This window comes from Agelaius phoeniceus, chromosome 19 (assembly GCF_051311805.1).
Source record: "Agelaius phoeniceus isolate bAgePho1 chromosome 19, bAgePho1.hap1, whole genome shotgun sequence".
Taxonomy (NCBI): domain Eukaryota; kingdom Metazoa; phylum Chordata; class Aves; order Passeriformes; family Icteridae; genus Agelaius; species Agelaius phoeniceus.
In genome coordinates, this window is record NC_135283.1 from 2,040,262 (window position 1) to 2,100,535 (window position 60,274).

General features: G+C 43.3%; 2 protein-coding genes across 2 annotated transcripts; both read left to right on the forward strand.

The window, feature by feature from the left end:
* The first annotated feature begins 20,901 nt into the window (after positions 1-20,901).
* LOC129128063 (myosin heavy chain, skeletal muscle, adult-like) lies at positions 20,902-36,496 on the forward strand. Its single transcript, XM_054645134.2, has 38 exons — positions 20,902-21,105; positions 21,195-21,338; positions 21,430-21,586; positions 21,896-21,923; positions 22,021-22,135; positions 22,229-22,321; positions 23,071-23,134; positions 23,284-23,382; positions 23,485-23,588; positions 23,665-23,803; positions 24,442-24,560; positions 24,660-24,809; positions 25,492-25,662; positions 26,373-26,682; positions 26,784-26,863; positions 27,350-27,437; positions 27,531-27,648; positions 27,859-27,982; positions 28,062-28,198; positions 28,302-28,557; positions 29,521-29,763; positions 29,952-30,128; positions 30,212-30,357; positions 30,445-30,535; positions 30,623-31,012; positions 31,252-31,378; positions 31,475-31,593; positions 31,870-32,066; positions 32,430-32,613; positions 32,700-32,865; positions 33,038-33,162; positions 33,317-33,625; positions 34,343-34,546; positions 34,923-35,048; positions 35,143-35,313; positions 35,405-35,509; positions 35,647-35,742; positions 36,341-36,496. Exons 1-38 carry the CDS (start codon positions 20,902-20,904, stop codon positions 36,494-36,496), a joined length of 5,832 nt encoding a protein of 1,943 aa, XP_054501109.1.
* Positions 36,497-45,265: 8,769 nt separating this feature from the next.
* LOC129128066 (myosin heavy chain, skeletal muscle, adult-like) lies at positions 45,266-59,866 on the forward strand. The gene is made up of 40 exons (XM_054645149.2): positions 45,266-45,348; positions 45,535-45,581; positions 46,607-46,847; positions 46,933-47,076; positions 47,168-47,324; positions 47,642-47,669; positions 47,767-47,881; positions 47,967-48,059; positions 48,189-48,252; positions 48,349-48,447; positions 48,541-48,644; positions 48,735-48,873; positions 49,111-49,229; positions 49,326-49,475; positions 50,184-50,354; positions 50,595-50,901; positions 50,985-51,064; positions 51,537-51,624; positions 51,718-51,835; positions 52,046-52,169; positions 52,254-52,390; positions 52,492-52,747; positions 53,678-53,920; positions 54,026-54,202; positions 54,286-54,431; positions 54,519-54,609; positions 54,697-55,086; positions 55,197-55,323; positions 55,504-55,622; positions 55,899-56,095; positions 56,365-56,548; positions 56,635-56,800; positions 56,974-57,098; positions 57,370-57,678; positions 57,830-58,033; positions 58,284-58,409; positions 58,504-58,674; positions 58,766-58,870; positions 59,010-59,105; positions 59,524-59,866. Exons 3-40 carry the CDS (start codon positions 46,644-46,646, stop codon positions 59,677-59,679), a joined length of 5,829 nt encoding a protein of 1,942 aa, XP_054501124.2. The 5' UTR covers positions 45,266-45,348; positions 45,535-45,581; positions 46,607-46,643; the 3' UTR covers positions 59,680-59,866.
* Positions 59,867-60,274: the final 408 nt, after the last annotated feature.

The window sequence follows — 60,274 nt, forward strand, 5'->3', positions numbered from 1 at the left end:
TGATGTGAAGAAAGCCCAGACAGCTGAGGCGATGCCCCAGCGTGGGTGCTGGTGTAGGGCACAAAGACATCAGCTGGGCTGTGGTCATGCCTTTTGCCTCACCATTTAGGCTGTTGATGTCAGGACAAGGCTCCTTCAGCTTTATTCTTGGCTTCAGGGCCCATCAGGCTCCTGTCAGTCACAGGGAGCTGCCGGGCAGCAGCTGACCAGGCCTCTGCTCCAGCACCCAGTGCCAGGGGATGGCAGCCTGGAGCCATCGAGGGGACCCTGCTCTGGGCCCTGCTCCTCTGCAGACCAGCAGGGAGATCTCCCTGAAACCTGGGTGCTTCAAACCTGCTGAAACTGCTGGGCCCATCTTGTTGAAACCTGGGTGCTTCAAACCTGCTGAAACTGCTAGGCCCATCTTGTTGAAACCTGGGTGCTTCAAACCTCCAGAAACTGCCTGGCCTGTCTCACTGTAATCTGGGTGCTTCAAAACTCCTGAAACTGCTGGGAGATCTCTCTGAAACCCGGGTGCTTCAAACCTGCTGAAACCGCTGGGCCCATCTCCCTGAAACCTGGGTGCTTCAAACCTGCTGAAACTTCTGGGAGATCTCTGAAACCTGGGTGCTTGAAACCTGCTGAAACTGCCTGGCCCATTTAATTGAAACACAGATGCTAAAACTGCCTGGCCTACCTGTTAGGAGCAAATCACAGCAGAAGGGTTAAAATCCAGCCAGGTAGGCCAGTTTCATGTGCTCCCCAAAGAACAGTTGGGATGGGCCAAAGAACAGCTTTGGAAGAAAATGCTGGAAGTAAAGACCTTGAGCTGACAGAAGCAGGCACTGCTTAAGGCACAGGGCCTCAGCTGCACTGGGCACTCTGCCCAGAAAGGGAATCACGGAGGTGCTTGGGAGTGTGTGGCTAACAAAAGGACAAGTCAGTGGTCCTGCCACCTCTACTGCACACCCTGTGGAGCAGCCCAAGGAGAGCAACTGCTCTCAGGGTTGTATTTATTAGAAAATAAGTGGTTGATGTTTCCCTCTTTTTGCAATGTTGAGGCTCATAAAAGAAGAGGGCAAGACTTCCTGGTGGTTCAGTGTTCCTATGCTACTTTTCTAGTTTTGTTTTCTTATTATAAAGCTAACATTTTATCTGGCCTTAGCTGGACTGGAAGACATGCAATAACAACTACTGAAGATATTTTGGCAGCGTCTCAGGTACCTAGTGAATGACAAGCATGTTTGGAAAGCTCCACGGTCTGCCTGGCTTCTAAGTCACAAATGCTACAATTTCTCATGTATTTAAACCCAGTAATTAACCAGTCAGTGTTGACAGGTAGGAAGCTTGTTGGAAAGTACATCAGTCAAAGAAGAAAAAAGAAAAATCTTTCAAGATAAATAGGATTCTGGAAGGTAAGGTGTCCTACTTCTAAGTCTTATTGAATAAATTCTGAGTTACTAAGCTAAATGCAGTCATGTTTAGAAACCATTCCCAAAGGTATCAGTGCAGCTGGAGAAGGCATCTAAAGAGCATTTGGGTTATAAAAGATACAAATGTAATCCAGAAGAGCTCTTTTCTATTTAACAGTAATTCTGAGTTACAGAAACAACTCAAGAACAAATGCTACATTAAATTCTCAAGCTCTTTGTCTTGTTCTAGACATTCTCAAACATTTTGTCATGCTCCTCAAAGAGTCAGAAGTGGAAAGCTTGATAATGTAATTACTGAATGCTTAGTAAAATTTCCATCAGAGGAGTTTGGAGGCACCAGGAAGGACAGTGTATATTTATTCTCACTAGAGTATTACTGTTCACTCTCAGATGACTTGCCTTATTAACATAAGCCAAATGGGTCACTGGCTGCCTGTCTGATGGAATTTCTGGCATGAGAGATTCTGTCCATGGAGCTAAATCAACAGGAAAATGCAAGACCAGTTACCTTCCCTCTGATGCACAGAGCTTAAAGAAGGTGCAAAGACTCCTGTTTGAGCTCCTCAGCTACTTCCTGACATCCTCAGCAATCTGACATACTCTGGAAAGGGCACATTTCTGAATGGCTCAGCCACTTACTGCTCCAAAACAAGGCTCAACTGAAAGCAGTTGGGTCCAGCCCAGGAGAAGTGGCAGGTAAAATTAGGATTAAATCCCACATCAGAAAAGTGTTCCTACAGGCTGTCCTCTATAGATGCTCATTCTCTGAGAGCTCTGACCCTGCTGTAGCCCCACAGACAGCCCTTAGGCTTTTCTCCACACACACCTGCTCTTTCACAGGAGATTTTTACAGCTCCACATGGTTTGTTCCTGCTGAACTCTTCATGATTGTCCTCAGTCCTTTTTGTTTTGTCTTCCCCCAGGTTTTGTTTGTATGCCCTTCATAAATCAGTGTCCATGCTGAGTAAGAATCTGGCGATGACAGAGAATAATCTTTCCTTGGTAAGCATACCCAAAATCTCTTGGTTCCCAGTGTCTTCTTGGCTGGATGTATCCCTGTGGGGCATGAGAACACATTACATACATTTATGTCTCACTTTTGTGAAATGAAGAAGAATTGTCAGATGATGATGGCTTTGGTACTTTGCCAGCTGCTTTGTTCCATTGGTTATGTTCACAATCCAACCCTGAAACTATTAGCATGGCTAATTGTGTGACTACAGAGGTAAATTTGTTAAAAGAAACTTGTTAAAGAATAACTAAGCTACTGGACAATCTGAAAATGCTCAGCTTTGTTTTGCTCCTTGGGGAATGAAATTACACACTCCTGAAGATTTGCCAAAGTCTAGAGACATTCGTGTGATGCACCTGCTCCTGTCAAAAATGGTGTTGAATTTCTTGTTTGATTTACTAACATGTCATGACTAATGGATTGCTGCTGATCCAGCATGAACTCCTGCTACAGAGCATGAACTGTGTTGTTAAAGACCAGTGTTTGCAGGAAGTCCTTCTCCACTGCACTCTGATGCATACACTTTAAATGTATCAGATTGTATTATTCCTTCTCTCCAGGGTCTTTTTCTGTTCTTTCATTTCCTAACTATTTGATCTAGATGGATCATTTTAATTCTTATCTCTTATGGTTATGCAAAAAGTAGAAAAAATATTTAGGGCCACACTGCTACTCACTATAATGTAGCACTGTGTGTGCAAGGGAACAGGCTGGGACCCTCAGCTGTGGCAGAGAACCTCATGGCCAAAGGAAGAACTGTGTACAGGAAAACATGGCAGGGACTTGATGTTTTCCTGTGGATTGTTGCTGAGATTTACAATTTCCATTGCCACAGAATGGACAAAGGTTTGTCTCCCATCAATGTGGGAACTTGCACAGGGGTAAGGACTGCTGTGCCAGGAAACCAGCCTGTTCATGGGTATTCTCTTGGTGTATTGATCATTAGAGAATTATTTTTACCATGCTGGGATCAGAAACAACAACAACAAATCCTAAAAAGATATTTTTTGTTACAATGTTGAAATGATCTGACTCTGTCAGTTTAAATACTTACATAGACAGAGAGTGAAGGGCTGTGATTTGTATGCTGGTCTGCGTCTAGGGCAGGGGTTCCCTACTCTGAAATGCAGTGATATTCTTGAATATTTTGCCAGTTATGATAGCCAGCAATTCATAATTTCAGCTAAAAGACAAGGGATACAGCTTGTGTGAGCCTGGGAATTGGTTATCAAGCACCCTCTCCTGAGGACAGTGTTCTGTAAGGATATAAGTGGTTGTCAAATAAGGAAGGAGGAGGCTGTCCTTCCTGCAACCTAGAATGCCTTCCCAAGGTGTCAGATTGAGCCTTAAACCCTTCAGATAAAAATCCAGTTTTAATTGTTTATATTAGTCTTTCTGCAGGGAAACTGTGAATTGTGCAAGGGTATGCAGTCCCTGACATAAGAGCAAAAGCTAACACAACATTTTGCCTCACTGAATTTAGCATCTGACAGCTTAAAATTTCTGAAACAAGTTTGTTGCACTTTTGTAGTCCCTCACATGTAATTTACATTAATGTTCTTCATGTTTTGACTTTCTTGCTGGGAAAAAAAGTTTAATAGAAAAACAGTGTTTTGTTCCAGTGATCAAAACAAATGCCCACATTCTTTTAACCCCTTCATTAGCATTCTAGATGCTGGAACAGAGTGGACACACAGCAAATATGCTGATGATACAGAACTGGGAGGTGTGGCTGATACACCCCATAGCTGTGCTGTTATTCAGAGGGATCTTGACAAGTTGGAGAAAGAGGTTGACATAAGTTCAGTAAGTAAAAACTGACAGTTCCATACCTGGGGAGCAATAACCCCATGAACCAGCACAGGTTTGGGGATGACTGGCTGGAAAGCAGAAAAAGACCTGGTAGACACAAAGCCAACAGCATCCTGGGTTTCATGATGAGAAGTGTTCTGAGGTTTTGCAGAAGATTATAGAAACAAGTTCAACCCAGTGAAGTGTTATTGGGCACTAGTGATAATATTTGGTATCTGGATACCAGTCTGGTGTCCACCAGAGGGACTGAAGGTGATTGGAGCCATCCCACAATCTTTCATAACACCGTAATGAAAAAACAGAATGCAAATCCTTTCATTTACATGCTGCTCTTGTGGCTTCCCTAAAAATATTTGCATTTAAAGTATAGAAAAGTTTGAAGTCTATGTCTATTGCTGATGGGCAGATAGACTTTGTAACTAACCATAATCCATTTGCTTTTGATGATGTCACAAAAGATATAGAATCTTTCTTAATTGATTGTGGGATTTTTTTAATGTAAAAAAAATCTGCAAATTGTTAAAATTAAAAATACCAGTTGGCTTTTCTGTTATAAATGGTACATTTGGGCAACACAAAATTCCCACACATTGCACTGTGCTGAACTTCACTGCACACCCTGTAACTTGCAGAGGATTATCGGGATCAAAATGGAATATTAATAGCAGTGAAATGGAAAATTAATTTCTCCTCACTTTGTGATTTGTTGCCATACATGGAGGACAGGCATCATTTTGCAGGGACACACTATTCCTGGAGTCAGGCTGCCTGTCAGCTGGTAAGTGCTGATGTAAAGGTAACTGATCTTGGGAAAAACATGGATCCATAATAGGCATAAATATATACCTCTGAGAGAAAGCTTAAAATAGATGCATCTGATACCGTGTTTTTATTGCAGAGACTTCCAAGTCCATAATAATCTTGATGTGAAAGAGTGACAGGTATATCTTAGAACACAAGAGTTCCATTCCCTTTCCTGTCATCAGAGGTGGATGAACACATCCCTGTTCCACAGAAACTATTTTTCGTGAGCAATTTTATTTCCTTAAGACTAACTAGAGAAAGTGCTTTACTCTGAATAATCTAATGCCCAAAAAAGCCCAGTATTTGATTTGTGACATGTAATTTAAGGCTTGATTCTGGCAATTTTATTCACTTGGGGAATGTTCACCATTTGCCCATGCTGCTGGGCTCTTTCAAAATAAAGAGGAATTAGGAATAAATATTATTTAAGCAGTGATAAGTAGAGGTTTGCAGTCTTTAAAGGCAAATGTATAATTTTAAAAGAAAAAGCAAAGATGAATCTCTGGAAAATGTCTGAAGAAAAGATCTACCAGCTTTGGGTATATTCTGTGTTTTTCCAACCAATTTCATGCCTGTTGCCCTGTACCTCAATGACTGTCTCTTTAGGCCATGGGTAACAGATAAATTTTCCAAATCTCTGCTCTTTCCTGGCATTGCAGGAGGGGCAGGCAGGTTGTGTCTGGTGCCTTCACACATCACAAGTGCTTGTGAGCAGAAGCACCCAAAGAAACACCTGAAAACATCAAAGGAAGGGAAATAAGAGGTACTGGTGGTGACTGGGAGGACAGAAAGTATTTAGGACACTCCTGAGAGAATATGTGCTCATTGGGTGAGCAGGGTGAGCTATTTTACAAGCAGGTGACTCTTGTAAATACAGATTGAGTGTGACCTTCATGCAAGCAACTGTGAAGCATAGAGCAGTGAGATCATGCTCCTTCTCATGAGGCCAGCCTGACCCCTGAGGTGGCACATCCTATGCAGAAACACTGTGAGTTTTGGGTGGCTTGGAACACACTTCCAGTCTGTTTCTGTCAAGTTACTGTAAGGATCCATCTGAGAAGAAAGAAATATTTATTTCTGAACAAGGTGGTCATTAGAGTTAGTACTGAGCAGTAAATGCCTTTTCCCACTGCTTGAAAATAGCTTTCCCTTTACTCACCTCTCCACTGCTTTTTGTTTTCTCCTGCCTGCTGGTCCATACTGCATGTCTCTCTCTCCCTCTCTTGTTCCACTCCATCAGAATTATTAAAATGTTCATAAGAATGGATGAACTCCTTTATGATGAGAGACTTGAAAAGATTAGCATTAGATGATGATGGGTCACACTTGCTGAATGATTGAAAAGATAGTCTAGGGAAATGAAATTGATACAAGATGGATTTATTTACATAACTCTGCTGAGGAGAAAAAAAAACAAGGAGAAAAAAAGGCTGAAGGAAAATATAAGGAGCAAAATGAATGCAAAGAGTCCATTTGCTAATTCATTTTGAAAATTAGAGGTACATTTCTGATCTAAAACACCTATATATCCATATTTTGAGAACTTTAGAGGTAAACAAATTTTATAGAAATTAAGATCTGGAAGATGCCATTAAATTCTGGTCACTGCAGCACTATATCAGAAAATTTTCTCCATCCCACTTTCTGTTTTCACTATAACTTGGCAATAATTTGTGACCTGATGAGATTGCAGAATTGACTGTAAGTTAGGTTGATTGTTACAGCAGACTGGGGAGGTGATTGTTTCTATCCTCCTTGTTTCCAAATTACATCAGTCTTGCTTTTAATGTAAGGCTAAATCTTCTTTTTTGTTCCAGATGGACTTCCAGGAGTTTCAATGTTCTTCTGCTCAAGAAGTTTTAGCTTTGTCATGGATAGCAAATGAATGACAGGGATATTTATCAAGCTTCTCTATCCAGACAGATGTGTAAAGCACAAACTAGAGTCTTAGACAGACAAATGATATACCAAAATGCCCACTCATGAATAGCAATCTGCAAATCACAAAAATCATTTAACAAAAGCCTTCATGACATGCCAAACATTTCTCACCATTAGGGAGAGAATTGTCTGGGGGAGAACCATGTGCCTTGTAAATACTGAATTTATAACAAGGGCTGGGAATTTTACACTGACTGTTGTGACTCTATATCTGTTCTTCTAAAATGACTGATGGGATGGCCTCTTTCCAGAGTTACTGTTCATCATTATATTACATCACATCTTTTTTTTTTTTTTTTCTTTACTTTGCTTCTCTTTGTCTGTGTTCTTAGCAGGAGATTAGTTCTCCCTGTGCTCTCTGGCATGCACCTGCCTTCTCTTCTGGATGAGCTGCTCACTGGAGGTTATACAATACCATGCTAGGAAAGGGCTCATTCATGCCACATTGTACTCCTGACACTAGCAGGGGAATAACATTCTTCCTGCACATGCCACTTTGTTGGCCTGCATTAGAAGAGCCCTGGATGCTCTGCATAAAACAAAATCCAAACTTCCTTGTTATGCAGATAATCCAGTGTCTACTAGCTGTCATGCCATGGGCTCTTCCCAAACAATCCAAGAAGCCATTGCATGTGTGGATTGTTTCCTGGGCATATTAACAAGTCTTTTGCCAGGACTGCTCTGTCAGAACTGCCACATGGACATCTCAGCTGAGGACATGAGGGAGCTGCTGTTCTGGCAAGAACTGCATGAAGCCCAGCACCTTCCTCCGAGCTAAATGCAAGTCACATCAACAGCCCTGTTTCCCTACAGCTTTGAGGAGACCCACACCAGGTGGTTGTTCTGCCATGCCAGGGAGCAGAAATTTTCTCTGAGGGGGAAAACTGTCAGATTGACACAAGGTCAGTGATTTTTTCATAGTTCAGAGAAGGTGAGTTACTTCAGCTGCACTGTACTGACTTCCAATACTTCTCTCTGGCCCAGTTCTTCCTTCCTTCTATCCCTGTCCCTCAGGAGATGACGATGCTGTTCTGACCCAGGGCTGACTGAGCCAGGCAGGTTCCAGGCTCTCCCACTCCTCCCTGTTCAGTGGGTCTGGGATGACAGCAGAAGAGGATGACAGCACCCCCACTCACTAACCCTTACTCCCAGAACTTCTGGGAAATGCTTGGTTGAGCCTCCCTCAGTCGAGGGAGGGCAGGACGCGACTAAGCACAGAGCATATTGTGTGAAATCTTCCACAGGAAAATTCAGGAAATTCCCTGACAGCTTTGCTGCATTAGTAGCTACTACAATTTTTGATACTGAAGATGGGGCTGGGGACAGTGGGAGGATAGCACAGAGAAGCTCAGGCAGACATTTTTTAGGGTACCTGTGATGTGCCCATCATATTCCCAAAGGAGCCCTAATGCCACACAGGAGATGTCTGTCCAAGGGAATTCTATGGAAACCAGACAAGGGGGACATTTCTATCACCTCATTCCTCCTGCCAAAAAAGAAAAGGTGTCCTCCCCACCTACATAGGAAATCAGCATTGGAAAATCTGTTTTCCAGGAATTTTTTCAGTACAACAGCCTACAAAAGTTTTCACCCCTTCTGTGCATTCATGAAGAAATTTCTTCTCAAGAAGAGTTCAAGCTCTGCACAACCACTGCAGGATTGACACAGAAAGAAAATATGAGAGTAACATAAACAGTGTGCAGGCAAATGTGGGCATATTTTGATTTTTCTGTTAATTTACATGTCAGTTTCCTGAATTCAGAAGACCCCACATTTTAGCATAATTTATGTTGTCCTGGATTGTATAAATCTTGGTGTTCTTTTTATAGGAACAGATTATATACTCTGTGCAGCTGACAGAGACAAATGCCACACTTACTCCCTGGAGAATTCTAATCTCCCCCTCAAATTTTAAGATGTCAGTGAAAAACAATCCCCCTGTTTCTGAAACCCAACCCCAAGGAGCAATGATACTACCATCCATAAAAATAACTGGTCTGGGATCCTTAGGGATGGATCGCTGACAGAATCGTTCAGGCCAAGACAGTGCAGATGTCCACATCATAAATCTGGAAAGGTTACGGTTCATGTGTGGCAGAAAATAGAGGAGAGAATGTTCATGGCCCAAAGAGTACCTCCCCTTTGAGAAGAACCATCCTTTGGAGACCATTTAGTGTCACATATTCCTCAAAACACTTGTAATTAATCTACACAACCTGTCACCACCAATGCAGTGGCTACTGAATGTTTCCATTCATTCAAAAATCTGCCAGACAAATCCATGAGAGGAAAACCAGATGCAGACTCCTGATCCCACACAGAACAAAGACAGCAGGACTGGGATGTACCTGAGCCAGGAGCACTTGAGGAATGGGGTTGTGTTAAGGAAAAGCCTCAGCACATCTGCCTGTCTCATCATTCTTGTGCTTTTCAGCCTGAGATGCTATCAAGGCTGAGCCAGTGCCAGGACAGTGCTCTGGGCTGGCCTTTGTGTCCTGGCATGTCTGTCACAAGAAGCCAACAGGCAGCAGCAGGGCAGGGATGTCCCCCTTGCCAAGAGGCCATGGAGAGCCTGGAGCTCAGGTGCTGCTGCTCTGCAGCCAGGACAGCCTCTGTTTGCACAGGCAGAGCCAGACACAGCCACTGCTTGTGCCTCTGGGCAGAGCACACTCCTGGCAGGCAAAGCTCTCTGTGTGTTCATGGAGGGCACAGGAATCTGCTGCAGCCAGGGCCAGCTGGGGCCTCTCCTTGCCTGGGCAAAGCAGCTTATGCTGTGCCCAGTGATTCTGGCTCCAGGCTGATGTGGGTTTCAAACTTGGCGAGTCAAGTTTGCAAAGTGCATGAGACAGAGCCTGGGGAGGCAACGTGCTATAGGATGGATTTGTAAGGATCTGAAGCACCTGAAAGCAAGTGGGTGGCTCACTAGTGCCTCTTGAGTGCTGGCAGAGTTAACTTAAGGTTGAACTCTTCCAAGCTCCTCCCTCAAGGGAGTTTCTTTGCTCCCCCGTGGTCTCACAAGCTCCCCTTTTCCCCCTGAGTCAATAATTTCTGAATGCGTAATGCTGGGATAGCACAGAATATTTCAGCAGAGGTGCCACCAGAACTTTATACAGAGTTCCCTAACAGTTTCCAAAGTACAACACTGGTACACTCCACATCACTGTGCCTGTTTGGGAAACCCACAGAACACATGATTTTTGCTAATGCTCTCAGCTCTTATTTTCAGTCACTCTTTGCTGCTGTGCTCTCATCTTACCTCTGAACAGGGGATTGTTTTACTTACTGCAGTGTTACACAGCAGTGGATCAAATATTAAGTTACCATCTCAGTTGTCAAGACAGCAACAAACAATCCTGGTTTTCATGTAATAATGCAAATTTTCCAGCAGTCACAGCTAACTTGCTACACCTATGACTGGCTTTAGATGCAAGGGATTTAATGAGGAGTACAGGCTTCTCCCAGGAGGCTTGTGGTGCTCCCTATTTCTCAGAAGAGTTATTGCAAGAACTCTGCCAATTAAAAAAGTGACATCATACCTCCTGTTGCTCTTTTGCCCTGGGATTTCCTATTAGTTTCTTTAATTAGTTTTTTGCTGGCCTTGAGCTAACTGAATACTGATGCCCAATATATATTTTAAGGCCGAAGAACTGGCAAGTTGCTAGTCTAGTATAAAGCACAGGTATTCTATTCTCCCTTCCCCTTGCCTTTTTAATCCTCCTACATTGCAGATCAGGAAAGATATCTTGACCTGAAATTTTCTCAGCATGACAGGACTACACCTACACCAAACCTTCACCACCTGTAATCCAGACAACCAACTGAGCCAGCAAAGGGCACCAGTGCCACTCACACCCGCATGCTGGGGGATGCCTCAGGTAACCTTTCTCCACCTGCAGAGAGTTTACAATCTCTGTCTCCTCTTCCTCAGTGTGTCTTGTCTCCCTTGGGAGAGCAGCAGCTGGTTAAAGTCAGGACCCTGATAGCTCTGGCAGGTATGGAAACCCTGTGCTCGTGGATGTGAAGGGAAGGCCAGCCCATGATGTGGGGAAAAATATACTTCTTCTTGGATCCTGGCATCTCTGCTGGCTTTCTCCTGCCATCCCCATGAGGTAAGTCTGTGGTTTGTAGCTCTGGCCTGCACTCCACATGCCCTACTGATGGCTTCATCAAAAACCTTATCTTTCTGTGTGTGATTTTCATTTGCTAGAGGTAACAAGCAGCCAGCAACTGACAGGAAAGGCTCCAGCAGGCAACCCAGTGCCCCCATTTTCAAGCCAAAACGAATCTATTACTTAGCTTTTTAATGCCCTTTGAATGATGGAGATGCATGATTCCCTTATGCTGACACAATCTTCCCTGAATATTCACAGTACCTCCTATCCCATTTTCTTGGCTACAGGATACAGGAGCCCAGCTGAGAGATTTCTTGTCTGTGACACATCTGCTTTCATACTGTGGCTCTTTTTAAAGGCTTCATTTATTAATACTTTGAGGAAATAGTGTCATATGTAAAGACATGTTTTTGCTCTCTACTTGTTAGAACTTGAATTTCCACCTGGGAAAGGCTTTGGGCTTGGTTGCACCATGAATAATCCCTGCCTTGTCTAGCTGGGACTACAGTAGCTCAAGAACAGTATTGGGTATCCATGGAATCTGTTTTCTAATCCCTTGGCTCCAACTTCCATTAGAGAGGTAAGAGTGTCACTGACACGTTAAACATCGGGACTCTCCATGTTCACTGAGGCACAGGATTGCTACCACAGCTATAAGCAGAAGAAATCTGAATGCAAGGGCAACAAAAAGGAAATCTGAATGAGCTGGGAGTTATACATCCCTGGATGTGCACAAAAGATTGCATTTGCAATGGCTGAGAACAGTCTGAATGCATCTGAATCACCAAAACTGGCCTTTGGAAGGAGAAAAACTCAGTTCACTGCAATAAGCTTTATCTGACAAGCCCTATTCATTCAAAGTTGCAGACACATTAAATCTCTGTCACTCCAATCCCTTAACGTTATTGACAAATTTGCAAAGGTGCAATCTGTGATTCACTCATAGGGCTTTGATGGAGATTTTGAAAGATAAGACTCCTTGTGAACCACAGAGGTATTGCTCTCGTTAACAACTGCCAGCCAGCTACTAATTAGCTGCTGATTGAACAGTTAAGGCAGTTCAGACAATTTTCAAAGGTTACAACCACCCATTTGTCCAGCCCATCCTCAGCTTCCAAATGAGACATCTGAAAGATATACTGTGAAAACACTTTACACAGCCTCAGGGTGTTCAGCAAGGTATTTCATATCGTGTTATTTCCACCTCTATTTCCTCATCCACACACTCAAGTCAAGTTTCAAGTTTGTGAGCTGAATGGTACCAAGATAAAAACACGGATGGGGGCTCAGGATTGTGTCCCAAAGGGTACAGACTAGTAATGTTGAGATGTCTCCACTTCCCCACTTGACTCAGCTGCCTTGCTGTAATTCCTGCTCCTGAATTCACAGCCAGTCCCAGAACACGGGGCAGGGGAAGCCATGGTTAAGAGCTGGCAAAGAGTGAGGGAGCTGCCCCATCTTCATCTCAAGAAGGATCTATTTTCAGCACAATAAAATCCTCCCTCTTCCATGGGAATGTCAACACTGCAGATCCTTGCTCCCTCCTTGCTACTGTGCAGTAGCTGGAGTCTGCCCTCAATCTGTCTCTTCTCTTTTGACTCCCCTGTGTTTTGCATCCAGCTGTAGTAGAGCCCAGCCCTGAAGAGATGGAAGCATTGGCAGAAAGTTCATAGAGACACAATCGATTTTAATTCCCTTTTTTCATCAAGGTGTTGTTGCTTCTTCCAGCAGGTCCTTCCTTTCCCAAGAACAGATACTGCTGTTGTTCCTCCAAACTCTTCCACAGTAACACTGCAGCTCCACTAGTAAATTAAACATGTCCAGGAACTTAGGCCAATTGGCATGGAACTGTTTGTGCTTATAGAAGTAAACTATTTCTGTATCGAGCATGGTGAAGCTGAATGCAGACTGTATTGGGAAGGGTCCCAGAAAATGCCAGCTGTCCAGTTATGCCTTTAAATCTGTTTAGGAGATGTGTTGTTGGCACAGGTCAAAAGCTTGACAAGAAATGTGCTGATGATTTATTAGTAGAAGTGATTGGCTTCCCCTGTCTGCAAAGGTTCCCTGCCACAAGGCAGTGTTCTAGGAAAGGCAGCATGAAATGGACTTTTCTCCAGTAGGACAAGGGGTAACAGATTTAAACTGAAAAAGAGTTATATATTAGACATTAGAGAGAAATTCTTCCCTGTGAAGGTGGTAAGGCCCTGGCATAGGTTGCTCAGAGAAGCTGTGGCTGCCCCTGGATCCCTGGAAGTTTCCAAGGCCAGGTTGGAGGGGGCTTGGAGCAGCCTGGGATAGTGGAAGGTGTCCCTGCCCATGGTTCTTTCAGGCTCTTTCCAAATGAATCCATTCTATAATTGATTTTCTAATTTTACTGCAGGAAATAAAAGAAGTGCTATCAGTATTGGGAGTTTCAATGACACAAAAGCTTTGGATATCCGCAGATTTTCCATTGTGTTCTTCTCACATTTATCTCCATCTTTGACCTCTATAAACATAGTCCAAATTACTTTTTCTTTCCCACTTTGCTTTGAAACTTCAATGTAATGTTTAGTTTATTTGCCTTGATATTATTCATTGAGATTTCTTCTGAAATTCCTAGCCTGTGAACAAGGAGCTGAGATGGAAAAAACCAAAACCAACACACCAGTATTTTGTCAAAGATTAGTTAAGAGCTTTTCAGGTTATTGTTTCCATGGTTTAGTTTAACTTTTTCAGCTAAATTACTCTTCAGTATTTCTTACCTGTGCTTCCACTGTCTTTGTGTATTTTCCTAGTTCAAAGCACTGCTGACAGTACTGATTAGGTCCCTGCAAAGCCTTTGCTAACATATAAATCTTCTCTTGGAAGACTTATGCAAATCTGGGCTAATATCATTGGTTGTATCATCTGCCAAACTTCTGATATATATCCAAGTCATTCATGGCACCATGCTATTTTGTTATGATTTTATCAATACATTTTCAAGCAAGATGTGTAAATCACCTACATTTTTCATCTAGATTCTCTTCCTTTATATTTGCTGCTTTTTTAGTCAAAATATCAAAAACTGTCAACATTTTTCAGTGGGCCTGTAGGTCTTCTAATAAACAAGGTGTTTTACAGCAGTATACTAAAATATCAACTAAAGAATTTTCCCTTTTGTATATTCTTATTTAAGTGAAGGTAGAAGACAACAAATTAAAAAATAAATATTTAAACATATTCATTTTTATTTTTACAGCATACCAAATTTAATGTAAGCAAGGGACTTCCTCTGGAACAGAAAATATAGTGTGAGATGTCACCAGGAGCTGTCAGCTGGGATTTGTTAGATCAAGATGACCAGATTTGTGAGGACTAATGACAGCTCACCAAAACAACTAAGACATTGAAATGTCTTTTTATATTGAAAGTTTTTCTAGTAGTTTGCTATGCTATTATGTGGTAGTTAGAAACACTCAGAGTAATGCCTTTTCCCTCTATCATGCTTAGAGTGAACAGATATTTATGCTACCTGCCCATACCATTTCTTTTCCCCCTGCTCTGTTGAAGCTTATAGGGAACTGATGATGACTTTAGCATCTCTCAATCACACAGTGTCAAATAAGATAAATGTGGACACATGAATCCAGCTTTTTGTTCCAGCTATTTAATTATGGTGTTACTTTGTTCTGATATTGAAACCATCATTATTTAAATCTCATTCCATAATGAAATACATCTAGATATACATTGTTGGAGTTTAATCAGTCCTTGAGTTCATCAGATAGTTGAATGTTTCCTACAAGACACGAGGCTGAAGTCCTCCCAAGCTATTAGTTAAGCTGCCTCTAAATTATCACCTACTTTTGAAAGAAATAGAACTTCCCATTCCTGGCGAGATGCTGGCATTGCAGGAGCATGTTTGCAGCACTGCCACTGGGATGGCACGGTTTCTGTCATATGATACATCTTTGGAACTATGACTCTCCTGGCTACTCAGGTGGACAGAGCATGCCAGAACAACATTAAGATACTTCTAATTCTCCACTCAACTCTGAATTTTCTGAGTTAACTCAAATGTAAGACCACATTCTTCAATACACATAGTACTGTCCCAACTATGCCTGTCAAAAGTTACCTGAAGAATTTCAGTTTTATTAATGTGTCCTGCTAGGATCATCTCTGCTACCTTGGATCCTGGATCTTGTGAAGCAAATACTGCAGCACATGATGTTATTTCTCTCTGTGCTTGTACATGGAAAGAGACTTGAGAGGGACAAGGAAAAGGGTTCAGGTATATATCACCCTGCAAAGGGTGGGCAAAGAGCAGCAGACATTGATATCAGAGAGAACACACAAGAAGAAATTAAATTCTCCAGCCATTCCCTGCTGAGTTTCCATTAAGTCCTGACAGCAGTGGGAATCAGCAACTTCTTTTCTCAGCTGTTGCTGTAACCTAAAAAGAGCCCTGAAGGTCACATTGAGAAGACAGGTCAGTGCTGCACTAGATGTGTGGCTTGTGGAAAAGGCAGCAGGACAGTTTCTTTTATGACATATATTTTACCATATTTTAGAGGAGCTCAGAACATAGGCATTTTCCTCAGCTTCCCTGGTAGAGCATAGATAATTCTATTCTTCTCTCTGCACACTGAAAATTACCTGAATTTGTCATTATGCCTGAGTGCATATCAACATCATCAGGTTTAAATTGTTACTACTATCTCTAAATTGATTTCACTCAATGTGTAGAAATTGTGTGAGGCTCCATAAACTAAACAAAAGTTGTTCATCATTATGTATTTTGATTTTTTTGTAGTCTTTCGACAGCATAAAACAATCACATCAGGAAAAAAACTGCCTATAATTTGAATTTGACAACACAATTCACTAAAAAGATCATAAAAATATTCAGAATATTTGAAAAGACAGAAATCCACTGTAACTCTATTTGTAATGATAGAGGGTGTCACCTGAGTTTAGGACTGTGAAATATACTGGCAAACAGTATGTTGCTTATGCACAGAAAAGTTGTAAAGCAGTAAGAATTAGAGGTGAATATCCATATATACTTACATTTAGATATTGTAGGACTATTGCATATCATAGTTATGGATGTTATATTGAAATGTACACTGTACTATATTTTTTCCTGAAGTAAAATTGGGAATTTTACATATTGATCATATCTTCCCTTCACCTTTACTGCAATAACTTCAGAAATTCCTTCACATTTTTTTTTCTCAAAGAATATATATGGATCTATTCAGCTTTATAGCTGTGGAAAGCTATATAGCAGAATAACATATAATATAGCTACATAACACAGGTGACGGTTGTGTCCTCTGGGAACACTGACCAAACACACTTGGCCTTTGACTAAATAAAACTTGAATGATTTGCAGCTAGAGAAAATGTCATCTGACCACTGAGAGGAGATTAGGGAGCAAGGAAGGAATTCTTTCTCACAGCCTGACTTGCATGTGAGAAGTTACCTTAGGTCCCTGCCTGACAGCACTGCATAAGACAGGCTTGCTACATGCCACTGAGAGCAGGACTTAACAGAAAGGCAACAGCAGCTACTCAGAGAAGACCTCAAGGATAATGGTCAGAACCCCAAAAAACCCAGCCTCCAGTAGTGGCACATTCGTTACTTCTCTGGGAATCCCATCCCTGGGTTCATAATAAAATATTTCTGCCTTATATCTATCTGAAATCTACATTTTTTCAGCTTAAAACCAGTGAATCTTGTGCTTTAAATTCTTTGCTCTGTCCTTCTTACAAGCCCCCTTTAAGTATTGAAGGGCCTCAAGAAGGTGTTCTTGAACCTCTCTCATCTCCAGGCTGAACAATCCCAAGACTGGACATGGTAATTACTGCTGTGGTTTAGTGAGGGTGGTGGTGCTGTTTGGTCAAAGATTGGATTCTGTGATCTTGGAGGCCTTTTCCAACCATAAGGATTCCATGATTCTGTGAAGTAGCTCAGCTTTTTTTCATAAGAGGGATGTTCCAGTTCTTAGTCCTCCTTTGGAACCACTCTAACTGGTCCAGGACTTTCTTGTGATGGTAACTTCTTTTTCAAGTGATAGAGGAGCCAACATGGAGGAGGGTTGCGTTGGACCTTATCACCAACAAGGAGGGGCTGGTGGGGAATGTGAAGCTCAAGGTCAGCTTTGACTGCAAGGACCACAAAATGGTGGAGTTAGAGATCCTTGGGGCAGCGAGGAGGGGACACAATAAGCTCAGAGCCCTGCACTCCACGAGAGCAGACTTTGAACTTTTCAAGAATAACTCAGGAGTGATGCATCCCAGCAAAGAGGAAGTCAGTCAAAAATGCCAGGAGGTGTGCATGGATGAACAAGGAGCTCCTGGATGAACTCAAATGCAGAAAGACCTACAGAGGGTGGGAGCAGGAACAAGTAGACTGGGAAGAATATAGAGAAATCATCCAAGCAGACAAAGAGCAGAGGAAAGCTAAGGCTGTGATAGAAATAAATTTGGCCAAGGACATCAAAAGCAACAAGAAAAGCTTCTGTAGGAATGTTGGTGATAAAAGGAAGACAGGAGAATTTGGGCCTTCTCTGGAAGAAATGGGGTCACCTCATTACCTGGGATCTAGAGAAAGCTGAGGTACTCAATGACGTTTTTGCCTCTGTGTTAACCAGCAAGTGCTTAAGCCACATCATCCAATTTGCAGAAAGCAAAGTCAGGAACTGGGAGAATGAAGAACCACCCACTGTAGGAGAAGATCAGTTTTGAGACCATTTAAGGAACTTAGAGGTGCACAAGCCCATGGGACCTGATAAGATCCATCCACAGGTCCTGAGGGAACTGGCAGAGGAAATGGCTAAGCTTAGTGAGGGGACTCCATTACAAATCTGTACTATCCATTATACTTAAGAAGCTGTGACTGTCTGGTGAAGTTGCCACTGTAGAAGGGGAAACAAAACCAGAGGTGTTTAATCTCTTTAGCCAAAAGGAGCAGAGGGTTCAGGGGCATCCTCAGCAAGTTTGCCAACAACACCAAACTTCATGTTCCTTATTAAAAGAAGTATGGGTATTCAAATGGCATAGATTTCTACAAGCCCAAATCTTTACCTCAAGATTTCTTTTATTTATGGTACTGATTGACAGGTCAAACTTGGAAAAAAGATATAAGAAACAACTGAGGTCCTGTCCTGAATATGGGCACTTTCTGATTAATTAAAACATCATCAAGAAAAGAAAGAAACATCTATTTTTGAGCTGCACTGATCTGCATAGCAGAAATCACAGCACATCTTATAATACTCACCTTAGCAAAATTCATGCACAGGCTTATTATTCTTTCTTGGAGAATCTCCCACTTTTGCAATTTCAAGTGTACAGATTGGTATATCTGCACTAATGTAGGTATGCTCCTTTTCATGTATCAGAAGTGACCTCACATCACACTCTGAGACCTACCCCAGTAGTTCAGCTACACCCCAGCCTGTTATTTCTGTGACAAAATCTTGCCCTGTCTATGACTCTCAGGCACTAGCACTATCACACTGTCACAGAGATTGTTCCTCTGCTTTCAGAATCTTACCAGCACATCTGCCAAATGCTTTTCATAATACTTACTTCCCCTTAGTGGCTTGCCCAATGTATTCCTCCAAGGCATTTCTTACAAGATTCACACCATCACAAGGGAAAGATAAAAGCTGGCATTCCCATTGTACAGCTGGGGTAGCTGCAGCACAGACATACCAAGCAATCCATCCCAGGTCGTGCAGTGAGTCGGTGGGAAAGCCAGCAATAGAATCCATAAGTCCTGAATCCAAGTTCTTTAAGTGCTTCGACTAGTCCAGATTCCCTCCTTAACACCCCTGTCACATTATTTATAGGAGATGTATTCATATAGCCACCAAGACATCAAAATTTTCTAATTATATCTACTCATGTCAAATGACAATTATGCCCTTAGTTCAGTTTGCCAGACAATGCTTAGCCAGAGAGGGTTTGCCAAAATATTTTTGACCGAAGAAAGAGGAGGCATCTGGAGCATCTGCAGGCGAGATCGTATAAAATGTCCCTGCAACACGTCTGCCCTGGCTCCACAGAAAGCTCCAAGGTAAGGGATGGGGTCTGCAGGCTGCCAGGAAGGGGATGGCAGCCTAATGTGCCACCACATTCCTGCTGCCCCTGGTGCTTCTGTGCAGGAGGGGACTCCATTACAAATCTGTTTTCAAGGCACCTGCATGTTTTCACTCTTGATTTTTGTGCAGCAGCAATTTAGGAATTGCCATTTCTGTTTTACAGCACTGATCAGCTGCCAGCCCACAAGCCACACATCTGGTGTCACGAGAGGTAAGAAGCTGATTTACTAATTCTTAGGGGCAGAGACAGATCCTTTTGGGTGGGATGTGTGTATGGCTGAGTGAATGGTCACTGCTTCACTGTATATTCTTAAATCCACTGTAGTCAGAGGATAAGGTGGTGGGGTGCTGAAGGTTGGTATGGTTTTCAAGTGAATTATTGAATCACAGAACAGTCCAGGTTGTAAGGGATCTCATAAGGTCATCTGGTCCACTCTTTAAGGAGCTGTGTTTGAAGTCTCTGACTACTCATGGCAGGCCAGAAAATCCCCATGGGGACATTCTTCACTTCTGCTTAACTCACCTAACAGGGAGTGAGGTGCACTGCCTTCCCATCACTGCTGTTGTAGCTGTGCAACTGAACTAAGAATACAGCAGGAAAACTGCAAAATTCAGCATTTTGTCTCAGAATATGCAATGTGATATTTCGTCTGAAATTTGCCATGGAATCACTAAAGCAGTAAGGGCTGTAATATAAGAAATCAAGCTCTGATTGTCACCTCTGTAAAAGGCAATGCTGCCCTTTGTTTTCTGCTCTGCTTGTTTTCTACCTCACAAGAAATGGAAGATGCAGCCTCCCTCTTCTGGAAGTCACTACCTGTTCCTCCAGAGACAAACAAAGAAATATCATGTTATGTTTTCTCATTTCAGTAAAATAAACACAAGATTAAATGTCGTGTAAATATCAGGTACCTAACTCAATACAGAAAGAGATATTTAAATGTTTTCCTAAGCTGCCCAGTGTTTGGTTTTGCTTTTTTTTTCCCTCGGGAAAAAAAATTTAAAATCAGGCTTTAAAATTCCTGATTTTTAAATACGTCATTACAGCTTTAAATCTTTGAACTTTGTTTTTCTCTAAAATTCTACTAATTTTTAAAAAACAAAAGAAAGTACTAGAAAAGGAGCTATCTCAGTGTGGTTTGAACAGCACTAATCTTTTAACAGTCATGTTGCAATTTATGCCTGGATTCAAGTAGTCAATAAAATTAGAGAAAATTGTATTATTAATACAATTATAAAAAAGTTCTAAATACTGAAACTGAGTCATTAAGAAGCCAGAGTTTTCAGTGTGCAGTTCAGACAGTGGAGTATGAGCATTCTGATCTTTGTAAAAAACTATAAATTGTGAGAAAAGAGGATTATAATATTTCAAAATTAATTTTCAGAGTGCTTAAGCAGTTGAAAGGATTTTTGAGGTTCTTAATTCCATAGTACAGTGCCTAAATAGTTGAATTCTAAGTATCTATAGATTATTTAAATGTGATTTCAGTAAAGGCCAAATAATCTCCCTAAATATAATTTTGAAGTTTTCCAAAAATATTGAATTACACCAATGCAAAAATTCGCAATTCCTTCCAAAAGGCTACAAGCTGTATTGATATAGTTTCTTCTTCTCCACAACTTCTCTTTTCTTCTCCTAACAAGTGCTTACTTTCTGGCAAATTTGAGTAACATATCTGCTCCTCCACAGTGTTCTCTGCGGACCAGCCCCTCCATAAAGTGCAGCCATGTCTACGGACGCTGAGATGGCTGTTTTTGGGGAGGCGGCTCCTTACCTCCGAAAGTCAGAGAAGGAGAGAATTGCAGCCCAGAACAAACCTTTCGATGCCAAGACATCAGTCTTTGTGGCTCATCCCAAAGAATCCTTTGTGAAAGGGACAATCACGAGCAGGGAATCGGGAAAAGTCACGGTCAAGACTGAAGGGGGAGAGGTGAGTCAAAAACAAGGCTCAAGGACAACATTTGCTTCCCTCACTGGGTTCTTAGCTGACATATGAGGATCTTTCTGTTTCCTTGGCAGACCCTGACCGTGAAGGATGACCAAGTCTTCTCCATGAACCCTCCCAAGTATGACAAAATCGAGGACATGGCCATGATGACCCACCTGCATGAACCCGCTGTGCTGTACAACCTCAAAGAGCGTTACGCAGCCTGGATGATCTACGTAAGTGGCAGCAGCAGCTTCCTCTGGGCAGCCTCAGCAGCTGCTGGGCCAGCCTCAGGGGAAGCCAAGGTGCTGTGTCCCTTCCTTGCAGACCTACTCGGGTCTCTTCTGCGTCACCGTCAACCCCTACAAGTGGCTGCCGGTGTACAACCCCGAGGTGGTGTTGGCCTACCGAGGCAAGAAGCGCCAGGAGGCCCCTCCACACATCTTCTCCATCTCTGACAACGCCTATCAGTTCATGCTGACTGGTGAGTGGCTCTGTCTAGTCTTTAGGCACATTGGACCATTAAATTCTTTTAAGGGATACCCTATCTCAGCAAAGTGAAGAGACTGTTTCAAACCTTTCTTGGATCTGACATACACATCTGTTGGAGTTTACTATCTTCATAGCATTGTTTCTACTCTTTTAAATGAAAGATATCTCTGCACTCAGTGATGTACTTTGCTTGTTTATGTGAAGCTGACATCAGGCAAAACATTAGACTTACCTGATTATGTTTGATTCTTTCTCTGTTGGTTGTTGAGTTTTGAGCACTGTGTTTCTGCCTTGTTCACAGATCGTGAGAACCAGTCCATCCTGATCACGTAGGTACCCCCCTGCGCGGGTCCCTGCGGGGCTGCCCGGTGCCAGGGCACCTCCTGCCTGACCACGCACCCTCTGCTTCTCTCTTGGCTTTGGCAGCGGAGAATCCGGGGCCGGGAAGACTGTGAACACAAAGCGTGTCATCCAGTACTTTGCAACAATTGCAGCCAGTGGAGACAAGAAAAAGGAAGAACAAACATCAGGCAAAATGCAGGTAAATTAGTTGATACATGTTGGGATCAATGCTTTCCTTTGTTCTTGACATGATTTTTGGAAAGGATAACTAGCAATAATTATCACCCTGCAGGGAACGCTTGAGGATCAAATCATCAGCGCCAACCCACTGCTGGAGGCCTTTGGAAACGCCAAGACCGTGAGGAATGACAACTCCTCACGCTTTGTGAGTTGCTTAACAAAATAATTCCTGTGACATAGTAAACAGGAGTTATGTCAGTATTCTTTTCTGTTCAGCCATCCTGTTTTCAGAAGTAAAACTGAATTTTCTTACCATGGCTTTGCCACTTATCCTAAAGATCATTCTCCAGATTTCACAACACAAAACATAATTCTGTTTTAAATTAAAATTAAAATGCAAATAATGCCATGTTATGTGGTGTTTCTCCTAGAACATACTGTAATGTTAAAAAATAGCTCTGTTTATTTTTACTTACATTTATATTAATTTTCTAAGAGATAGACAAATTGCAGGAAAAAAGGGAATGAGGTTAGGAGAGAAGAAAGAAAGAAAAAGAAAGATTTTCTAATTGAATATTTGCTGTATTTCAGATTTAATTAATCAGAAGTGAAGTTTTTTATTAGATCACAATTCAGATTTAAGCAGCTCAACTACTTGAATTGATATTTTTGTATCATTAAGGATCCTGCTCTCTGTGTGCAGGATATAGTTAGAATAATTTGTTGAATGAATTTCACACATTCCTTCTCATTTGTTCACTCAGCATACTTAAAATACAGTTTTGCCCCTGCTGATTATTTTCATGGTCAAAAATGAAAAAGATAACTTTGTGTTAGTGGTGCAAATACAGAGATTTTAAGAAAATGTCTCTAAGTAGAAAACTTGTGCCAACTTATTTATTTCAGATATACTTTCTATGTTGTAAATCTTAAAACACTTTTATTCCTTTAAAGGGCAAATTCATCAGAATCCATTTTGGTGCCACAGGAAAACTGGCTTCTGCAGATATTGAAACATGTAAGACACTTCACAGCAGTTCCCAAATCCATCCATTCCCCCGTCCATACAACATCATCTACACTGCCTTCCCTGTTGTCTTCCCATCTTCCCTTTTTTTTTTTTTTTTTTGCTGTTTCTTCTTGTTTCTAACTAGATTTTCCCTCCAGATCTGCTGGAGAAGTCCAGAGTCACTTTCCAGCTCAAGGCGGAAAGGAGCTACCACATCTTTTATCAGATCATGTCCAACAAGAAGCCAGAGCTAATTGGTAGGAAGAATTACTAACTTGGAGGAAGATTGCTGAGTTTCTGCTCACACTATTACTTGCTTGGCTAAACTAAGCCTACATGACCCATCTTCTTATTTTCAGACATGCTCCTCATCACCACCAACCCATATGACTACCAGTTTGTGAGTCAAGGCGAGATCACTGTCGCCAGCATTAACGACCAGGAGGAGCTGATGGCTACAGATGTAAGTAGCAATTCAGAGTATTGTAACTATTGTCATCTCCCAGGCAAAGCTTTTTATTTTACTGTCCCTATTTCAGAGTGCCATTGACATCCTGGGTTTCAGTGCTGATGAGAAAACAGCCATCTACAAGCTGACAGGGGCTGTCATGCACTATGGGAACCTCAAGTTCAAGCAGAAACAACGAGAGGAGCAGGCAGAGCCTGATGGCACAGAAGGTATCAGCAAAATCTTTGGCCAACCTGCTAGAAATAGAAGTGGAAATAATAAATCAGTATTTGGAAGATGGAGTAGGAATGTGTTTAGGTGAGATGGTACATAGCTATGAAACTGCCATCCAAAATGCACTCTTTCTTCAATTACTGCTCATCATTATCTGCTCTACCAACTGCATACATATCCAAAAATCTCTCCTGAGCTATCATTCTGAATCAGCATAACTTGCTCATATGCTGAGACCCACTGAGAAAGAAAAGATTTTTTGAAAAAACTCATTTCTGCTTGATACTTAAATAAAATTTATATTTAATTGTATTTAGTTATAGAACTTCTACTTCATAAATCACTTTTTAGGGAAAAAAACCTCATGAATTCCTGGATTAATTTTTCATAAATATATTGTTTCTAGAAGATTCTGTGAAGATTTTTAAAGACAAATATAGCCTTTAGATATCAAACATTCAATGCAAAGATGATTTCAATTGAATAATTATGTCATGGTTCCTCTGAGAGCCAGTAGGCAAAATTTGATAACAAGAAAATTAAATATTGTAGCTGTTTTGTGAAGGGTTCATCACTCAAAGTGCTGCATGTTTTGCTATCCTTAATTTTTCTATCTCCTTGTTCTTGTACTTAGTTGCTGACAAGGCTGCCTACCTGATGGGTCTGAACTCAGCAGACCTGCTCAAGGCCCTCTGCTACCCCCGAGTCAAGGTGGGGAATGAATACGTGACCAAGGGCCAAACTGTGCAGCAGGTAACAACAACCACTTGGTGACTGGGAACCTCTGACTTGAATCACTTACTATTTGCTCTGGAAATTGTATTTCTTCTGCTCCATTCTCCTTTGGTTTAGGTATACAATTCAGTGGGCGCCCTGGCAAAGGCTGTCTATGAGAAGATGTTCCTGTGGATGGTTGTTCGCATCAACGAACAGCTGGACACGAAGCAGCCCAGGCAGTACTTCATTGGTGTGCTGGACATTGCTGGCTTTGAGATCTTTGATGTAAGGATTTCAGGTTTGAGGGCTGCTCTTGAAGGGAAAGATTGTTATATCAGAGGACTTGCAAGTAATATTCCTCTGAATGTTTAACATGCTAGTCATTTGTGATTTTATGTAGGAAAAACCCAAAAAAATTCTGCTGGATTTTCTTTTCCAGCAGAAAACAAAATCCCCAAAAACTCCATCAGTAGAAGCACGGAGTCATGTTGTTTGTGCAGAAGCAGCAAATAGAATTTTATACGTTGTAATATTACAATTGTTTGGGCTTAATGTTAAAGATTGAATAACCCAAAATAATTCCAATAAATTTATAAAAGAGCTTCTGGAGCAGAGCTAGGAGATGCATTGGCAAATATATAAGGAGTTAAAGATGTTCAAAATGTTTAAAGAACCAAGGAATAAAAAGGGTTTTCACTTTGGAGACAAGAGCAAGCACTCATCTTGTTTGCTGAATAAAGAAATTATTAATTTTAGGAGATTCACTAAAAAATCTGCTCTGGAAAAAAAGCCCTCATTTTCATTAAGTAGGTATTTCTTTCTGGAGCTGCATATAGGTTCTGTTATGGTGAGGTCCTGGTAATACAGTTGTGTTTTAACTGGGGAGATTTATAAAGGCTGGAGGAGAATGATGAAGAACTTGGCATATTGATGAGGGCTGGTTGTTGTGGATTTTTCCACTGAGCAGTTCAACAGCCTGGAGCAGCTGTGCATCAACTTCACCAATGAGAAACTGCAACAGTTCTTCAACCACCACATGTTCGTGCTGGAGCAGGAGGAGTACAAGAAGGAGGGCATTGAATGGACATTCATTGACTTTGGCATGGACCTGGCTGCCTGCATTGAGCTCATTGAGAAGGTAAGTTTTTAATTCAACATCTCATTGTTTTAAATTTCCAGTGGTTGGATACTTGTATTCAGTTTTAATTGCAGAAATACATCTTGACCTGTACTATTGCTAATTATGCATTATAGATATTACAAAGTCCACTGAAAACTATAGAAGTAATACTCACACATTCTCTGCATGGAAGGTATCTTGTTTGCTTGGCTAAAGGATATTATCTTCAAAAACACAAGGCAGTTCCTAAAGTAAACTGAAAACATTTTCTTAGGGTTCTGGAATAAAGTTATATGGAAATGGATAACTGATTATCCATACAGTTATCTGTAATGGTTCTGTATGGTTCACAGCAAAGCAAGTACAGTGCCTGACCTCTGAGAGGAAGAAACAGAGATTTCTTGTAGTTCCTTATAATTTAGGGGACTGATTGAAAATTCAAAACCACAAGTAAATATGCCATGGACACATTTGTGAAAAACACTTTAAAATATATCCTTTCTCCTCATGAACTTTACAATGATCTTTGGCATAGAAAACATTCCGAATCATGATGCCAAAGTGTAAATCAAGCAGGTGAATCTTTTAAACTCACTTTTTAGAAAGAAATTTTCTACATGGCAAAGTTTGTTTTTCAGCTTCCGGTCTTTTACTACATTCTTTTTGAGACCAAGCCATAATCATATATTCTACAGGCATTCTCTCTTGTTTATTGAACTATCTTCCAGCCTATGGGCATTTTCTCCATCCTGGAAGAGGAGTGCATGTTCCCCAAGGCAACTGACACCTCTTTCAAGAACAAGCTCTATGACCAGCACCTGGGCAAGTCCAACAATTTCCAGAAGCCCAAGCCTGCCAAAGGCAAGGCTGAGGCCCACTTCTCCCTGGTGCACTATGCTGGCACAGTGGACTACAACATCACTGGGTGGCTGGAGAAGAACAAGGACCCTCTGAATGAAACTGTCATTGGGTTGTACCAGAAATCATCTGTGAAGACCCTGGCTTTACTTTTCGCTTCTTATGGTGGAGGAGAAGCAGGTTATTTTTCTAACTTTTCTTTTTCAACAATTAGGATATGTAAAGATACAACAAAAAAGGTTGTATGTTTATATTAAAAAAATTCTTTTTTTTATTTTAAGAGGCTAGTGGCGGTGGTGGTGGCAAGAAGGGAGGCAAGAAGAAGGGCTCTTCTTTCCAGACTGTCTCAGCTCTTTTCCGGGTAAAGTATGGATTCATTTTCTATAAAGTGACATAATGTCGAAACTGAGCTAAATACACTCAGGTTTGTATTCTGGCATTGGTTTTATAAAGAAGCTATACTAAGTATGAAGTGCATTGAATTGTGATTTTCTGTTCAAATTTAGGATTCAGTCTTCATTTCTTTTAAAAGTTTACTCCCATTTTTTGGGAAAAAGTTTTTTTCAGAATCTGTCATGTAACAAAAATATAAATATTTATCCCAAAAGCGCTTCTCTTAAAATATTTGTAGAGTAGTGTTTTACTTCTTCCAAAATAAGGCAAAAAAAATTAATCATTTTTTAATGAGAATATTTTTCAATAAAAAGTATATATAAGGTTTCATTAAACCAGGGTATCAAATTTGAAAGCTTCTTCTCAGATTTATTATATTAGTTCTTTGGCCTCTAGGTACAAAGTATGGAAAAGTAAATTTCCTTCATCTAAACTACTATGCATGATCCCACAGGAGAATCTGAACAAGCTGATGACCAATCTGCGGAGCACTCACCCCCACTTTGTGCGCTGCATCATCCCCAATGAGACTAAAACACCTGGTAAGAACCCCTAGCAGAAAGATCCTTGCTCTGATACATCCATTCCCCTCTGCACTGCAATCTGTGCCCCTCATTTGTGCTCTGCATTGCCAGGTGCCATGGAGCACGAGCTGGTGCTGCACCAGCTGCGCTGTAACGGCGTGCTGGAAGGGATCAGGATCTGCAGGAAAGGGTTCCCCAGCAGAGTCCTCTATGCTGACTTCAAACAGAGGTAAGAGCTAGGAAATGAAGAGATAAGTCAGGTGTCCTCACCAATGGCTCTCCATCACACAACTGAGCTTTGCCAGGGTCTTTAAGTATGGAGAGATGAAATTCCAACTTCCTCAGCCTGGTTCTGCTGCAAACACTGCTCTTGCTTTCAGTGAAGAGAACTTTCTTATGACTGGACATTGTCTTCCTCCTGTTTCCTCCAATTCCACAGATACAAGGTGCTTAATGCCAGTGCCATCCCTGAGGGACAGTTCATCGATAGCAAGAAGGCTTCTGAGAAGCTTCTTAGTTCAATCGATGTGGATCACACCCAGTACAAATTTGGACACACCAAGGTACAAAACCCCCAATTCACTGCCTGCCTGGGCTTTGCTCTGCCTGACAGTGATGAGCTGCAACGTTCCCTCTCTCAAGGTGTTCTTCAAAGCTGGGCTGATAGGGATCCTGGAGGAGATGAGAGATGAGAAGCTGGCACAGCTCATCACCCGCACCCAGGCCAGGTGCAGAGGTTACCTGGCGAGGGTGGAGTACCAGAGAATGGTGGAGCGCAGGTACACCTTCCTCTTCTTCAGTTAAAGAGTCATTCTGCTTGGGGGGAAGTGTTGACACTCATCAGACAGAGAATATTCATTGTATATTTTAATTATGCCTCAGGGAGTCCATCTTCTGCATCCAGTACAACATTCGCTCATTCATGAATGTCAAACACTGGCCATGGATGAAGCTGTTCTTCAAGATCAAGCCCTTGCTGAAGAGTGCAGAGTCTGAGAAGGAAATGGCCAACATGAAGGAAGAATTTGAGAAAACCAAGGAGGAGCTTGCAAAATCTGAGGCAAAGCGGAAGGAGCTTGAAGAGAAAATGGCCTCTCTAATGAAGGAGAAAAATGACCTGCAGCTCCAAGTGCAGGCTGTAAGTAACATTTTTCTATACTTTTATAAGTAAAGTAAATACGATCTAACTTTCCTTTCCTAATACAGTACTCTCAAATTATATACTAAGCCTTCTAAAATACTTTAAGCATAATACCATGTAACTAAAGGCCACATTCTTTCTCCACTCAATCTTACTATTGCGAGCTGTAATTTAAAAAGTATGAGTTTTTAGTCTTCATACCTGCCTGTGTCCATGTGAGTTCATAAAGCCATATGAGAGACATTATGTGAGACATAAAGCCTTATTGTAGTCACTGTAGTTTATCTAGTGGAGCAGAGACAGTAGCTTGACTGACCTACTACTCTGCCTTAACTCAGTTGTCAAAATGAAGAGCTGATTACCATTTCTTATAGCAGATGTCACCTCAACTCCTGCACCTACTACTCCCAGAAAACAGATACCCATTACAATTTACAACACAAGCATCATCTCCATATGTGTGTCTCCAATGTCTTTTGGCCTTCCAGAAGCATAAAAAATATTTTGGCAATACCCTAGAGCTGAAATGTCTGTTTCAGGGAATGATGACTCTCATTCTATTGTCCACTGACACCATTGGCTGAGTATAAACCTACTAATTGGAGTTTCAAATATTTCCTTGGAGGTAGAGTTATTTACATTTCTCAACACTTCCACATAAATATGAGTTTAGTACAAAGACACAATCACTTTCTAAAGTAGAAAAGGAAAACATCAGTTAAATCTAAGTGACTTTCTGATATACCCAAAATAAATAGGTTGAAATGAAATGTAGCTAAACAGAGCTGTATTAGAGATGCAAAAAGGTCCAACAAGAAAAGTAACTAAAACATTTTCCTAGATTTGTAGTTTCCAAGGTAATTGCACACTCTGTTTTTTCCCCAAAAGTAATTTGAAAGACTTGCCAATTCACATAGGTTCCTTCAGTACTAAATAACACTTCCTGCATATTCCCACCAGGAAGCTGATGCTTTGGCTGATGCTGAGGAAAGGTGTGACCAGCTCATCAAAACAAAAATCCAGCTGGAAGCCAAAGTCAAGGAAGTGACTGAAAGGGCTGAGGATGAAGAAGAAATTAATGCTGAGCTAACAGCCAAGAAGAGGAAGCTGGAGGATGAATGTTCAGAGCTGAAGAAAGATATTGATGACCTTGAGCTAACACTGGCCAAGGTGGAGAAGGAAAAACATGCCACTGAAAACAAGGTACACACATTGGCAGTCACATAAAGGGTCATGAAATTACAGACTCAGAGTAAAAGGCAACTTACCAAAAGACATGCTGACTTTGGAAAATCTTGAGCTATGCATCTCTGAGAATCCAAAAGATAAATGAAACATAAAAGCAGTGAACCTGTTTTCTTCCAAATTTTAAAGCATGCTTATATTTGTAGGTGAAAAACCTCACTGAGGAGATGGCAGCTCTGGATGAGACAATTGCCAAGCTGACAAAAGAGAAGAAAGCCCTCCAAGAGGCCCATCAGCAGACCCTGGATGACCTGCAGGCAGAGGAAGACAAAGTCAATACTCTGACCAAGGCCAAGATCAAGCTGGAACAGCAAGTGGATGATGTAAGCACAGACATAGAGCAGGAACAGGACAGGTATGGAGTCCAATGTTGCTGGCACAGGGCTGATGGTCTTGTTGTGTTTAGCTGGAAGGGTCCCTGGAGCAAGAGAAGAAACTGCGCATGGACCTGGAGAGAGCAAAGAGGAAACTGGAAGGAGACCTGAAGCTGGCCCAGGACAGCATCATGGATTTGGAGAATGATAAGCAGCAGCTGGATGAGAAACTGAAGAAGTAAGTGTGGTTCTGGGGCACCTGAGTGCTGGGCTGCAGCACTTATCTTGTTTCTTGGAGCTCTAATACGGTTCACTTGTCCCAAAGGAAAGACTTTGAAATCAGCCAGATCCAGGGCAAGATCGAGGATGAACAGGCCCTGGGCATGCAACTTCAGAAGAAGATCAAGGAGCTGCAGGCAAGTCTCTGTTCCTTGCCCTGCCTTGCTCAGCTCAGCTCAGGCAGGAGGAGGGCACAGCTGTGAAGGGTTCCTGCTGTTCTGCAGGCCCGCATTGAGGAGCTGGAGGAGGAAATTGAGGCAGAGCGAACCTCTCGCGCTAAAGCAGAGAAGCATCGCGCTGACCTGTCCAGGGAGCTGGAGGAGATCAGCGAGCGCCTGGAAGAAGCAGGAGGAGCCACAGCAGCTCAGGTGGAGATGAACAAGAAGCGTGAGGCAGAGTTCCAGAAGATGCGCCGTGACCTGGAAGAGGCCACGCTGCAGCACGAAGCCACGGCTGCCGCTCTGCGCAAGAAGCACGCGGACAGCACAGCTGAGCTGGGCGAGCAGATCGACAACCTGCAACGCGTGAAGCAGAAGCTGGAGAAGGAGAAGAGTGAGATGAAAATGGAGATTGATGACTTGGCCAGCAACATGGAGTCTGTCTCCAAAGCCAAGGTATGGAAAAATATGAAAAAAACAGGAATATAAATAATGTTGAAGTATATCCATTAAAATTATGGACAGATGACCATCTAACTCATGTCTCTGTATGGATCTTGTTTCTAACCTTCTAACTCCAAGGAACAGTGTACAACTTGCAAGTCTGTTCACTTTTTTTCTGGTTAGAATGCTGCTGTTCATAAATAAGAAGCATCCAGATACTAATCTTTTTTCATTCTCTGTGATCTCCACAGGCCAACCTGGAGAAGATGTGCCGCACTCTGGAAGATCAGCTGAGTGAGATTAAGTCCAAGGAAGAAGAGCATCAACGCATGATCAATGACCTCAATGCTCAAAGAGCTCGTCTGCAGACAGAAGCTGGTTAGAGAGACTCCAATATGTTTTGGCATGACTCCTAAACCAGCTTGTTTGGGTCATGAATGACAATTAGAATATCTTATTTGTATGCTTCCCCAGGTGAATTTTCACGCCAGGTAGATGAGAAAGATGCTCTGATTTCTCAGCTGTCAAGAGGCAAACAGGCTTTCACCCAACAGATTGAGGAACTGAAGAGGCATCTAGAGGAGGAAATTAAGGTTATTCCTGATTTTTTACCACTGGCTACTGAGAACACGTGTAGCTTCACACTGCCTAGTGGGGACAGGATCTGCTTAGCACAAGCCAAAAGGCCTCCTGGGGGAAGGCTTTTGTTTCTGCAATATGTTTGATTAATGGATTTTGTCACCAGTCCTACATCTGTTCTTCATTGCAAACATTCCTCTAGCAGTCATGTTTTTAGCGTGAAGTTAATTCATTGGAAGAGATTTCACGAGATATTACCACTTCTTGACACAACCCCACTCTCCATCTAGGCGAAGAATGCCCTGGCCCACGCCCTGCAGTCCGCTCGCCACGACTGTGACTTGCTCCGGGAACAATATGAGGAGGAGCAGGAGGCCAAGGGGGAGCTGCAGCGAGCCCTGTCCAAGGCCAACAGTGAAGTGGCCCAGTGGAGAACCAAATACGAGACGGACGCGATTCAGCGCACGGAGGAGCTCGAGGAGGCCAAGTACGTGGGGAAGCAGAATGGGAAATGACAGGAGAAGACTGAAATTGGTCACAGGAAATTGGAATGTCTGAGAGTAGGTTAAGATAAGAATGGGATGAAGGCAAGAATATAGATTTGTAAAAAAAAAAGGACAGAGAGGAAGGCAGAGAAAAAGTGGAGATAGGAAGGGAAAATATAGGCTTTACGTCTAGAAGTGCTAAGACAGGCCTAATAGGTGATCGGACACAGCAAAGTACAGATCCTTACATATCTGTGAAAAGTGCGCAGTTCAAAACCCTTAAAGTGATCAGCTGACCTCTCATGACAATATAGAACTGATTCCCTTCCAAGCTCTAACATGCAAATGTGCTTGTCTCCTCCCAGGAAGAAGCTGGCCCAGCGCCTGCAGGATGCAGAGGAGCATGTTGAGGCTGTCAATGCCAAATGTGCCTCCCTGGAAAAGACAAAGCAGAGGCTGCAGAATGAAGTGGAGGACCTGATGATTGACGTGGAGAGATCCAACGCTGCCTGTGCTGCTCTGGATAAGAAGCAGAAGAACTTTGACAAGGTCTTTTGGCCTCCAGCACCAGCACTCCTGGCCAGAACATGGCCCCGTGATGGCCACAGCCCTACTCACCCCCCGTTTCTCTTCAGATCCTGGCAGAATGGAAGCAGAAGTATGAGGAAACGCAGGCTGAGCTGGAGGCCTCGCAGAAGGAGTCGCGCTCTCTGAGCACGGAGCTGTTCAAGATGAAGAATGCCTATGAGGAGTCCTTGGACCACCTGGAAACAATGAAGCGGGAGAACAAGAACTTGCAGCGTAAGCCCCTGGCCCTCTGCTCCTCCCTGGCCTTTCTCACAAGCTTGTCTACCTGCCACACTTAACAGCTCTGGGCCTGTAGCGTTAAGATCTTGCCTGGCACCTTGATGCACCAGAGCCATTCTCATTCTGCTCTCTGCCTGACCATGGCGCTTTTCTCCCTTCATTGCAGAGGAGATTTCCGACCTCACAGAGCAGATTGCTGAGCAAGGAAAGGCAATTCATGAGCTGGAGAAAGTGAAGAAGCAGATTGAGCAGGAGAAATCTGAAATCCAGGCGGCTCTGGAGGAAGCTGAGGTACATGACAACAACCACTGGCATCTGCAGTAAATAAATGAGGAAATAGGACTGAAAAGGCCTGGAACAGAGTTACACTCTGTTCTGGCTGAGGAACAGCTGAGATTTCTGAAAACATTTTTGATTTTATCAATATTTGTGTCCACTTTTCTAGGCCTCCCTGGAACATGAGGAGGGGAAGATCCTCCGCCTGCAGCTTGAGCTCAACCAGGTGAAAGCTGAGATTGACAGGAAGATAGCAGAGAAAGATGAGGAGATTGACCAGATGAAGAGAAACCACCTCAGAATTGTGGAGTCCATGCAGAGCACCCTGGATGCTGAGATCAGGAGCAGGAATGAAGCCCTGAGGCTGAAGAAGAAGATGGAGGGAGACCTGAATGAAATGGAGATCCAGCTGAGCCATGCCAATCGTGTGGCTGCAGAGGCACAGAAGAATCTGAGAAACACCCAGGCAGTGCTGAAGGTATGTTACACTAAGAATGTGCACTTTGGGTTTTTCTTTCCAATGCTGGCTTTGCTGCAGTCCTCTAGATACATTCTAGTTCCTTAATAACTCTCCTTAACTGAAGAGCCCAGAACTGGATGCAGTACTCAATGTGAGGCCACAAAAAAAGGAATTCAGCTCTAGCTCTGCCTTGGCTTTTGTAATCCTATCCCCACACATCCTGGCAGCATCTCTATATTCTTCCAAAGATTTGCTGCTTGTTCTACCACCAGTGCATTTCCTTTTTACACTTCAGTTTGACCTGAAGGTGCTTGCTCAGCCATGCTGATCTGGCTGTCTTGCCTGATTGCTTACACATATGAATTGAGAGCTCCTGCACTCCAGAAAAAACATTCTTAACTCGGTTTTTGCTTCTTTATTCTTGAGAGGAGTTTCTCAATGGGTTTTCATCCAGGAATTCCTTGAGAAACACAAATCCACTCTCCTAAAATTCGGGGACTTGACCTTACTCTTCAGCTGTCCCAGATTCTCATGAATCAGCCTCCAGCTGACTTTTCTAAGATACTGTGCACAGAAGGACAATAAGCCCACATATAAATATATTCCTATAATTATATATATTATACTACCATAATCATTGTGGGACTGGTGGCAATTGCCATTGTGCGACAATGCTGTGTCATCTTATAATTTCTCTTGATTCTTCACTTTATAATTTCTCTTTATTCTCTACAGGACACCCAGATACACTTGGATGATGCTCTCAGGACTCAAGATGACCTGAAGGAGCAGGTGGCCATGGTGGAGCGCAGAGCAAACCTGCTGCAGGCTGAAATTGAGGAGCTCCGGGCAGCCCTGGAGCAGACGGAGCGGTCGAGGAAATTGGCTGAGCAGGAGCTTCTGGATGCAAGTGAGAGAGTTCAGCTCCTCCACACTCAGGTTAGATTCAAAATCTCATGGGCAATTTTCTTCCTTTATAGATTTTCTTCTGTGTAAATTCCTAAATCAACTCTTTTAATAAAGTAGTTTATCTGAACCAGAATTATTACATTTGTACAAAGAAATGGATTACAGCAAAACGAGTAGGATTGCAAGAGCAGTCAGAAGACCTGCTTCAAATTTCAGTAATTCTCTGCTATCTAGCTGTGTATGACCTGACAAAATACATCAGGAAGATATAAGATATTTATCAGATATTTATCAGATATATATCTGATATCAGATATTTAGAGGATAACTTTACATTGAAACGGTAAATTTCTTAAGTAATTGGTTTTTTTTGGGAATAACTGCACATAATTTTATTGTTCAACAGAACACCAGCTTGATCAACACCAAGAAGAAGCTGGAAACAGACATTGCCCAGATCCAGAGTGAAATGGAGGATACCATCCAGGAAGCCCGCAATGCTGAGGAGAAGGCCAAGAAGGCCATCACAGATGTGAGTTGGACACTCCTGGCATTGCTGCTGATGAATGTAGTCTCCCCAAAATATCTCCAGCCCCAAAATGTCTTTGACCCTTTGCTCTGATCAGGCGGCCATGATGGCAGAAGAGCTGAAGAAGGAGCAGGACACCAGTGCCCACCTGGAGAGGATGAAGAAGAACCTGGACCAGACAGTCAAGGACCTGCAGCACCGTCTGGAAGAGGCCGAGCAGCTGGCACTGAAGGGAGGGAAGAAGCAGATCCAGAAGCTGGAGGCCAGGGTGTGTAGGGCTGGGGCTGTGGCTGAGTGAGCGTGTCCCTCCTTGGAGAGACATTGCCAGGGCAGCTGCAGGGCTGGGCTTGTCCTTGCAGGTGCGGGAGCTGGAAGGGGAGGTTGATGCTGAGCAGAAGCGCAGCGCTGAAGCCGTGAAGGGTGTGCGCAAGTACGAGCGCAGGGTGAAGGAACTCACCTACCAGGTAAGGCAGGAGCTCTCCTGCTCTCACTGGGCTTTCTCACAGTGAGTCACATTTTGCCCACACCATCCCCATGGGGAATTGTTAACCTCATGTGATGCAGAACCAAGAATTGATTGTCCATTTGCCAAACATTTTAGTCTGAGGAAGACAGGAAGAATATTCTCAGGCTGCAGGATCTGGTGGACAAGCTGCAAACGAAAGTGAAATCCTACAAGAGACAAGCTGAGGAGGCTGTAAGTATTGCTTGGAGAAAGGGTAAAGGCCACATTCCATCATGACCGGACACACCTTGAGTGAGTCTGAACACCAGGAGAGAGATATGAAAGAAACTCCTGAGACACAAGTGTCTTGGCCATGCTGCTTTACTATTGTGTCCAGAGGCCTTGGTGAGCCCTGGGCACCCTGCATTTAGGGACATTCATTAAAGGAAATTCTGCAGCCGGTTTCACAGAGGAGGCCAGAGTAAACAAACCCAGGGGCCACACCCAGTGACTGACAATTTCCTGAATCTCTGCTACTAATCAGCAGCAGGAGGCTTCCTGGTCTTCCCAACCCAGTAAGTTGCACTGACAATTGGGCAGGAAGTAGTGTGAGAGTAAGTACAGAAATGATAAATTGAAGGGGTGAAATTGATTCTTACTTGTGAACAGTCCTGGTGGAGCTTGTCCCAGTAGGCTCCTGAAAAGGGGAGGATGAGGAGCTCTGTGTGAGGCTGATGTGTGAGCAGTGGTGGGAGGGGGATGGAGATTTGCAGCCCCATAAGGCTGACTTGCAGCAGGAGTGAAACCCCTGCCCTGGGCTCCTCACCCCTGACTCCCTTTCCCCACACAGGAGGAGCTGTCCAATGTCAACCTGTCCAAGTTCCGCAAGATCCAGCACGAGCTGGAGGAGGCCGAGGAGCGGGCTGACATTGCAGAGTCACAGGTCAACAAGCTCCGAGCCAAGAGCCGCGAGATTCATGGCAAGAAAATAGGAGAGGAAGAGTGAGGATGTCATGAGGCATCAGAGTGACCTGAGTGCTGCACAAAATGTGAGCCCTCTGTCCTTCTTCAAGTGTTCATAACCATGTCTATATGTAGAGAATAAAGAACGTAGATTTCGTTGTGTACACAGCAGAATCCGTGCTTTTGGTCAATTCAATTCTGCAGTTACACAAGTTTGGGGCATTTTCAAATGAAATATTTATTTCACTTTAAGCCTTGCATAACAGTGCAGCTTTACTTATCCCATCTCCTGTATTTCTCCACTCTGTCTTACTCCCATTACCAAGGTGCAATAAGACTAATTGAATTTCCATACTGGGAGAGGATCAGAACAAAGGCAGGACAAGCACCTTTTCTGTGCTGGCATAGAAAAAATTTGTTTTTCTTTGTGCACCGTGCTTCTACATGGGTACAGTACTCGGAGGTTCTCATTGATGGTCCCATCATCACTTGGGCAAGTGGTATTTAGAGGGAAGTTTCCCCAAGGGAAAACATCTGTAGTCCCGAAAACATCTGTAGTCCCAAAAGCATCTGTATGTCTCTGAGTCCTTATGGAGGAGCTTAGGCAAGGACTGATGTGTGCCTTAGAACAAGGCAAGTGAAGGCCAGTAACTCTAGAGAGTGGCTTGATACTGAAGAAATTCAAAGATCATACAACCTTGTTCATAACTTCACAAATATGGTGTTAACAATAAGTTTCAAAGAAAAACAAATAATGTATTATTTGGATAAGAAGATATTGCAGTGCCTTACTCTGTGAGGCAGAATAGCCAATACTAATATGTTCCAGTTGTAAATTAAATTGAACTTAATGAACAGCTTGGTAGAAGTGTGAACAAGAGGATAAACCCCAAGCAGTGTAAAATGTAGAGCCACCAGAACAAGTGGGAACAGCTGCACTACTGTATAGTGTTTCCAGTACTGAAATGTATGAGTTTTTGTGCTAAGGAATAATTAAGAGTAATGTACAAATACAAAAAGCTAAAAGAGCTGGTTTTCATCATGCAAAGTAAGTCTTCAAGTGAAAATAATACTGAGAACATTACAACTTGAAAGGAATCATAAAATCTAACAATTTACAGAGGCAAAAATTTACAGACAGTGAAGACAAATTGTATCCTACCTGTCTGACTCTTGCAGCACTGGAGTGGAATGTAGATACCAACTGTATTTCGGCTGAACAGAAAAGAAACAAAACATCTACATAAGGTGTACTGGTCTGAAGTCTTAAATGACAGGCTGTTTCCTGCAAGGCAAGAAGCAGTATTTAAAATAGGGAACCCCACTTGTAGCAGTACTGGACTCAGGCACATTGCACTGCTGCCAAGGGCAGATTCTACATGAAGATACCATTTTCCATTTTACCATTGTAAAGCAGACTTGGCTCTATCACGCTACAGGAGCATTTGTGGATCCCTCAAGGTTCCTGGCTAGGTCTACACGTCTTTTTTTAGGGGGAGTGCTTCAAGGAGCAGTGAAACTGTTGGGGAAAGGAGCTGAAGATGTTGGAAAGCAGATGATGAGAAAAAAGCAGTATTGAAGCCTTTTGCACTGCACCACAGCAGTCAGTGTTCAGGACTGGGAGGTCCTCCTCCTCCCAAATACACTGAGATTTACACCCAAGGAATCCTCCTATTTTATAACTAAATATGGAAGTAGTCTTCTAGGCAGCAGTTAAATATATTTAAGGAAAAGATGACACTCTGTGTTGACTCTTGTGTCACTGTAAGTGATGCTCTTCAGAGACATCATCTCCATGTGTGAAGCTGTGAAAACTTCATCAGTGCCATATCTGGGCAACAAAGAAGGGAAATGACTCCTCTGCTTTTCCCTTCCCATAATATGCTCCTAAGAGAGAGGTGGTATCATTTTTCCAGACAAATCCTTACCTGCCACACCTTGAAATAAAGCAGGAGAATTTCTTTGTTCTAACGAACAACTTTCTTTAAACAAATAAACCAACAAACCCCAAAAACGTAATTCAAAAATCGATGTGTTACAACTGTGGCGCAGTGAAAACATGAAGAACTATTTCCAGCTCCATCTGTACCTCTTTAGACCTGCTGACAGAGTAGTAAATACCACAACAACTTTGGGGACCATATTTCAATGCCAAAACTCCCTGTTCCCTTTGGACAATATTACATGCACCTTCCAAAACAAACAAGCTGCTCTGACTGTGGAAGAATCAGGATGCACATGAAGCACCTGAGACTCTTGGGGCTCCTCTCTCACCTGTATTTGTTACTATTTTGGCCTGAGGATTTGTTACTAATGCTCAGCTGATGAAAGGTAACATTGCAGGTCCCTTAAGAGACAACACCTGGGGCCAGAATTCCAACTGCACAGGTGGGAGAGAAATCAGACAATTGCACTGTGCTGAGCTGGCCTTGCCACCTGGCAGCCTGGACAGCAGAGCTTGGAGACTTGCTGGAATCAGAGAGGAATATTAAAGGGATGAGCAAGGAAAACCAATTTCTCCTCACTTTTGATTTGCTGCCTTGGCTGGAGGACAAGCAATCATTTTGCATCAACACACTATTTCTGGAGTCAGGCTGCTTGTGATATAAAATGTGCTGATGCACAGGTAACTGATCTAGGAAGAAACATGGGCCCATAAGTGGTCTGAAGAAACATGGGCCCATAAGTGGCCTAAAGAAACAAGTCCCAGAGGAATTTTAAAATAGATGCAGCTGATGAGCTCCACTAGAGCTGCTGCCCCATGGGGAATATAGAGTGCTGTGACCTTCAAGAGCTTGGGCATGGACAACTGTGTCCCCTTGGCACCAAAGCATCAGCACTTTAAAGGCACTAAGACATTATATGTGAGTTATACCTCATCATCCTTTCTTTTTCTTTTCTCAATGCAGGCTGGACTTTTTTTCCTTCTAATACTGAACTTTGAACACTGATTTCTGTCATTTCTGCTTCACTTTCCAACATCTCTGACATTTCCAGGCACTGATCTTCCTCCCATTGGCTTATCAGTCCTTCCACTCTGCTCATCTTCTCTGTAATTGAAGCTCCAGTGTGTGAGAAAAAATGTATCCCCTACATCACTCTGATATTATTTAGAACACTGCTCAGATGTCATCTTCTCATGTTTGCTGGTAGAAGGAGAATGATTAGCTAACTGTGATGCAATTTCAAGAACTGTTTATCCTGACATTCCAGGTCACAGTTTTTACCTTCCTCTGCTCAGTGAAATGACACCTTCCTCTTACCTGCAGATAATCTGCCACTGCAGTTTTTCAGGAAGCCACTTGGAGTCCCCACTGAAAAAGGATGGCATCACCTTTACAAACATGTAAATCACAACAGTCCCTACCAGGAAAAGTAACACTTTGATTTCCATGAAACGAAGCAAGTCACAAGCATAGCAACCACTAAGACTAGAGGAAAAGGACTTGAAAAGAGCAAAGACACCAATTCATACAAATTAACAAACAGAAAAAAAAACCAGCCTCACTCCCCTCTCCCTGCTCCAAAAAATCTCCACCTACACAGCTGCCCCCAACCCCAGATTTCACCAGCAGCATTACCCAGGGCCTTATGCTCTACTTCCCTGGATTTTAGCTCTCATCTCTCATAGCCCATGCAGTGAACATCCTGAACTGCTTTCCATCCCAAAGGATGCATTCAAGTCTGTCATTACTTATGAAAATTAATAACGTTCTTCTAGGTCAGTTCATGTTTCTTACTATTTTTTTTTCATTCCCTGCACCAGCATGGATTAGGGATGCCTAATAGATCTCCAAACCATGTTTCTTTGCTGGGCAACTCATCACAGCAGCCACAGTATGACACACAAACAGCCTGCAAGAAATACACTTTACTTTAGTCTGATCTGATTCTTCCTGGTTTTTATATACAAAGTATGTCCTTACCATTGCAATGGTCCAGTGCTCAGCTAGGTCTTAGTAGAAGAGTAGGGATGAGAAGTTTTGCTCCAGCAGATCAGAGCATCAGCATTTGTTTTCAGCATGTGCTAATGCTCCTGGGAGCTCTCGTTTTACCCAGAGGCAGCAGAAATGCTGCTGCAGCAGTGTGAATATTCCCTGCCAGACAGTTAATCAGGGTCCACAGGGTGCACTGATGCCTCCAGCACACCCAGTTCATATGACAGCATGGCTGACTACAGCACTGGCAAGCTGCAGATCCCATGGTGAAGGTTTTTGAATATAATATCTGGTGAATCAGATAATTTGAAGGAGTAAATGTGAATAGCAGTAGGTTTGTCTGTGTTACCTGTGAGGTTTTTGGAAAGCTCAAGAACAAAATGGAGAAGCTGGTGAATTTCTGGGACAAAAGTCCATCAGGGGCCATGAGGCTCCCGCAGGTCCTTCTGACAATGTGGGGGCTGTGGGGAGCAAGGTGGGGGGAACATTCTTCATCTTCCTTCAGGACACATCCACACTAAACACCTTAATCCTTCCAGCACACATCCCCTCACTTGCACATGGATGGTTCTCCCTCTGGCAAGGCAAAGCAAGGCTCAGACACTTGTAGTGAAAGCCCTCTATCAAAAACATAAGTAAACTTTTGTGATAACAAAGGCAGTTCCTTTCTGCTGCCTGCTTGTAGGTAAAGAAGCTGAAGTTTACCTATATCCCCTATTCTATCTGGAGGCTATTGTGGTTCAAATTTATGACAGACTGACTAAATGATCCAGAATGGTGAGGCTGGGGAAGATTCTCCCACCAGTCAAGCCAGCCCTGAATGCCTCTGTGAATCATGAGACTCCAGTGTTCAGCCCACTGAAAGCTCATTCTGGAGGGGCTGCCATGGAGTGCTCCTGTGGCCGTAGCAGAGACCAGACCATAGTTCAACATTTGGTTGGACCAGATGACAAGCTGGGGAGAAATTCTCTTCTCCTGGGACCATACCTGCTCAGTTCCCCTTCAGGAGGGATTTCCAGACCTGCCTTCATACACCATGCACACACCATGTATGGACTAGAGTAAGGACTAGGAATGACAAAGTCTGGGGAAGGAATGACTGTCCAAAGGGCTGTTACCTTCTGCAAGACCTGCTACAGGAAAAAATGGATGAAAGGCAGTTTGTCCAAAGCAGGCCAAGACAGATTAACCTGTCATCTTCTACAGATGAGAGTGTCCAGGCAAAGAGCTGTGGCATTCCTGATCTAGCTGGATCAGAACAGCCAGGATCTGGAAAAATGCAGCAGGAAAACTGCTGTAAAGCTGGAAACCAGGCAGGCACTGAGCACTGGGAGATAGGGAAAGGAGCACTTCCCACCAGACAGCCAATCTGCCAGCTGGTGCCCTTCAGCCAGCAGGGCTGCAGGGGCCTTTGCTGCTCAAAATAATCTGGCAGTGTCTGAGACAACAAGTGAATGACAAATGTATTTGGCAAGGTCCTCTGGCTGACCTGGCTGGAAGGCACCAACCTCCCTATTTCTTTTCTGTATTAGCCACACGTGTTACTTGCTCAGTGCTGACAGGGAGGAAGTTTGATGGAAAGAAAATAAATCAAACATAAAAGGGAGAGAAACCAATCAGAATGGTGGGGTTGGGATCAAAGTGTCCAGCTCAGTATGTCCTCAGAGAAATATTGGTAACATCTTTGGCACAGGGGAGCCCAATTTGTTTATTTGGGACATTTCCCCGTCCAGTTGAAGACAACAGGCTGTCATAGGGCAAACCACAGAAAAGTGTTCTTTCCTGAGTGAAAAGAAGATGTGTTTGCACACAGAGCTGACCCTCAGGTGGCGGTGCAGGTAGCAGGAGAGGCGGGAGGGCATTTGGTTCAGGGTAGGACAAGGTGTGTGCAGACCCTGCTGCCACACGGCCTCAGACACCACTGAGGCTGAGCCACTGCCAGGACAATGCTCTGGGCTGGCCTGTAGGTCCTGGCAGGTCTGTCCCCACTAAAAGCAAGTGGGTGGCTCACTGGTGCCCCTTGGGTGCTGGCCAGGGGCAGAGGGAGGACGAATTCTGAAGGAAGAACATGAGGCTGGCACATTTTGGAGAGGAAAGAAGCCAAAGGACTGGCACTGATGGCAGGCCTGAAACACCATCAGCTGCCTTTGGGCTTTTTGAGGGGCCAGCAAAGTTCCATATGAGAAAAAGGAGCAAATAGGGTGGCAGAAATGGTGGCAGCTGGGCAGACATGGTGACCCTGAAGTACATTGTCTCAGGTCTGGAGCAGAGCAAAGGATTGCTGCATTTTGCTGCATTGGGTGAGTTGAAGCTCAAGAATGTCTTCCCCTACAGTAGACTTGGCTGATACTGTACAGGGTATTTCTGTATCACCAGGGTCTTACCCCATGCCAGTAGAGTGTTAGCTCATGAACTCAGCATTATCTTGCCTCTTGGTGAAGACTTACAGCACTTCTGTGACTTGCTCTGATTGTTGGAAGCCTGGATGCTGAGACTTCTAAAGTTTCTGTGCTGAAAGGCACAGACCCACAGGAGAGCACTGCAATTGACCTGAGGCTGTGGAGAAGGCTTCCAGAATTGGTTGAGAGCACTGGGATTGCGGATGTGTAGTTGGTTAGAAGTGTGTAATATCACAGGGTGGAAAACTCAGAGTTTGGGGTTTTAGAATATAGTAATAAATGTGAAGGAAGATGGAGGTTTTAGGGTGAAGGCAGGTTGTTCTTCTTTACCTTCTTCTTCCTTCTTCTTTGCCTTCTTCCTTCTTCTTCATGGGTTTAGGTGATGTTTTGTAATTGGGCAGAAAAGTCTGCATTTTGGGCTTCAAGGGATCAGTTATTGGGTTAAAAGGGAAAATAATCTAGGTGTCATTTCTTAATTGTATAGTTTAGTCTTAAAAGACCTTGTATCAAGAGATTGTTGGCCATCTTGTGCCTTGCTAAGAAAAGGCTGCAGAACTCATGGTTGTGAGGCTGTTTCACTGATAAGAAATAATAAACACCTGAGTCCCAACATGAACTACTGTCTCAATGAACTACTCGTGCCTTCAATCCTGACCTTGAGAAATCAACATCTGATGATCTGAACTCTCTCCCAGCCATTATTTCTAACAAGCTCTCATCTCACCTTAGAATTTATTTAGAATATAAATTTATTATAAATTTAGATTATTTTGATATACAATTTATTATATAATTTATATAATAAATTTATATACGATTTATATTTACCCCATTGTCATACAGCTTATATGGATCCAACATCAAGTTATGATCTCTGCTCTCATTTTAGCCTTCAGTACACACCTACTTCAGGAAAATCAGAATTTTGCTTCTAGGAAGTGATTTGTGCTGTATTTATGCCAGCATACTTTACAGGCATGGTGATTGTTAACATTCCACTTCCCAGGAAATATAAAAAAATGCCTACTCAGACTGCAGTTACATTTACATCCAATCGACCCAATTTTTACATGCTGTCATTTCAAGCTGGAGGAAATGTGCCCCTGCCTGGGAGTCCAAATTTCTCAACATTAACTTGTTCCAATTATTTTTGCAAATAGAACCTCAGTGTTGAATTCTCTGAGTCTATAATGTTTACATTTATGACAAATTCCATTCATTTTTTGCGCTAAAATAATTACTATTTTTCATTTTATCTGTAACCTTGTTGTCTGAGGATTTTTCTGTCATTGAGAGCAGGAAGCTCACTTATAGCTCTTCAACAGCAATACCTGCTCTGGTTTTTTTGTTCTTTTTTTTTTTTTTTTTTTTTTTTTTTTTTTTTTTTTTTTCAATTTAAGACATGTGTGTAGGCCTCAGACTTGGATAAATAATGGAACTTGCTATGGGATACATTAGGTTTTGCACCAAAGTGATGTGCATATCCCTCTGGTGTACAACTACTTGATGCCAGGCAAAGGACAAATTCATAGTATAAAAATTAGGTTTAGACGTAAAATACATCAAGACATTGTTGCTGACTCAGAAAATCTTTAAGGAACACTTCAGAGAGGCTGTGGAAGCATTCTCAGCAGGATCATTACATGCATGTTACATTTACATATTCTCACTGGGAACCCTCTCTTGGCAAGTGTCAGAGGAAGGAGCTATGAAGATCTGGATCCAGATATTGTTATTTATTAAAGAAACTCCCCTGTCCAAGACGAGTTGGACCAGGTTCTGTCGTTCTGCGATCTTCTTCTCATCAAGAGCCTGTCTTCAGGATGCCTGAATCCCCTTTCCTCCATGGAGAATATCAGCACTGCAGTGCTTTGCCCAAGCTGCATTTCTGGGCAGAACAGACCGTTCCCATAGACATCCTTCATTCTGCCCTGTCTCGTTCAGCTGGGCTGTGTTTTCCTTCCGGCACCGATAGAATCCAGCCCTGCAGAGATATATGGATACAGAATAATATGAATAAAGAGTAATATGTAATAATCTGACTAAGGTAAGCCATGCAGACAACAGTGAAATCCACGTATCACGTCCAAGACCTGTAAGTAGAGAGCTCTGTGAAAGGACAACTGTCATCAGAGATATGATGTCCTCAGAATAAGTTGAAGTATGCATTCAAATGTCACTATGCTCGCCCAGGGAATGGTTTTCCCTTGCTCCCTTAGCTCAGACTCATGGAGCATCCATGGCCTTACAGTTATTAGTGCTTACCTTCATTCCTCTAGTCATCATTAGCTGTATTTCCCCCCTTAGGAATTTCCTCGTATTATTTATAGGCGATTTATTCACATAGCTAGGAAGACACAAAAATTTTCTAATTATATCTAGTAACATCACTTTCCAGTTTTCAGTACATTCGGTTTGCCAGACAATGCTTTGCCAAAAACAAGGTTTGCCAGAAATGCTTTGCCCAAAGACAGAGGATGCATCTGCAGCATGCGCTGACCGGACCTTATAAAAGAGTCCTTGGATCTGGGCTGCTCTGTCTGCAGAGGAAATTCATGGTAAGTGCACGTCTGTGGTTGGCAGAAAGGGACATTCCCTCTCCAGCCCTGCTGTCCTGATGTATGTACATGTACCTGGAAGAATTTGATATTTGTATCATAAAGCATGTTGGTATTTTCACTTTGTGACCTGTCTGTGGAATTGTGTGCAGCAATAATGAGAGATCTCATGGTTCTGCTTTACAGCACTGATCACCTCCCAGACTGCAAGGCATCTTCTCATAGCATAAGAGGTAAGAGCCACATTTGCTTGCATTTAAGGGACAGAGAAAGGTGGAAGATTTCTGTAGAACAGATTTGTTCATGATGACAAATCACTGTAAAATTCTGTAGGCAATTGCTGTATGTGTTCCTGGCCAGTGCTCTGCTATAACTAATAAAGCATGCTGATGGTTGGGCAGGCTGCTCACAGCTAGCAAATTTTCATAAGTGGCTGTGCTTGAACACACAGCCACTGTGTAATGCCAGGAAATGCTTCTTGGGGATTCCTTATGTTTAATTATAGAACACTGAGGTAAATGATCTATTCTGGCATGAAGTCCAGACAGACAGACAGAGGTAGCCAACAGAACAGAATGTTGCAGTCTCACAGACTTGTAATTGTAATTATTGCTGCATATGAAACTGGCCAAGAAATGTTATGAAAATGCTTTCCAAATGATACTCCAGGATTATAATCTGCATGTACGCCTCCTACTAGTAAACCTGATAAAAATGCAAAAATAGCTATCGAACTAACCAAACAAGGAATCCAGTGGAGATCTTTCAAAATAAGTAGGAAAAAATGATGTATGAGAAGAGGCTGCAATGGTGAGATTTGTCTACCCTGGGATGAAATTAAAAAGTGGTTATCTTATTGTTATCTTTAACAAAAAGAAGATGCTTATATCATAGAAAGAGGCAGACTTCTCAGATGGGCAGAGTGAAAGGCTGAGGGATAAAAACCACAGGTTTCAGCCACAGAAATTTTGATTAGGCAATAAATAGGGGAAAAAATCAACATCAGGGGCATCAGATATTAAACTGGGATGCAAAGGAACTAAGAAATATCTGTTCTTTGACATAATAAAAACTTCTTGGAAAAAGCTGTGGGAACCTGCTTCCAATATTGGCCCTGGTTGCACAGGAAGTTGAAGCAAAGAACTACTCAAGATTCTTCCAAAATCACATTTTCTATTATGCTCTTAGGGTCTATCAATCAAGTGTGTGACAAGGAAAAATATAGACTCATTTGGGCAAAATATCTGCTCCTCCACAGTGTTCTCTGCGGACCAGCCCCTCCATAAAGTGCAGCCATGTCTTCGGACGCTGAGATGGCCATCTTTGGGGAGGCAGCTCCTTACCTCCGAAAGTCAGAGAAGGAGAGAATTGCAGCCCAGAACAAACCTTTTGATGCCAAGACATCTGTCTTCGTGGTGCATGCAAAGGAATCCTTTGTGAAAGGGACAATCACGGGCAGGGAATCAGGCAAAGTCACTGTCAAGACTGAAGGGGGAGAGGTGAGTCAAAACAAGAGTGAAGGAAAACATTATCTGAACACTGAGCTTTTCAGAGACAGGTGGGGATCTTTTGTTTCCTTGACAGACCCTGACTGTGAAAGAAGATCAAATCTTCTCCATGAACCCTCCCAAGTATGACAAAATCGAGGACATGGCCATGATGACCCACCTGCACGAACCCGCTGTGCTGTACAACCTCAAAGAGCGTTACGCAGCCTGGATGATCTACGTAAGTGGCAGCAGCAGCTTCCTCTGGGCAGCCTCAGCAGCTGCTGGGCCAGCCTCAGGGGAAGCCAAGGTGCTGTGTCCCTTCCTTGCAGACCTACTCGGGTCTCTTCTGCGTCACCGTCAACCCCTACAAGTGGCTGCCGGTGTACAACCCCGAGGTGGTGTTGGCCTACCGAGGCAAGAAGCGCCAGGAGGCCCCTCCACACATCTTCTCCATCTCTGACAACGCCTATCAGTTCATGCTGACTGGTGAGTGGCTCTGTCTAGTCTTTAGGGGCATTGGATCATTAAATTCTCTGAAGGGATTCTCTGTCTTAGCAAAGTGAAGAGGTTTTTTCAAATCTTTCTTGGATCTGACATACACATCTGTTGGAATTTGCTATCTTCATAGCATTGTTTCTACTATTTTAAATGAAAGATATCTCTGCATTCAATGATGTGCTTTGGAGGTTTGCTTCTTTAAGTGAAGCTGACATCAGGCAAAATATTAGACTTAGCTGGCTATGTTTCATTCTTTCTCTGTTGGTTATTGAGTTTTGAGCACTGTGTTTCTGCCTTGTTCACAGATCGTGAGAACCAGTCCATCCTGATCACGTAGGTACCCCCCTGTGCGGGTCCCTGCGGGGCTGCCCGGTGCCAGGGCACCTCCTGCCTGACCACGCACCCTCTGCTTCTCTCTTGGCTTTGGCAGCGGAGAATCCGGGGCCGGGAAGACTGTGAACACAAAGCGTGTCATCCAGTACTTTGCAACAATTGCAGCTAGTGGGGACAAGAAGAAGGAGGAGAAGTCATCAGGCAAAATGCAGGTGCGTCAGGAAGGACAGACTGAATGCTCAGCCTGTCATTGCCCTGCCAACCAATCACAGTCACTGAATAATGATGTCCCTGCAGGGAACGCTTGAGGATCAAATCATCAGCGCCAACCCACTGCTGGAGGCCTTTGGAAACGCCAAGACCGTGAGGAACGACAACTCCTCACGCTTTGTGAGTTCTTGCTTTGCATAAGATCTCCCCCCCTCATGGCAACACACTTGATGCCTGAGAAGTTCTTCATGCAAAGGTGATGTCAGCAGAACACATCCAGGCTGACCTGCTGCTGCTTCTGCTTAACAGGGCAAATTCATCAGAATCCACTTTGGTGCCACAGGCAAACTGGCTTCTGCTGATATTGAAACTTGTAAGAGATTCTCCTGGAAGGCTCCCATGCCTTCCCAAATTCCCATCTCCATGTACATTCCCACAAGTGTATAACTCTTTCTACCTCCCTGGGCAGATCTGCTGGAGAAGTCCAGAGTAACTTTCCAGCTCAAGGCGGAAAGGAGCTACCACATCTTTTATCAGATCATGTCCAACAAGAAGCCAGAGCTAATTGGTATGAAGTATTATGAATTTTTTGATAAAATCTGAATGTGCTAAATATTTATCTTCATTCTCACACCCAGATACATCCTATTCCTCTTTACAGACATGCTCCTCATCACCACCAACCCATATGACTACCAGTTTGTGAGTCAAGGCGAGGTCACTGTCCCCAGCATTAACGACCAGGAGGAGCTGATGGCTACGGATGTAAGTGTCACAGAGCATATTGGTGTGGTGATATTTCCTTGTAATGGCCTGGAGATTTATTTGAGTGATTCTGTGCCATTCTGTGCCCAGAGTGCCATTGAAATCCTGGGCTTCACTGCTGATGAGAGAACAGCCATCTACAAGCTGACAGGGGCTGTCATGCACTATGGGAACCTGAAGTTCAAGCAGAAACAACGAGAGGAGCAGGCAGAGCCTGATGGCACCGAAGGTATTGAAGCCTTGTAGAACTCCTAATAACAGATATGGATAGGTGGAAGTTGGCAATCATGTATTTTCCTTCTGTTTACTATCACAAATGCATAAATCTCAGCTTCCAGACTATTCATGCTTCTAAACTTCCCTTCAAGATATCACAAAATTTCAGTGCTGAGACCAACGGCTACATCTTAGAGGATATCCACTTTCAATTATCACTTCTCCCCTGTTTCTTTCTCTTTGTGATCAGTTGCTGACAAGGCTGCCTACCTGATGGGTCTGAACTCAGCAGACCTGCTCAAGGCCCTCTGCTACCCCCGAGTCAAGGTGGGGAATGAATACGTGACCAAGGGCCAAACTGTGCAGCAGGTAACAACAACCACTTGGTGACTGGGAACCTCTGACTTGATTTACTCTCTCCCTTTGGGCACTATTTTCCTTCTGCTCCATTCTCCTTTGGTTTAGGTATACAATTCAGTGGGTGCCCTGGCAAAGGCTGTCTATGAGAAGATGTTCCTGTGGATGGTTGTTCGCATCAACGAACAGCTGGACACGAAGCAGCCCAGGCAGTACTTCATTGGTGTGCTGGACATTGCTGGCTTTGAGATCTTTGATGTAAGGATTTCAGGTTTCAGGGCTGCTCTTGAAGGGAAAGATTGTTATATCAGAGGACTTGCAAGTAATATTCCTCTGAATGTTTAACATGCTAGTAATTTGTGATTTTATGTAGGAAAAAACCCAGTCATTTTCTTTTCTAACAGAAAACAAAATCCTCAAAAGCTCCATCAGTAGAAGCACCGAGTCATGTTGTTTGTGCAGAAGCAACAAATAGAATTTTTTACATTGTAATATTACAGCTGTTTGGGCTTAATGTTAAGGATTAAATAACCCAAAATAATTCCAATAAATTTATAAAAGAGCTTCTGGAGCAGAGCTAGGAGATGCATTGGCAAATATATAAGGAGTTAAAGATGTTCAAAATGTTTAAAGAACCAAGAAACCAAAAGTTATTTTTTTAATCTGAGATATCAAGGGCTTTCAATTTGGCAACAAGAGCAAGCACTCATCTTGTTTGCTGAATAAAAAAATGCCAAAGTGTTTTATTAATCTTAGGATATTCAATAAAAAATCTGCTCCAAACAAGTTCCCTCATTTTCATTAAGTAGGTATTTCTTTCTGGAGCTGCATATAGGTTCTTCTGTTATGGTGTGGTCCTGATAATACAGTTATGATTTATCTGGAGAGATTTATACAGGGTGAAAAATGATGAAGAATATTGCGCATTGATGAGGGTTGCTTGTTGGGATTTTTTCTTCTGAGCAGTTCAACAGCCTGGAGCAGCTGTGCATCAACTTCACCAATGAGAAACTGCAACAGTTCTTCAACCACCACATGTTTGTGCTAGAGCAGGAGGAGTACAAGAAGGAGGGCATTGAATGGACATTCATTGACTTTGGCATGGACCTGGCTGCCTGCATTGAGCTCATTGAGAAGGTATTTCTGTAATTCACAAGGTCAGGTATTTTCAGAAATGCAGTCATTTTATGTATTTTTTAAATGCAGCTTGAAATGGTAAATATGATACTGCAGATACATCAGTTTGTATTATTTTAGATTTATTGAACAGAGCAATCCCTGAGAGCAGTAATATTGTCCAACTCAGGAAGTTATTTCATCTCTGAGTCTTTCTACCTTTTCACCTTATCTTCCCTCCTTCCTTGTAATTTCTCGCAGCCCATGGGCATTTTCTCCATCCTGGAAGAGGAGTGCATGTTCCCCAAGGCAACTGACACCTCTTTCAAGAACAAGCTCTATGACCAGCACCTGGGCAAGTCCAACAATTTCCAGAAGCCCAAGCCAGGCAAAGGCAAGGCTGAGGCCCACTTCTCCCTGGTGCACTATGCTGGCACAGTGGACTACAACATCAATGGGTGGCTGGAGAAGAACAAGGACCCTCTGAATGAAACTGTCATTGGGCTGTACCAGAAATCATCTGTGAAGACCCTGGCTTTACTCTTTGCCTCTGCTGGAGGAGAGGCAGGTCAGTTCTCTGCAATTAATCTCTTTGATGCATGATGGTTGGTCCCCAAAGCAACAGATATCTCATTATCTTTACTTTATCAGAGGCTAGTGGAGGTGGTGGTGGTAAGAAGGGAGGCAAGAAGAAGGGCTCTTCTTTCCAGACTGTCTCAGCTCTTTTCCGGGTATGTAAACACCTTTTCTTTTCATATATGCAGAGAATTATTCTGTATTTTTAGCTGGCTCAGACACAGAAAAAAAAAAGCAAAAAACCCCCCAACAATCAACCAACCAACCAACGAAAAAATATTTTAACTATAACTTGTCTTTAGACTGCTATTAGAAAAAAAAATCTTATGGAATGAAAAATAGCACTGTAAAAACTCAACTTACGCTTAATATAAACATAAAATTTTGTCATAAAACTTGTGCACTTTTTTAGCCTTCATTAGGTTGAGGGTAAGTTTTTTTATCCTACAAGGTGAGGTTTAATGCTGGGAATGAGAAGGAACGGAGCAGTTCATTGAGGCATGCTCAGCTGACAATTTTCAGCCCAGTGTATCTCCATTGATCAGTCTTTCATATTAAATTCAAGGAATGCAAAAGGTTATTTTTTCCATGTTTCTTGTAAACCCACACTAAATCATGATCCCACAGGAGAATCTGAACAAGCTGATGACCAATCTGCGGAGCACTCACCCCCACTTTGTGCGCTGCATCATCCCCAATGAGACTAAAACACCTGGTAAGAACCCCTAGCAGAAAGATCCTTGCTCTGATACATCCATTCCCCTCTGCACTGCAATCTGTGCCCCTCATTTGTGCTCTGCATTGCCAGGTGCCATGGAGCACGAGCTGGTGCTGCACCAGCTGCGCTGTAACGGCGTGCTGGAAGGGATCAGGATCTGCAGGAAAGGGTTCCCCAGCAGAGTCCTCTATGCTGACTTCAAACAGAGGTAAGAGCTAGGAAATGAAGAGATAAGTCAGGTGTCCTCACCAATTGCTCTCCGTCACACAGCTGAGCTTTGCCAGGGTCTTTAAGTATGGAGAGATGAAATTCCAACTTCCTCAGTCTGGTTCTGCTGCAAACACTGCTCTTGCTTTCAGTGAAGAGAACTTTCTTATGACTGGACATTTTCTTCCTCCTGTTTCCTCCAATTCCACAGATACAAGGTGCTTAATGCCAGTGCCATCCCTGAGGGACAGTTCATCGATAGCAAGAAGGCTTCTGAGAAGCTTCTTAGTTCAATCGATGTGGATCACACCCAGTACAAATTTGGACACACCAAGGTACAAAACCCCCCATTCACTGCCTGCCTGGGCTTTGCTCTCTCTACCTGACAGTGATGAGCTGCAACGTTCCCTCTCTCAAAGGTGTTCTTCAAAGCTGGGCTGATAGGGCTCCTGGAGGAGATGAGAGATGAGAAGCTGGCACAGCTCATCACCCGCACCCAGGCCATGTGTAGGGGCTACCTGGCGAGGGTGGAGTACCAGAGAAGGGTAGAGCGCAGGTACACCTTCCACTTCTTCAGTTTAAGTCATTTTGCTCATGGAAAAGTGTTGACACTTGTCAGACTGAGAATATTCATTGTACATTTTAATTATGCCTCAGGGAGTCCATCTTCTGTATTCAGTTCAACATTCGTTCATTCATGAACGTCAAACACTGGCCATGGATGAAGCTGTTCTTCAAGATCAAGCCCTTGCTGAAGAGTGCAGAGTCTGAGAAGGAAATGGCCAACATGAAGCAAGAATTTGAGAAAACCAAGGAAGAGCTTGCAAAGTCTGAGGCAAAGCGGAAGGAGATTGAAGAGAAAATGGCATCTCTAATGAAGGAGAAAAATGACCTGCAGCTCCAAGTGCAATCTGTAAGTATCGTTAGTGTGTTTGTTCAAGGTATCCTCACAGCACATAACTCTCCTGTTACACATTGTCTGAGAAAATATTTTGCTATGAATAATGCAAAGTAGAATTCAGACCACTGAATTTCACCATTATAATAGGAGGTTCTAGCTTGGGAATGATTTTGAAGCATGTATGCACATTGGTCTTTTTCTCCAGGCTCACAATATAACATCCAGTATAGTCACTGGAGGTTGAGAAGTTAGTTAGCAGCGTCTGTGGAGCAATTAATTTGACAACTTTCTCTGGTTTCAGTCAGTTGCCCAAAGATCTCTATGCCATTTTTTATGATATGTGTTATGTCACTTGTCTTTCTGCAATCATTTTCCAGGAGGACACAAAAAGCCTCATCATTCTTTCCTAACCCAATGTGTACTTCCTAAGTCCATTGGGAGATCAAGGGATTGGTTAATATTTAAACATTACCTTCTGTATTTAAATGTTTGCTATACAGATTAAAAAATAAACTCAGGTTCAAACTGAAACCTCTGATTGCACCTAGACTATATATCAACCTATCTTACTCAAAGAAAATTATTTCAAAGTCAGTCTTGCCAAGAAAAGCTTATAAAAAATAAAGAAAAAAGTCCCTACTAATTTATATACAGTACTTGACTTCCAGTGAAAGTAATCTAAACTCTTGAAAATAAAAGTACCACTGGATATTTTCATCTTATGCATAAGAAAAATAGGAGGGAATAAGTGATGAGAGCAAAAAAATGAGACAGAATAAAAACCTACTCTGATTTAAAAGAGTCTGTGAAAAAAAAAACTCCCTAGAAAAAAAACAAAAAAGAATAATTCCATGTTTCTTTTCCTCAGTGAGAAATACCATTTCACTATTCACCTTTTGCAAAAAGTTGTGATTATTAAACAAATGAATGTTTCTCTACTAGGAAGCAGATGCTTTGGCTGATGCAGAGGAAAGGTGCGACCAGCTCATCAAAACCAAAATCCAGCTGGAAGCCAAAATTAAGGAAGTGACTGAAAGGGCAGAGGAGGAAGAGGAAATTAATGCTGAGCTGACAGCCAAGAAGAGGAAGCTGGAGGATGAATGTTCAGAGCTGAAGAAAGATATTGATGACCTTGAGCTAACACTGGCCAAGGTGGAGAAGGAAAAACATGCCACTGAAAACAAGGTATGAGGTAGAACCTGTCACTCGCACTCTAGAAAAGAGCCCTGTGCTATTACAGGACTTCTATAGCTGCTTCCTTTATTTATATTTGATCCCTTCTTCTCAAAGGTGAAAAACCTCACTGAGGAGATGGCAGGTCTGGATGAGACCATTGCCAAGCTGACAAAAGAGAAGAAAGCCCTCCAAGAGGCCCATCAGCAGACCCTGGATGACCTGCAGGCAGAGGAAGACAAAGTCAATACTCTGACCAAGGCCAAGATCAAGCTGGAACAGCAAGTGGATGATGTAAGCACAGACATAGAGCAGGAACAGGGCAGGTATGGAGTCCAATGTTGCTGGCACAGGGCTGATGGTCTTGTTGTGTTTAGCTGGAAGGGTCCCTGGAGCAAGAGAAGAAACTGCGCATGGACCTGGAGAGAGCAAAGAGGAAACTGGAAGGAGACCTGAAGCTGGCCCAGGACAGCATCATGGATTTGGAGAATGATAAGCAGCAGCTGGATGAAAAACTGAAGAAGTAAGTGTGGTTCTGGGGCACCTGAGTGCTGGGCTGCAGCACTTGTCTTGTTTCTTGGAGCTCTAACATGGTTCACTTGTCCCAAAGGAAAGATTTTGAAATCAGCCAGATCCAGAGTAAAACCGAGGATGAACAAGCCCTGGGCATGCAATTTCAGAAGAAGATCAAGGAGCTGCAGGCAAGTCTCTGTTCCCTGCCCTGCCTTGCTCAGCTCAGCTCAGGCAGGAGGAGGGCACAGCTGTGAAGGGTCCCTGCTGTTCTGCAGGCCCGCATTGAGGAGCTGGAGGAGGAAATTGAGGCAGAGCGAACCTCTCGCGCTAAAGCAGAGAAGCATCGCGCTGACCTGTCCAGGGAGCTGGAGGAGATCAGCGAGCGCCTGGAAGAAGCAGGAGGAGCCACAGCAGCTCAGGTGGAGATGAACAAGAAGCGTGAGGCAGAGTTCCAGAAGATGCGCCGTGACCTGGAAGAGGCCACGCTGCAGCACGAAGCCACGGCTGCCGCCCTGCGCAGGAAGCACGCGGACAGCACAGCTGAGCTGGGCGAGCAGATCGACAACCTGCAACGCGTGAAGCAGAAGCTGGAGAAGGAGAAGAGTGAGCTGAAGATGGAGATTGATGACTTGGCCAGCAACATGGAGTCTGTCTCCAAAGCCAAGGTACACAATTATAGGTTCATTGACCCAGTAGAATACAAGACAATCCTTCCTCCTTGCCTTCTTTAATGCATGGATGTTTAAATCATCCCTTTCCACCTGTATAAACACAGGCCAACCTGGAGAAGATGTGCCGCACTCTGGAAGATCAGCTGAGTGAGATTAAGTCCAAGGAAGAAGAGCATCAGCGCATGATCAATGACCTCAATGCTCAAAGAGCTCGTCTGCAGACAGAGTCAGGTGAGACACCCTCATCTACATGTGCAGATCAATAATGTCTCAGGGTTATTAATTATTTATTAATATATTAATTATATAATTTCAGCATGGACTAAAAACAATCTGGTTTTCGATCTCCAAGTGTTTTTAGCATTAACATGAATGGCTTTAAAACTGTTGTGTATCTGCAAATTTTCTCAGGTGAATATTCACGTCAAGTGGAAGAGAAGGATGCTTTGGTTTCTCAGCTGTCAAGAGGCAAACAGGCTTTCACCCAGCAGATTGAGGAACTCAAGAGGCATCTGGAGGAAGAGATAAAGGTGATTCCTTCTCTCAGAGGTGCTCCAAACACTTATGTGACTACTGTACTATATGACGAGACAGGGAAAAAAATCTCATGTAATTTGGTGCAAGGCATCTCATGCAAACTTTTACCTCCAGTTTATCCACTATTCCTTTTATTCAGTCCCAACTTCTTTCCTCATTGATTGCATGGTTGTCTGTGTGCATAGAAGCATGATCCAGTGTGCCATTACTACTCAGTCAGATTTCCTGGGATCTTTATGCTCCATGACGCAATACCCTTGTTGCTGCAGGCCAAGAGTTCCCTGGCCCACGCCCTGCAGTCTGCTCGCCACGACTGTGACTTGCTCCGGGAACAATATGAGGAGGAGCAGGAGGCCAAGGGGGAGCTGCAGCGAGCCCTGTCCAAGGCCAACAGTGAAGTGGCCCAGTGGAGAACCAAATACGAGACAGATGCGATTCAGCGCATGGAGGAGCTCGAGGAGGCCAAGTACGTGGGGGAAGTGAGGATGACTAGCAGAGATTAAGACCAGAAATGCCTGGAGACCACTGTGACATTTTTGGGAAGACATCAGTGTTCTGCTTGGGGTTGGGGCAAAAGGAGAATAGCAAATAAATTCTATACTGCATGTGGTGTGAAGAAAAAATCACAGACAAACCTGTAGAAGACAGGGACTGGCAGAGAGACAGGGAAAAGCTCATCAACCACATGCCCCAACTTTCCCTTTTCTCTTAAACCATGAGATATGTTTAACACAGGAAGAAGCTGGCCCAGCGCCTGCAGGATGCAGAGGAGCATGTTGAGTGTGTCAATGCCAAATGTGCCTCCCTGGAAAAGACAAAGCAGAGGCTGCAGAATGAAGTGGAGGACCTGATGATTGAAGTGGAGAGATCCAATGCTGCCTGTGCTGCTCTGGATAAGAAGCAGAAGAGCTTTGACAAGGTCTTTTGGCCTCCAGCACCAACACTCCTGGCCAGAGCATGGCCCCGTGATGGCCACAGCCCTACTCACCCCCTGTTTCTCTTCAGATCCTGGCAGAATGGAAGCAGAAGTATGAGGAAACGCAGGCTGAGCTGGAGGCCTCGCAGAAGGAGTCGCGCTCTCTGAGCACGGAGCTGTTCAAGATGAAGAATGCCTATGAGGAGTCCTTGGACCACCTGGAAAAAATGAAGCGGGAGAACAAGAACTTGCAGCGTAAGTTCCTGGCCCTCTGCTCCTCCCTGGCCTTTCTCACAAGCTTGTCTACCTGCCACACTTAACAGCTCTGGGCCTGTAGGGTTAAGATCTTGCCTGGCACCTTGATGCACCAGAGCCTTTCTCCATTCTGCTCTCTGCCTGACCATGGCGCTTTTCTCCCTTCATTGCAGAGGAGATTTCCGACCTCACAGAGCAGATTGCAGAGGGAGGAAAGGCAATTCATGAGCTGGAGAAAGTGAAGAAGCAGATTGAGCAGGAGAAATCTGAACTGCAAGCCTCCCTGGAGGAAGCTGAGGTAAAGCCTTCTGTCATTACCTGATTAGTTACAACACAGCACGGCAACATCAGGTAACATTTAAATAATTCTATGCTCTGAGAATAGAGCAGAGGCATAGGAAGCAGCTTTTCTTCACACCAGTAAAATCTTTGAAAACCACAGGTATTCTTTTTTTTTTTTCTTTCAGTCACAGACCTGTGTTTATACATTATTCTTTGCAAAAACAATTCATGCACAGTTGTTGACGTTGCTATTTTTTGTAGTTAACTGGATTTTATACTTTTTTGAGGCCTCCCTGGAACATGAGGAAGGGAAGATCCTGCACCTGCAGCTTGAGCTCAATCAAGTGAAGGCTGAGATTGACAGGAAGATAGCAGAGAAAGATGAGGAGATTGATCAGATGAAGAGAAACCACCTTAGAATTGTGGAGTCCATGCAGAGCACCTTGGATGCTGAGATCAGGAGCAGGAATGAAGCCCTGAGGCTGAAGAAGAAGATGGAGGGAGACCTGAATGAAATGGAGATCCAGCTGAGCCATGCCAATCGCTTGGCTGCTGAAGCACAGAAGAACCTGAGGAACACCCAGGCTGTGCTCAAGGTATGGCAATACAGACCAGGTGCTCATGGGTTCCTTCCACAGCTGCAAATATTTCTCTTCTACTGTTCTATCTTTTCCATAATTATATGGAAATGGAAAAAAAGTAAATAGGAAGGATATGCCTCCCAATCTCTCTTGTCTCTCTTTCCAGGACACCCAGATACACTTGGACGATGCTCTCAGGACACAGGAGGACCTGAAGGAGCAGGTGGCCATGGTGGAGCGCAGAGCAAACCTGCTGCAGGCTGAAGTTGAGGAGCTCCGGGCAGCCCTGGAGCAGACGGAGCGGTCGAGGAAATTGGCTGAGCAGGAGCTTCTGGATGCAAGTGAGAGAGTTCAGCTCCTCCACACTCAGGTAAATTCTAGAATTGAAGACATATAACACCTACAATATTTAGAGAATTTAAGGTAACAATAGGTCTGTTTTCCTTTTTTAATTGAAATACAACAGATAGTCTTTGGCAGTCTACCATTGCCATTTATCAGTTATTTGTATTCTTCATAGGAAACTGTACCAAAACCATAATTAAAACCAGGTAATTTGATTTTTCTAAGAATCGTGTCAAGCACCTGGGAAAAAAAAAAAAGCTCTTTCCATTCAACAGAACACCAGCCTGATCAATACCAAGAAGAAGCTGGAAACAGACATTGCCCAGATCCAGAGTGAAATGGAGGATTCCATCCAGGAAGCCCGCAATGCTGAGGAGAAGGCCAAGAAGGCCATCACAGATGTGAGTTGGACACTCCTGGCATTGCTGCTGATGAATGTAGTCTCCCCAAAATATCTCCAGCCCCAAAATGGTTTTGACCCTTTGCTCTGATCAGGCGGCCATGATGGCAGAAGAGCTGAAGAAGGAGCAGGACACCAGTGCCCACCTGGAGAGGATGAAGAAGAACCTGGACCAGACAGTGAAGGACCTGCAGCACCGTCTGGAAGAGGCCGAGCAGCTGGCACTGAAGGGAGGGAAGAAGCAGATCCAGAAGCTGGAGGCCAGGGTGTGTAGGGCTGGGGCTGTGGCTGAGTGAGCGTGTCCCTCCTTGGAGAGACATTGCCAGGGCAGCTGCAGGGCTGGGCTTGTCCTTGCAGGTGCGGGAGCTGGAAGGGGAGGTTGATGCTGAGCAGAAGCGCAGCGCTGAAGCCGTGAAGGGTGTGCGCAAGTACGAGCGCAGGGTGAAGGAACTCACCTACCAGGTAAGGCAGGAGCTCTCCTTGGGCTGATGCACCCTTATTCCACCAATCAAAAGAGATTCTCATGGGTGGCAAGGATAAATGCTATATTGTGGTGTGCAGAAAGCAATAATTCACTCTTTCCACTCTGCCAACACTCTAGTCTGAGGAGGACAGGAAGAATATTCTCAGGCTGCAGGATCTGGTGGACAAGCTGCAAATGAAAGTGAAATCCTACAAGAGACAATCTGAGGAAGCTGTGAGTATTGCTCAGGGAAATAAAAAGCATTGCTTCCTCTGAGTGTCACACAGGTGTCCAGGAGAGGAATGTCAGAAGTTTTGAAAATGTCAAAAATCATCTGGTGAGGAGGGGAACTGTGTCATCGAGATATACTCCCCCAGCACATGAACACTAAACAAGTGGGAGAATAAGTACAGAAATGACAAATTGAAATTATGAAATAGCTCCTCACATGGAGCAAGGAGACCAGGATACCGTCCTGATGAAGCTTGTCCCAGTAGGGTCCTGAAAAGGGGAGGATGAGGAGCTCTGTGTGAGGCTGATGTGTGAGCAGCGGCGGGAGGGTGATGGAGATTTGCAGCCCCACAAGGCTGACTTGCAGCAGGAGTGAAAGCCCTGCTCTGTGTTCCTGAGCCCTGACTCCCTCTCCCCACAGGAGGAGCTGTCCCATGTCAACCTGTCCAAGTTCCGCAAGATCCAGCACGAGCTGGAGGAGGCCGAGGAGCGGGCTGACATTGCAGAGTCACAGGTCAACAAGCTCCGAGCCAAGAGCCGCGAGTTTCACAGCAAGAAAATAGCAGAGGAAGAGTGAGAATTGCAGGAGGCAGCAAAGTGACCTGAGGGCTGCACAAAATGTGAGCCCCTTGTCACTTCTTTCTGCAACAAGGCTTTATATATTAGTCAGTGTCTAAAGACAAAGACCGTAGATTCCTTTGCATGAAAAGCAGTAGCTACATTTTAGTTCTGCAGTTATTTGGGTGTTGACTGTGTTCTAACAATTAATATTCAGGAGTAAACTCCTGAGTTTTCTGGAGTAAAATTCAGAAACTCCAGTACTCCAACTACAGTAAGAGTAATTTGCATAAAAGCAAACAAAAAGTTTTAATCTTTACTGCAGTGTTTCCTAGAAATGGAATTGTGATTTAAAGTTAGAATAAATAAATATTAAATAAATAATGCTTTTTAGGATGAGAAATTTTAAGCCTATGTTTTACAAATTTACAAGCATACATATCAAAAAGAAACTGCTTTTATTTTTGAACACTGGAATTGAGAGCAACTCTGTTAACACGGCACCATAAAGAAATCTCCAAGTCTTGCACCATGAGAATACAGAGAAGCTCTTAACATGGTGTTTCCACTCTGCCAAACAGTGCTTCCTGTCTTCCTTTTGCAGCAGTGCATGA

Coding starts and splice junctions, on each gene's coding strand:
- LOC129128063 (XM_054645134.2), top strand. CDS start 20,902: ATGTCTACGGACGCTGAGATGGCTGTTTTTGGGGAGGCGGCTCCTTAC. Junction 21,924..22,020: donor AACCAGTCCATCCTGATCAC/GTAGGTACCCCC, acceptor TGGCTTTGGCAG/CGGAGAATCCGGGGCCGGGA. Junction 22,322..23,070: donor ATGACAACTCCTCACGCTTT/GTGAGTTGCTTA, acceptor ATTCCTTTAAAG/GGCAAATTCATCAGAATCCA.
- LOC129128066 (XM_054645149.2), top strand. CDS start 46,644: ATGTCTTCGGACGCTGAGATGGCCATCTTTGGGGAGGCAGCTCCTTAC. Junction 51,625..51,717: donor CAATGAGACTAAAACACCTG/GTAAGAACCCCT, acceptor CTGCATTGCCAG/GTGCCATGGAGCACGAGCTG. Junction 52,748..53,677: donor TGCAGCTCCAAGTGCAATCT/GTAAGTATCGTT, acceptor TTTCTCTACTAG/GAAGCAGATGCTTTGGCTGA.